The following is a 72,089-nucleotide window of genomic DNA, read 5'->3' on the forward strand; positions in this document are numbered from 1 at the left end:
AATTACAGTGTGCTACTCCAGAAGAGAAATTTGACTAGTGCATTGTGTTTTTTTTTTTAAAGTATTTTTTTTTTTGTGTATCTTTAAAACAAAAAAGTATTAAAAAATATAAAATATAATATTAAAAGATAAACAAACACAAATTCTAAAAAAATAAAAAATAAAACACAATTCGGTACAAAAATTCAGAAGACTTTCTCAGTGAGTCTATCGTTTTCCTTCTCAATTTGTCGTAAGACTTATCTCTCATTTGGTTACACATATGAGATAAGATGATAAATCTTTAGTTTGAATATTAATGAAATAATTTGTGAATAGTAGTGAAATGGTTTGAAGTAATATTTTTATGGAATTTTGGGAAAGGAGAGAGAAAAAATTTGAATAAAAAAAATTATAAAGTTAAAAGAGGATTAGAATATAATTTTTGTTTTGAAATTTGAAAATGTTAAATTATTTTTTGTGTTTTGTTTTGAAGTTTATGAAAGTTATAATAATTAGATAATGATTATATGAAAAAGTTGGAAATTAAAAAATGTTTACATTTAAATAATATTTGAATGTTGAGATGAAATGAGATTGGTTTGAAAGTTTTGGTGAAACCAAACCAAGATTTAGACAGTTACAACTTGCAGGTACGTGATTGACTTGGGAGACATTATCGTCTTTAGCTTCATTGTGTTGTCCCTAAGGCCTCGTTATTTTCACAACACATCACATCTAATCATTATAACTTTCTTAAATTTTCACACAAAATAAAATAAACAATTAAACTTTTTTAAATCTCAAAACAATAATAATATTAAAAAAATACATTCTCACTACAAGAAATTTGACATTTTCCCACAAGTTCTTTTTCCAAGATCTCTTATCATGTCAAATAATACTTAGCTCATGACACAAAAATTGTCTGTGAAAAAAGAACAAGCCTTTTGCAGTGGCCCGGTGAGCAAAAATTTGTGGGAAAATGATTTTTGTGATGAAAAAAATGGCTTTTTAATGGCTTTTTGCGGCAACTTCTTGTTGCCTCAAATACGACAGCATATCACTTTTGTAACAAGCAACTTATTAGCTTTTGCTGCAATAATTAACCGTTGCAAATAGTTTTAAGATTAAAACTCTATTTTTCCTCCTTATTTCTTTCTTCCCCAACCCAATACTCTCTCTCATTCTCTCGAGGTGTCTGCTGTCGTGCCGTCATCACTGAGATAAGCCATTGGTCGTCACTGAGGTAAGTCGGTGAGCAATCATTTGTCTCTTCGTCTTATCCTTCTCTCTCTTTCTCTTCGTTCGTTTCTCCCACTCTCTCTCGATTCTGCCCCAATAGGCTTTCTCGATTTTGTCGCTGTATGTAAAAGGTCTAGACCTGAGAGTGACAGAGGGTCTCGACCTGCCTAGGACACCCTCTTCAGCCTTGTCCCTCTCGATGAGTCACTGTTGTGACCCCTAACTGCACCAGCAACGCCAGCACCTCAACCGGCCACACAACCATCTCCCTCTTGATTCATCCTTACCGTTTATCTCTTTGGCCCTTTGTCCCAACAACACACATGCACACACTACCTCTTGTTGCCCGAGACATTCACGGTGCATTTTCTGTATTGTATATGTTTGTTGAAATGCTCAGGATAATTGTGGTTTGTTTTGAACTTTAAATTGTAGTTGATAACTAATGTTATTTGAATGCTACATATTCGTATGCATGCATGCTAGATGGCATGGATATTGATCATTTGTTCTCTCGTTTTGGTATAGGCTTTGTGTAAGCTTTAATGAGGTTTTCACTCTTAGATAATTATTGTGATGCTAAAATTATTGATGCTGATTTAGTTGAACCTTCAACTAGGATCATTACAGTCTAAGTCCCAAGCTTTATTGGTATCACACTTATAGCTTTTCTTGAGTTATTTCTTTCTAAGTCTCTAGTCTCTGTTTAAATTACCTGCTTATTTAATGTGCTGGATAGATTTAAGCTGCACAAATTATGATGGTGTTATGCTTGAATATATGGACAAATTTCATGTATGTACTGAATGTGTTGGTCTGTAATTGGTTTATCTAAAGTTGTGAAGTGATGAGGATCATTGTGCAGTTGTGATGTGGTTGGATGTCATGTGAAGTGTCAGGATGAATCATGTAGTTTTAAGAGAATGCAAAATGTCAAGTTTTTATAATTTTTTATTGGTTGATGTTTATAGTTTAAGAGGGTAGTGTATTAGTTTTGATAGTTTGTGGTGCAAAGTGCAAAACCTGTGGTAGTTTGAGAGTGAAAAGTGTATCCATCCCTCTATTATTTACACACGTGTGAGCAATAGAGGATGTCCAATTTTAGTATCATTATCCTTCCGTTGTGACTCTTTGTTATATTAACATGTTTCTTCAAATTGTCAGTCAGTTAAAATTTAGAGTAATCAAAATGTTATGGGAGATGCTTGTTAATATGGCTTTAAGGTGTTTTGGTAAAGGCGGGAGTCTTAAAATGAGTAAGACAAACTAAATTTAAAAAATTAATAATAATTAGAAGAAAGTTAAAAAAAAAAAAAAATGGTGGGTAGGTGAGTCGGTTAAGGAGGTCATTTGCAAGAATTTCAAAGTAATCAAACTTAGAGGGGAGGGGTCATTTCAGAAACTTCAGATTGTTTTAAGAATTATGAAATCATCATTTCTTGCTCTTGGGTTCTCATTATTATGAGTTTTTTCTTTTTTGTAAATACGTTAGCACAATTTTAGTGAATTTGTAATTGTTTTTAGCTTATATTGTTATTAGTTCTAATATTTATTTTTTTTCTTTACATATTTATTTGAAAGATTTTCTGTTTAACTTTACAGTGTGAAATCACCACTTATTCCAAAAGTTTAAATTGATAAAAATATATAGATTTTATTATTTATTTTATATCTTAACATTCCTCCTCACGTGTGGGTTAGACTTCCTCTCAATAGGTAGCCCAACACGTAGAATATTTAATTAAATGGAATAGAGTGTAGAGTCAGGATTCGAACTCAGGACCTTTGCCCTAATACCATGTGAAATCATCACTTATCTCAAAAGTTTAAACTGATGAAAATATATAGATTTTATTATTTATTTTATATCTTAACATGCAGGAAACACCATAAATGGTTAGGTGAAGTTCATTCCCATAAAATTAGATTATAATGTACTTTATAGTGTAGTCTTAAGAACTAGGATTGAAAATCATGGAATGGATATAGTCCTTGTTGCTCAAAGTTCTCTTTCAATTTTTTATTTTAGCTCAGTAATATTTGCTTATCTTTCTATCCCGTGTCTATGCACTATCATTCAGTTGATATATTGGGGTTTATGCATTTTAGCTTAATTCAAAGTAACTTTTATATCAAAATATGTAGGCCTGAATAAAGAATAAGTTACTTGACCATTTTTTTGGAACTATGGTGTCATTTCATTTTATTAACAATTTTTCTGCATAGGTTCTCGACCTTGGTGAAAAGATTGAGTTTCTGGTGAATAAAATAAGAAATAATAGTTGCAGTCGTGAGTGTGCAAGCATCATGCAATCACTTTGAAAAAAATGAATAAATACGAGATTTACATAAAAAATAATATTTTTTTAATAATAAATTACATTCTTTTTTAAAATAACTGTGCTATTCTAGCACACACTTGATACACCATTACTCGGATAAAATAGAGCTAGGTTAGCGACTTTATATCACTGATTCGTTTTTCTTTTTCTCCATTTTTTTAACCTCCCTACCTTCGAATGACACTGGTATACAAATCATATAAAAGAATAAACCTTGTTTTGAAGAGTGCGTGATATGTCTACTTTAAATAGCTTGTGCTTTTCTAGGTGGAGAGACTCCAGATCTTTTGACTTGAGTTTCTGATACGCCACACTAGAATACTTTGACGTGACAGATGTTGATTTTTCTTGTTACCTTCTTTACACGGTTTGAAGATGATTTAAAGAGATGTCATTTGGAACTTAAGTATTCCTTCCGGATCAAAAGAGCAGCTAGATGAGTTTTGCCAAAACAATGTTTTGTTATCTTCTGTTTTATGTATTTTTGCATGTTTTTTCATTTCTCTTTCTTTCCTCTCTTGTGAACTGCATACATGTCCATTTGTGATTATTAGTTGAATATTGATTTGTAGGTGTGAAACCATATCATTTTTTTTGCTTTTACAATAATTATTTTTTTGGCCGGAAGAATTTTTTTACCAGATGTTCTAGTGGGTAATATTAATACCCATTAGTATCTCTCGTGGTAATTGGTCGTATTCCCACAAGTAATGACGAAAGTAAACATCCTTTTGTGGCGAGTTTAGTAGGCTATTGCCGTGGGATTTGTAGTGGGAACACCTAGGTATTTTTCACAACTTGGACCTTTTGTGCGATAAAATCTTTTTGGTGATGACTTATATCTCATGAGCCCTCCACCAATTTTATTGGTAGAAATATAATTTTTCCGGCAAAAATGATGCCTAAAGTCAAGCAAAAAGGAATCTCGGTGTAAGTCTTGTTACTTGGTTGGCCTTCTCCATTTTAAGGGAAACCCAAAACTTGCAAGCTGCATTGATGAGTCTAGTCTTTCTTATAGGGATGATAATATGTGACACGATTCGTGAATTCAATATGAACACAATGTGGAATTAATGGGTTTGGGTTTAATGTTAACGGGTTTGGGTCAAAACGGGTTGACCTATTAATACACGATTTATAACTGGGTCAATAACGGGTCAACTCGTTTAATCCGAAATTAACCAGTTTTGACTCATTTAAATTTTATTTCAAAATTACAATTTTATTATTGCTGAGTTGTAATATTGGTATTTATCAGTATGTTTATGTTTTTATTATTGAAATTATGATTCTAGATTTATACTCATATTTATTATTGTAGAGTTTGTAATGTTGCTTTACATCACTGATATGTTAAAATTTAAAAAATATTGATATTTTTTTGTTAGTAGGTAATCTTTAATTTTTTTTAAAGATATTTTGGCTACTAATACATATAGATTTTAATTTTTATATGAAATTAGGTTAATCAGTTCAAATAGGTCGGGTTAGGGTTTGAATATTTGATACATTTAACTTAACAGATCGTGTTTCGATTGACCTATATAAGAAAATACTTATGATTTGATACAACATAAACATAACCTGAAAACACGATTTGTCATCCCTACTTTTTTGTATGGTGTCGGTAACTTTCTAGGCAAAGGAGCCAGCTTTTTTGTTGAACCCCTTTAGCATTCAAAGTCAGCCTTATACTTTGTTATCAATCGCACATTGTTGTTTTTGTTTTGATTGAAATGAATTGATTCTCCGCTTCTTCTTAGTTGGTTTTACGGGAGTCTGACCAATGCTCTTTGACAATATTATAAGAAAAATTCTAGATATAAGGCACATATCTTACAAACCACTTAAAAATATATTATATTATTTTTTATCGTCATATTTCATATTGAATTGAAATATTAAATATAAAGATAAAAAAATAAAATCACATATTCTTAAGTAGTGTGTAAGAGTATGAGACTTCTGTATAGCACAATTCATATTATAATATTTGGGATGACATATTACAACTTAAATCGACATGTATTTAAAAATATTTAAAAATTAGACAAATTTATAAAGGCAAATTGTCTAGTTGGTGGCCTAACTAAGTATGGAGCAGCTAAAAATAAGGTTTCGTTTCATCTACTACTCATCCAATTGGCATGCTAACTATGCATAGGTCAGGCCTTTCTAGTTTTAAGCATTGAAGCAATGTAACTAGTTTTCTTCTGTAGGTTTCTTAAATGTTTTGGTTGCAAAATTATTTTATATAAATAAACTCATAAATTAATATGATTTGATGCGATACGTCAAATTATAAAGTTATTTATTATAAAATAAATTTAACATATCATAAGAAATCATATTAGACTGTAAATTTATTTTTATAAAATCTATTTTTAATTATATAGCACTTCTCTTATTTTAAAAGTGTTCTATTTTGAAATTTGTAACTTTCAAAAGTTTATTTTTATAAAATGTATTTTTAGTTATATAGCATTTCTCGTCTGCTATATAAAATATTTTTATTTTATTTTTATAATATATTATCTATTTATTTTTAATACTTTTTATTTTAAGGGATAAGTATAAATTTAATGATTGATAAGTATTAATTTAAGAGAAATGATAAAATGACAACTCTTTTACAATTTTTCTACAATCTTTTAATAAAATAATATTTTTAATTATTGTTCCTCAGAAATGGCGGTGTCTTAACTAACCAAATTTTAATCGAATTATCTGAGAATGATTTTTGAAAATCGAGATAATACGACCGTCATGAACTGGTACAGAAATAGAGCAGCTTTGGAGTTTGGACTTCTCTGAGTTTACTTGTCCATCTATGAAGGAATGAAACATCGGCCGAATTGAGCTCAGAAATGGCGGTGTCCGTACATACTGGTATCTGGGACAGCGTGAGAGAGCTAACCAGAGTGGCCCAGAGAAAGGGTGGCGATCCTCTGCACTGGGCGTTACAGGTATCTTCGAACTTAAACTCCGCTGGAGTGGCTCTGCCATCTGTGGAGCTCGCCGACGTGTTGGTGTCGTACATTTGCTGGGACAACAACCTTCCTATTCTCTGGAAGTTTCTGGAGAAGGCGTTGGTGCTGAAGATCGTGCCGCCGATGTTCGTACTTGCCCTGCTCTCCACGAGGTTTGTGTTTCTGTTTTGAATGGTTTTCTGGGTCTTGTTTTGTTTTTGGTGGGACTGTTTTGGCGATTTGGAATGGGCGATTTTGGGATATTGTTTGTTGGGTATTATCGAAATTATGTGAGATTGCTTAAATCTTTTTTCTTTAAACCGTTCGATTCTTTTCACCGCGTGTTGCTCGATAAGTTTCAGTCGGCGGCGCTTTTGGTCTCTTCACTGCACTGTGTGGTTGTTCATCAGAAAATGGAGGAAAAGAAAGTAACAACTAAATTCAGAGTGCATTCATTTTTTTTTTCCTTATTGTTGTTTTGCTCGCCAAGAACTAAAATAGCAACTCAGCCAAATAATCTGTTGAGGTCACTTTTGTGGATTTAGGAGTGGTTTGGATTTAGAGATGAGTTGAGATGGGTTGAAATGGTTTGTGAATAGTAGAATAAAAGTTGAATTATTTGTTATATTTTGTGTGAGAATTTGGAAAAGTTGTAATGATGAGATGAGATGAGTTGAGGTGAGTTGTATTCTCAAGTTTTAACATCTAGAAATCAGCCTATAAAAGGGCTGTTTTCCTTTCTTTGCACCTCAAGATCTCTCCTCTCTCTGCGCGCGTGTTGTATAGAAGTGTGTGTGTGTGTTGTATAGGTATATGTGTGCGTGACCTTATAATTTTTGTTCAACTATCTTGTTTTTGGCAGTCACATTCACGGAGATAACTTTTGTACAGGGTCATTCCGCACCGACAATCTTGGCCGGTGGCATATAGGCTTTATCTTGAACTCCTTAAGAGACATGCCTTTACCCTTAAATTTCAGATAAATGATCTGAATTATCAGAAGTGAGTTATATTATCAGAGCCATTTATTTCTGTTTGGTTTACCTTGTCACTATCATTTGATTGTATTCTGTCGCCGTGTGGCCTGGAACGATTGTGGAAGTGCTGACTGGTAATGTTAGATTGTATGTCGCAACATAGAGCTAGGTTTGGATACAAAAACCACTTCATTTTATTACATTTAATTATTACAACTTTCGCAAATTCCTACACAAAATACAATAAACGATTGTATTTTTTCAAATCTCAAAACAATAATAATATTAAAAAATAATATTCTAACAATATTATTCAACTTTCATCTCAGCTCAACTCATTATCCAAACCTTCCCGAAGAAAGTCAAAGACAGGAAAAGCTAAATTCTTTGAAAATGTTAATCTTATATTTTAAACTATTAAGTTTGTTGTGATATATCACATGATGGTGTCAAATTTATTTTAGTGTTGTACAGTTTCCACCACGAGAACTAAAAACCGGCACCTCCTGTTTGATAACTATATAGCAGATACTTAGAACTAAATGGAAGTACTTTAAGTGTCACTAGGCAACACCTGGCGACTGTTTGGCCTTGCTAAGCTACCTAGCATCACAACATTGCCAAAGATGGCCATGTTAAGGAGACGATTAGTTGAGATTCAAAAACTCATTTTCTACTGTCGTCACTTGGGAAATATTGCCAGCATTTTCGTCCCCATACTACATCCTACAGTATCTCTGCCATGAATCCTTACAGTGCTAGCTGTTGTGACTGGATAAATGTAATTATCAGGCTGTGAAATAATAAATTGTTGCTTGATCTCATTGACTCAACCACCAATGATGCCTTCATTGTTTTCATCCCATCATATGTGCTTGGACCATGTAAACAGCTCTGGTCTCTGGCACATACAGCTTACGATACAGAAAATAACTGGAAATAGCTATGGAAAGAGTTGAGGAAAAAGGAAACTAGAGCAACCAGTGTTAGGTTGAACTGAAACCTACTCTGGGGTGTGTTGGATGCTACACAATGCACAACTTTTTATTTTGGTTTTATGTCATTACATCCAATTGATTCATAATTCTAAAATAAAGAAATAAAATATTTCTAACGTTGTTATGATGTTTTCTTTGCACATGGATTTTACTATAATATACTATAATGTTTCCGTGTACTTGGATTATGCCTTTGGCAATTGTCAATGAAATCTTCGGTTACTAATAGGAAGTTATAATAGTATAATAACTCCACAACTCAATCGTAATGAAGTTGCTCTAGATTAAATTTACCATCTCTAAATTTATTACAATTTCAATGGCATGTTTATTTATGCATTATGGATGGAACTTGTTATACTCGTTTTTGATAAGTAAGCCATCTTTTTTCAAAAGCGCAAACCGCAACTCAAGTATGCATGGATTATTATTTTTTTTGGTAAGTAAGAAAGTTATATTTCTCAAAGAATAGGCCTAGCCCAATATGTACAATAGGGAGCCCTGACTAAGAGGGCGCCAGAGAGACAAGAAAATCATGAAGGGCCATGCCATTGAAATCAACAGCAATGGCCCAAATACAAAGAGTGCTATAAAATGATACTAACAGTTCCTCCAGAGATCTCTCCTTGTCTTCAAACGTCCGCGCATTATGTTCCTGCCACAGGCACCACATGATACACATTGGAATCATCTTCCAAATTCCTTTAATCTGATGCATACCTCCAATGTTTGGCCAACTGGCCAGCACTGCCACCACATTCTCCTGCATGACCCAAACCAACTCTACCCTACTAAGTACCTCATACCATAAAGCCCTTGCAATCTCACAATGCAATAGAAGATGATCTACCAACTCACCCCCACCCCTACACATACAACACCAATCTACTATAATAACCCTCTGCTTCCTCAAATTGTCAGCCGTGAGTATTTTACCCAAAGATGCTGTCCACATGAAGAAAGCAGCTTTGGGGGGGTGCCTTGTTCCTCCAAAGCCTTCTCCACGGAAATTGAGTGTTGGGCTCTTGGGTAAGAGTATTATAAAATGAACGAACCGAGAATGCACCTTTCCCAGCGGGTAGCCACCACAAACCATCTTCTTGTTGATTGCTTGGCTTTTCACGGAATACAGAAGCCTGTAAAAATCATCGAAACTGTCCATCTCCCAATCCTGTGCTGCTCTACTAAAGCTAATATTCCATTGAATTTGCCCACCCAACCTCTCCATAACCTCCGCCACTGAAGCCTCTTTGACACCAGTAATTTGAAATAGAGGAGGAAAACGATCTTGTAGAGCATTATCGCCACACCATATATGTCTTTCCAGACTTTAATCCTGGAGCCATCACCCAACTGAATACGGGTGTGTCGAAGAAAAACCCCCAGCCTCTTCTAATGTGTTTCCACAATCCCACTTCATAAGATCCTATTAACTTCTTTAGTGCTCCAACCCCCCATGAATCACCATATTTGCACCCAATCACCTCTCTCCATAACGCATGGATTATAAAAGAGAAACTCGATTAAGATGACTCATGTAATAATAGAACTTCACCATTCAACTCTTATTGAACTTGTTTTCATTTTATTTATACTACTCAATTTCCTCTCTAATTTTTGCATCATAAAGCTTGTTAGTTCATTTAAAGTTGACTATTGAACTACATAGCGATTGAGCTAAATCAGTGTTATTTTTTCATTTGTAGCTTCTAACCTATTTTCTTATGCAGGGTCATGGAATCAATAGATGATGTTCTTCTTCTTTCACAGAGATTTGGCATGACCCCGAGCGAACCTGGGATTCTTGTGGTTCAGTTTATTTTTCAATTGTGTGGCAGCTGCTTGATGCAACATTAGATGATGAAGGGTTGCTAGAACTTACATCAGATGAGAAGTCCATATGGGCAACTAAATCCCAAGAAATGCAAATAGATTACCATGATATTTACGATGAGAAGAGGGCTGAATTTCAGGAGAGACTGCAGAATGAAAATACTGTGATGTCTGTCGATTTAATAGGGCAATTTCTGCAAAATAAAGTAATTTCGAGAATTATTTTCTTGGCTCGTCGGAACATGTATGTGTTGTTCCAGTTTATGAATTGTTTATGCATTTTATATAAATTTTGTGTAGGTAAAATCTCGCTGGGTGACTTTCATGTTTGGTTTATGAAACATTGGATAGGGTGTGTTATGCATTGATATTTGGGGGATTCCTTTTGGAGATAGTTATATATCCTATTACAGAAGTTTCCAAAAAAGCTATCCTCTTCATTATTAGTTTCATGAATCCTGCTAGTTGCATTATTCAATCCATGCCTCTAATGCCCGTTCACAACTACCTTAAATCACTTTTAGATTTGATATCTTGAATGGAATTTTTTTTATTAATACACCCGTCACTTTGTCAGGCCTACCCAATGGGTTCATTTCATTCAGCGATTACGATTACTTGAAACAAATTCATCAGCACTAAGAAATTCAAATGCTCTAACTCCTGAGGCTCTTCATCAGTTGACTTCAGATGCTCCAACAGTCTTGTCTCGGGAATACAAAACAACTTCACTACAAAAGTTCCATGCTGTTATGGCTTTTGGTTCTCTATCTTCATCAGCTGGTCCATGCCAAGGAGCTAGCCATTCTGCTCTTTGGCTTCCGCTTGATCTTTTATTGGAAGATGTCATGGATGGATGCCTAGTTAATGCAACAAGTGCTATTGAAATAATTAGTGGTGAAGCCAGATTTTGTTCCAAGTTCTTTACATATAATTTTAATTGAAATGATGCTTGATCCACTTTCAAATCCAGTTTCTAGAAGAATGAAAATGGGGTTTCATGTGTGCAGGTTTGACTAAAACCCTTCAAGCAATAAATGGCTCGTCCTGGCATGATACTTTTTTAGCTCTTTGGATAGCATCTCTTCGTCTTGTTCAGAGGGTCAGGATTCGTTATAACTGTACTTTTCTTTCTTTCTACACGTAAAATATTTTAGGCATAAGTTACAATGTTTCTTAAGCATTTGACTATGGCTTCTACCCTTTAAATTGTCTTTGTTCTCTTTGGTGTTAGGCCTGAATCAAAGGTAATAGTTTTGTAACTTTGTGTCTTGTCTTGATGTTTGATTTTTCTTGCCCTTGTTGGATGGTCAGCAATCTGAAAAGGTTTTGATAAAAATTTTCTGCTCTCTATGATACATTTCTAAGGGAAAAAAAGTGTCTCAGTCGAGAGAAGTTCCCAATTTGATCTGTAGAATTAAGTAAGTATTCACTTGTATACGTCCCATGTACTTGCGCTAGGCCTATTTATCATTTATCAATAAAGTTTTGTTTACCTAGCAAAAAAAAAAAAAAAAGAAAAGCAAGTATCACCATCTAGGTTTTCATTTGATAATATATAAATAATAATTACAAATGTAATACATTTTATTGCTATTTCTTACTCCAAGTTTTTTATAGTGTTTTTTCTTGTTAGGAAAGGGACCCCATTGAAGGCCCTGTGCCTCGCCTTGATACTCGATTATGCATTCTGTTGTCTATCACAACACTTGTGGTTGCTGATCTAATTGAGGAGGAAAGTGCACCAGTTGATGAAACAGAATGCGGCTCTACTAATCATTGGAAAGACAAAAAGGTTACAGGGAAGTGCCACAATGATTTGGTCTCTAGCCTACAGATACTTGGGGATTATCAGGGCTTGCTGACTCCACCCCAATCTGTTGTTTCTGCAGCCAATCAGGCTGCTGCAAAGGCAATGCTTTTTGTTTCAGGCATCAATGTGGGGAGTGCATACTTTGAGTGCATTGGGTTAAAAGATATACCTATCAACTGTTGTAAGTAACATTTGATTTATTAACCACCAACAATTTAAAGCAATATTCAGTTAGAGGAGAGGTGTGGAACAATATAGCAATATTGAATATGGTCTACCTGCATATGGTGGTGACGATGGAGGTCTACTCATGGTGCCTACCAAAATTACTTGTAATTCACTTTGAATGGGGCTGCAAACTTCTCTTTTCTCAGCATATGTTCTTTCTGTGAAAAATGAATTCATGATGTACCTAACTACTGTGATGATTGAATGAAAATGTTCCTTAGGAAAATAATAAATAGCAGAATATTTGAACAAAACTAAACATGTTTCTTTGGTTCCTCGGAACTGTTTCAGTTGCCTCCGTCCATTGTTCTATCTGTTAGTCTGCTCTAACAACATAGTTGAACATCCAGTTTCTTATCGATATTCCTAATTATTTAGGTACTTTTTGGTTTTTGGCCAAGTTTTTTCCTTACTTCAGTATTCTTTTCTATCTGTATATATATATCTTCAAGTTCCTGTTCTGTTCTGTTCTTTTTATGGGACCACTGTTATTGTGATATGTTCTTTAGATTTCTAATCTTCGTGCTATACCTTTATTTCAGCTGGAAACATGCGCCATTTGATAGTTGAGGCTTGTATTGCCAGAAATCTACTAGACACATCTGCATATCTATGGCCAGGCTATGTGAATGGACAAATCAATCAAATACCTCATAGTGTGCCTGCTCAAGCACCTAGTTGGTCATCATTTATGAAGGGCGCTCCACTCACTCCCTTGTTGATAAATGCCTTGGTTTCAACTCCTGCTTCAAGGTATAATTACTTGTAAATTAATGCTGTTGATGAAGCCGTTTCATGTTTTTCTCTTCAAAACTTTTCATAACAAGGTTTTCTACTTTCTAATTCATGAGTTGCTCCTTTGCTGGCTTTGAAGCCAACACTTGCATACAATGTCCTCTCTCAATACAATTTTATTCTGTAACCTTTTTTTTTTATAAGCTAATAAAAAACCCAGGGAAAAATATTTGGCAACCTTTTGAATAGCTACTAGTGTTTTATACAGTAAATTTCGTATTCATTCTTGAAACAAATACTTAAATCACTAGTCAAAGGGTTTTTGGACATTATTTTTATTTTTGTTTTTGTTTTGATAAGAAATTCATTTCATTGAAAGGCACAAAGGGATGCAACCCTAGTACACATGACGTATACAAGAGATATCCCTTTAATGGATAAAAGAAGAACGAAAATACATAAGTTCAGAAATATTAAAAAAATAAAAATTGTTACATGGCCCTTTCCATGTATAATGTGATGAGAAATGTATGCTCATGTATCATCGATCCATCACCATGACATTTCTCTTCCTTAAGTTGTCCAAAGTACTTATCAAAAAGTTGTCAAAAGTCAAAATTCTCCCAAGAGGCTGTGCACGCAAAGAAACTTAGGGATATTTGGAAACATATCTCATCCCATCCCATCTCATCTCCTCTTATCTCATTTCCTTCCCAAACATCATTCAAACACACACACTTTCAAACAATCATTACAACCTTTTCAAACTAATCATTATAACTTTCCCAAATTTTCAAACAAAAAACAAAAAACAATTCAACTTTCTAACAATATTTTAACTTTATCGTATTTTTTATTCTAACTTTTTCTCTCTCATTTCCCAAAACCCAATAAATACTTAACTCGGACTATCTTACTACTATTCACAAATCATCTTACTACTATTCAAAAAATTCTCATTCTCATTCCCCAAGTATCCATTCCCCAAGCATCCCTTTACTCTCAAAGGCACATTGACTTTCCATATGCTCTTCCAAATTAGATGATGCTTGGTAGTACAACTTAACTTCAAACTTTCTAGAAGCATCCACCAAATATAATCATCACACCCTTGCCTCAATCTGGGGAAGCACACCAATTCAAAAAATGCAGTCACCCATTCTAACTCCCAAAATCCCAAACAAATCAAATAAAAGAGAGATTCCAGCTAAGAATACCATTAGAATGCTGCATGTCATCTGCTGCCCAAGGCTTCTTGCCACAAGCAATATTGAACAACTCTAGAAAAGATTCCTTTAGTGGTTGATCCCCACACCATAGCTCATGCTAAAACGTGTGATACCCCATTTTGAGTAGTGAGCATAGGTGGTGTATAGGATCCCACATTACTTGGGAGAGAGAAATTCTTGCTCTTTATAATGATTCCAATGGGGCTCCAATTATGCCATTGACTAATCTTTTGGAGTATGGACTCAGATGTGGCTTGGGCTTCCCTGGAACATTATAAATGATATTAGAGCTAGGTTTCTATCCTGAGACCTGTGAGTTATGGGCCTATACCGACTGATGAGTGTCGGTGGTGTATGAGATCCCACATTGCTTGGGAGGGGGAAATTATTGTTCTTTCTAATGATTTCATTGGGCCTCCAATTGTAATATTGACTAGTCCTTTCTAGTCTTTTTAGAGTATAGGTCTTGATGTGACTGGGGCTTCCCTTGGGTGTTACAAATGATATTAAGGCCTATTCCAATCAGAAGTATGGGACTTGAGCCGTGCCACTTATGATGGAATAGCCTGACGAAGACGTTGGGAATTTAAGGAAGGGGAATTGTGATACCCCACACTGATTAGTGAGTGTTGGTGATGCATGGGATCCCATATTGCTTATGAGGAAGAAGTGCTTGCTCTTTATGTACCATTGACAAGTCCTTTGAAGGCATAGGTCATATGTGGCTTGGGCCTCCCTTGGGGCATCACAGAACGTATCTTGGTACTATCCCCATTCATACAAAAAAAAAAAAAACTAAAAAAACACCCCTCCTGCATTTTATATGTTTCTATACTCCAACATTGTACTTTGTTTCCACTACCTGTCTCGATAAAGCTTCCCTCTCTGTAGTGTAACACCATAATCATTTCCTCATCACACTTTATTAAGCTGAGGCAACTGAGCCAAACCTCGTCCCCAAACCACCCATTTGCTTCAGAGAACACATCTGCGACCAATTAACTTTCTAATTTGCTAAGTTCATAACTTTTACAAAATATGTATGTGTGATGGATTGTTCCTTCAGATCATAACATTATGATTTATTCACTTCATAAATGGCAAATTCAGTGTAAGAAAAATAGTGATCTCTATGTGCTCAACTTATAGAGTACCTTTTAAACAACGGCAGCCTGGCCTTCAGTTACTTTCTTTTCTGAAGCCAGGTATATCAAATGATTTTTTTTTATTATTTGTAATAAATTGAAATTGGCCAAAGGTAAATCCACTGAATTTAAGCTCATGGGTTCAATGGAAGCTTGGCAGAGCTTGAGAAAATATTTGAGATTGCAGTCAAAGGAACAGATGATGAGAAGATATCTGCTGCTACAATACTTTGTGGGGCCTCTTTAATTCGGGGTTGGAATATACAGGTAATGAAGGTGAAATTATTACATTATCACATTATTTTTTTTCCTCGATAGCAACACAAATAGTTTCATTACCCTTGCACGCTATTGATACCTAGCCTTTCTTCCTATTTTCCATATTCTTTTTTATCATATCTAAACCATCCAACTACTCTGATCACTTCAATGTCTACATTTCATGCAGGAACACACCATTCATTTCATTGTTAGATTGTTGTCTCCCCCAGCTCCTCCAAAATATTGTGGGAATGGCAGCCATTTGATCGGTTACGCTCCAATGCTGAATGTACTAATTGTTGGAATAGCATCTATTGATTGTATTCAGATTTTCTCTCTACATGGCTTGGTATGCTTTTATTTTCACCTATTCAACATGGAATATGAAAGAAGATGACATTTTCGTTGGTTTGGCTAAAGCTTTTGAATGAGCAATATGACTTTGTGCATAGTCATTTATCTTTCTACAATCTGCAGCCCAACTGATCCCTTTCCTCAATGCTTTGCTTAGCTTTGATGGTTTTTTCATGTGCAATGAAAAACCAGAAAATGGTTGCCACAATGTGAGTGATATCAGTCAAATAGATGGTAGAACAAGGAAGGTCAAATGAATGTTATCAATAAATAGTCTGCAATTTTATAAGAATTCGGTTGCTTTCATTGAACTAAGAATTCAGTTGAGTGCCTTTTCAGCTAACAATTGGAGCACGATTGTTAAATTGAGGAAACAGGGATAGAGGCTTAAGGAACAGAGTCAATAATCAGAAGCTACCACTTTTCTTGGACTATTTGTTACAGTTTCTATTTGTTATTAATATATCTATTTGAAGTGTTGAACCTACAATTAAATTGAATTGGAGTTGGATATATTTTCAAACTCAGTGACTCTAGTCAACAGAGGGCGTCACTGACTGAGACTTTCATGTCATCCACAAAATAAAATTAATTTATTTTCTGAATTTATTTCCAGGTTCCGCAACTTGCATGTTCACTGATGCCAATCTGTGAGGTGTTTGGTTCATGTGTGCCTGACGTCCCATGGGTTCTTACAAATGGGGAAGAAGTTTCTGCTCATGCTGTGTTTTCAAATGCATTTATTCTTCTTTTGAAGCTATGGAGGTTCAATCATCCTCCTCTTGAACATGGAGTAGGAGAGACACCCACAGTTGGATCCCAACTAACTCCTGAATACCTCCTATTATTACGAAACTCACACCTAGTATCTTCTGGAAATATCAATAAGAGTCAAAACAGGAGAAGACTCTCAGCAGTTGCAAGTTTGTTATCTCCACAACCTGTATTTGTGGACTCATTTCCAAAATTAAAAGCGTGGCATCGGCAGCATCAAGCATGTATAGCTTCAACCCTCTCTGGTCTTGTTCATGGAACCCCAGTTCATAAGATTGTTGATGGGCTTCTTAATATGATGTTCAAGAAGATTAATAGAGGAGGCCAATCCTTAACTTCTGTTACATCAGGAAGTAGTAGTTCTTCTGGACCTGGAAATGAAGATAGCTCTTTAAGACCTAAATTGCCTTCCTGGGATATTCTGGAAGCTGTTCCCTTTGTGGTTGATGCCGCTTTAACTGCCTGTGCTCATGGAAAACTTTCTCCTCGTGAACTGGCCACAGGTTAGCCTTGTGTGCGTATTTGATTCTTTGTGGGCTTTCTGCTAGTTATACCAGAAAAGTCCATGGAATAAATCAAACAAATCTTTATATTTTCAATTATATTAGATTACACCCCAAGCTATAAGATGTTCTTTGTAAGACAGACTGAAGCTAACCTAACATATATGATATCCTCAAATTTCCAGTTCTTTGTTTGAGTTGATAAATCAGCCAGTTGTTTGAATTGTATATCCAGAATAAATCCTCCTCTATCTGTTGTGGAGAAAAGTATCTTTTTAGATATGTACTTCTGTAATTTATAATCTTTAATGATTTCCAGGTCTTAAAGATTTAGCTGATTTTCTTCCTGCAACTTTGGCAACCATTGTGAGCTACTTCTCTGCTGAAGTAACTAGAGGTGTTTGGAAACCAGCTTTTATGAATGGAACAGATTGGCCCAGTCCTGCTGCAAATCTTTTTAATGTTGAGGAACAGATTAAAAAAGTCTTGGCTACTACCGGTGTTGATATCCCAAGTCTTTCCGCAGGTATTATCTTATCATGTCATCGCTTCTCAATAAGTAGGTTTATTTAAAGGGGTTTGCATGTCTAGACGGTGAGCGAAAGACCTGTACTTCTGTTGCATGTCATTTGAATGCATATGGTTGTCAATGGCGTCCAAATTCAGAAGCTTTACACTAGATGTTATCAAACCTGATTAATATCTTTACTTAAGACCACCTACATAGAGTTCAAGTATTGTCAATCAAAATTCATCCCTTTTTTGCCCCCCTTACTGTCATTAGCTATTGAAATTGGCCTTTTAGAATTGATTTTCTTTTCACATATGGAGAGAAGCTTATGTTTAGATTTTCTTTCTATATATTGAAATAGTTACTAGTGTCAATGTTATTTCTCATAAGATATTCTGACATGGTTCCCACAGGTGGAAGCTCTCCATCTACACTTCCACTGCCTCTGGCTGCCTTTGTAAGCCTTACTATAACTTACAAAATTGACAGAGCATCAGAACGTTTTCTAAATCTGGCTGGCCCAGCCTTGGAGTCCCTTGCAGCAGGTTGTCCATGGCCTTGCATGCCAATCGTGGCTTCTCTGTGGACACAAAAGGCAAAGCGCTGGAGTGACTTCCTTGTCTTTTCTGCCTCTCAAACTGTCTTCCTCCATAACAGTGATGCAGTGGTTCAGCTACTTAAAAGCTGCTTCGCTGCAACACTCGGTCTGAATGATATTCCCATCTCAAGCAGCGGTGGGGTTGGAGCACTTCTTGGCCATGGATTTGGATCCCATTTCTGTGGTGGGATTTCTCCAGTTGCCCCCGGTATACTTTATCTACGAGTTTATCGATCCATTAGAGATATTGTGTTCATAACAGAAGAGGTTGTTTCTCTCTTGATGCATTCTGTCAGAGATATTGTATCCAGTGGGCTTCCTAAAGAGAGATTAGAGAATTTGAGGACAAGCAAGATTGGAATGCGATACAGACAAGTTTCACTTGCTGCATCAATGACTCGAGTGAAAGTGGCAGCTGCCCTTGGGGCTTCTTTAGTATGGTTATCTGGTGGCTTAAGTCTAGTTCAATCTTTAATAAAAGAAACGTTGCCATCTTGGTTTATATCTGCTCACAGATCTGAGCTGGAAGAAGGATCAGAAGGGATGGTCGCAATGCTTGCGGGATATGCTCTTGCTTACTTTGCCGTGCTTTGTGGAGCTTTTGCTTGGGGTGTCGACTCAACATCATCTGCATCAAAACGCCGGCCAAAAATCCTTGGGACCCATTTGGAATTTCTGGCTAGTGCAGTTGATGGGAAAATATCACTTGGTTGTGATTGGGCTACGTGGCGTGCTTATGTCTCAGGATTTGTGACCTTAATGGTGGGTTGCACTCCAAATTGGGCACTGGAGGTAGATGCAGATGTGTTGAAGAGACTAAGTAATGGGCTGAGACTGTGGAATGAGGAGGAGCTTGCTTTGGCTTTGCTGGGGATTGGTGGGGTTGGTACAATGGGCGCGGCTGCTGAACTGATAATAGAAAATGATTTGTAAATTAGCTTTCCCCCTTTTCTGATTTACTCTTTTTAGGACTACTTTATCGAATGCAATTGTACATTAATACCCGTAGGAAAGTTTTGGAGTAAATGAACTAACATTTTGTATGGGAAAGTGTTATGAATCCATTAGGTAGAATTCACCCTTGAAAACCGGCTTACAAGAGAAAGGTGTCTAGGGACTTATAAACCACCAATCAATTTTATACTTAGTCGATGTGGGATCGTAACAGAAAGGTTATGGGGTTTGTTTAATGAGAATTTTTTCCAAACGAGGCTGATTTTAGACACCATAATTGTTCAGCCATATCTTGTTATTGGAAGGTGTTATCAGCCAGAGAATGCTAGCTTATGCTATTACTCCGTTTTGGCTTGCAGAACTTGAAGCTTGATACGTGATATGTGGTGAAGGGGCAAAATAAGCAGTTTAATTAAAGTGCATGGTAACATTTACCAAAGAGAAATATTTTAACTACAAAGGAATTATACAAAAAATAAACTTACAAATTGACGTAGTTTGATGTAATACGTTATATTATAAAATTATTTTTATTATAAAATAAATTTAACGGGTCTTATAAAATCACGTCAATTTGTAATTTTATTTTTAAATAATTTGTTTGTGTACGCAGAATGTATATTTACCAATATATATAGAAATGCGCCTAGTGTCATAATAAAAAGTGAGGAATATTTAAAAAATTGAAGAGGAAAGCCACCCCTTTGATTGGTCTCTCACTCTATATTTCTTTCTCAGTATAATTTTAAAATTTTTTTAAATTTTTTTCTTTTGATACAAGAACATTCGTTAAGGAGTCAAACAGGTACATAACGGAATGATAAAAATGATCGACATTTAGGGCATGTTGAGATAATATGAGAATTTTATAAATAATAGTAAAATAATTTAAATTAATATATTTTATTGAGTTTTCAAAAATGAGAGACAGAAAAGTTAAATAAAGATATTATAAAGTTAAAAAAATTGTTAGAATATAATTTTTATTTTAAAATTTTATATTATTTTTATATTTTATTTAGAAGTTTAAGAAAGTTGTAATAATTAATTAATAATTAGTCGAAAGGATTGAAAATTTAAAATTAAAAAATATTTTATATTTAAGTTATGTTTGAGAATGAAATTTTATGATAAGACGAGAAAATCTCTCTCAACTCCTCTAAGTTTCCAAACAAAGACTTCGAGTATAGAAATGAAAGAGCTCAAAACTTCTAGGACCATCTTAGAATTTCATATTATAGTTTTGTTATTATTTAATTAGTTGTTGAGATAATTAAAAAAAGAGAGTATATATGTTTTTGGGTAGAATTAAAAAATCTTTGTAACCAATAAAAACTGAAATCAGTATAATAAATGCTTGATTAAAGGCAATCGTTAAACGAATCTTCGTCAAATGGTAAATAAATGAAGTTTCACATCTATTTGACTATTTCTTCTCTGACCGATTTTAATGCAATTTTCACACACTTTCGTCGATCTTCGGCCTGTTATGAGCGCTCTCTCTCTCTGCACAGACAAAGAACGTTACATTCTATCACCCTGAAACCATCCGACAATGGCAGACTCCCCACAAAGAAGCGTGTGGGACAGCGTGATAGTGCTGACCAGGGAGGCCCAAGAAAAGGGTAGCGATCCTCTTCTCTGGGCAATGCAGTTGTCCTCCTACTTGAACTCTGCTGAAGCGTCTGTGTCTCTGCCCTCTGTAGAGCTGTCGGATGTGTTGGTCTCCTACATTTGCTGGGACAACAACGTTCCCATCATGTGGAAGTTCCTAGACAAGGCCCTCGTGCTCAACATCGTGCCGCCCATGCTCGTTCTTGCTCTGCTTTCCATCAGGTCTGTAGGTTTTTTCTTTTCTTTCCTTCTGTTCCCTTTTGCTGACATAAAGTTTATAATCCTATGTTAAAAGGAACGACCTTAATGTTTGATAGATTTTCAGAACGGCCATCAAAATGCTAAGATTTCCTTGCTTCAGCCACACGGCTAGTAGTTTTCTTTTCTCACTTATGTCTGTCAATAAAATAGAAGGACCCACATGCACGCAATCAAAACGGTAGAGCAAGAGACGTTTGACGGTGGATTTCGGCCATTACAGCTGAACCACTTGAAAAAAAAAAAAAATTTGCTCTCTTTTTTCTTCCTTGCTTATCAGTACTCCATCTGCATGATTTGAAAAGCTTTTGCATCGAAACCTTGTCCTTTATTTCTCTTCGATTTCTTACGTTTCCCAGTGGATTGCGTAGTTTCATGTCAAAGTACTGGTGGTCATCCATTTACAGGGTTATTCCAAGTCGACGTTTCCAGCCAGCAGCGTATAGGCTTTTCATGGAGCTCCTCAAGAAACACGCTTTTACGTCTCTTAAATCTCAATTACATGCAACGAATTATCAAAGGTATGTTTTTGGTTCTTGTTTTGTATATCGTGCGATATACTATTAGTTTGTATGGTATATGGCTTTAATTTATATAACTTGTTATGAATGTGTTTCACTGCCATCACCTCACAGTCACCTGCAACCAAATTGTAGAGAGCATGGGGTCTGCGGGAACGCCTCCAATGCCTAAGTCAGTAATTTGTGGATAATAATAACAATAACAATAATTTGATCCCCTTGCTTACCTGAGTTTTGCTTTTATATAGAGCTCCGTGATCTGTATTTGTTCCCGCGTGGATAGTGGTTATTCTTTATTCAAATTCAAATTTAGAATTGAGGATTCATCTCTTAGCAAATTCGAATAATAATCTCTTTTATCTTTTACCATTGACTGGATAGCTATCCCATCGGTATTTAGTTTATCCAGTCGTTATTGGCCATGGGCTGGTTTCATAAGTACTGGGCTGGGATCCTCGGTTATGATGTGGACTTTAGTCGTTACTAAGGGCCCAGGACTAACCGGGTGGGATATCCTCTCCATGACTATTCTGAAGGTAGGAAAGCACAAAACACCAACAACCATTTTCCATGCAAAGAAAGAATTTTCGTTCGAGTTCTGCTAATGATATTTCTTCACATTTTCTTCCTTCTTACCCTTTTTGTATGCATCCATCCCGTGTATTGGATTGCGCATTTTGCACCTTTTAATGAAATTTCTATGACTTATAAAAGCGAAATACTCAAAGTTTTGGACCGTACAATCCAGATGATCTCCCACATCCAAGGCCCTATATATTTTGGCTAGAATAACACTGTATAATGGCCTTTTTTCATGTGCTTGATCATTAGCTTCGTGAGCATGCAGCTAGCTCTAGTTGTCATATCTACACTGGTTTTGTAAACAGCTAGCTAGCTCCGATTGGCACCTCATAAAGCTGAATCGAACATTTTGAAGGGAAATAGAACGTATCTTCCAAATGAGAATTGAAGAGAAGCAGAAACGATAATAGGTACTGGCATGGATCATATCAAAATTTACCAAACAGAGCCTGGATTGCACTTTACACCTGAGGACCGTGTATTGTGCTCAACCATCTATAAGATCATCTCATTGGAACCTACTTTCTTCTAGCTTTCATATGATAATTCAGCATTAATCACAATTTTCAGTCACGTATACAAATCCTAATATCATTTAGAGTTTGATCTAGAGTGTTCTTTGTGCAGGGTTATGCAATCAATAGATAATGTTCTTCGGCTTTCACAGATATTTGGTCTACAAACAAGCGAAGCTGGAGCTATTGTGGTGGAATTTATCTTTTCAATTGTGTGGCAGTTGCTTGATGCATCATTAGATGATGAAGGGTTGCTAGAACTTACCTCAGAAAAGAAATTTAAATGGGAAGATACTCCTCAAGACATGGAAGTAGGTGCTCATGATAGCAATGATGAGAAGCAGACTGAACATCTTGAGAGAGTGCAGAAATTTAATACTGTGATGGCTATTGAGCTAATTGGGCAATTTCTGAAAAACAAAGTAACTTCCGAGATTCTTTACTTGGCACGCCAAAATATGTAAGTGCTTTCTACTCTTAGTAATTGCTTTTCCATCATCAATTACTGTTTTGCTATTTCGTGTTAGTGATGAAAGCACACTAAAATGTGACCAATTTAGTATTAATTAGTGAATCTCTCTTGGATTTCTGTATCTTCATTTACAGAGTTTTTTCCTGGTCATTTATGTCGACTGCATGTATTTGGCTTTGCCATTTTACCTCATTAATTAAGGGTGTCACAACTCATTTTTTCCCCCATTCCATCCTATCTCAAAATCCCATGGTTTGGTTTAATCCTGTAGTCTGACCCCATATATGTAATATTGAGAGTGATTTCTTGAGTGAAGTGTTTTTCGCTTTGAATAACAAGAAGAAGACAAAACCCCAATTTTATTGATGCCCTCACTTATGGCGGAGGAATACCGTGGAACCCATCAGTCACCTTGGCTTAGAAAAGACAACAAAGTGTAAAGTGAACTAAGATAAAAAATAATAAAACTAAAGCCCTTAAGCATGAAATATACATTGTTATAAAATCATAACCTGTTACTTACAACCTAATAAGTAATACCTGCAATCATATCCTATCAAGTCTTAAGAAACCCATTATCTCCTTTGTGGCCAGTTTAAAATCTGCCGTATTCCCCTTAGCTCCTTCTTTGGCAAGAAAATCAGCAATTTAGTTTCTCTCTCTAAATGTATATCCTTTGCAAATTCATAATTTTTCTCCCAAACCTCTTGAATTGACCAGTGTACCTCACCCTTACCCATTCCACCAATTGCTCAACAGTTGGGAATCTATATCAACCACAATATTAATTTACTGCAGCATAATGCAAATTTGCAGGCTATCAAGCAATACCTTAGGCCTCGTTTGTTTTCGTAAATGAGATGAGATGAGTTGAGATTAAAGTTAAAAAGTTGAATAAAATATTATTAGAATATATTTTTAATATTATTTTTGTTTTGAGATTTGAAAAAATTGAATTGTTTATTTTATTTTGTATCGAAATTTGAGAAAATTGTAATGATGAGATGAGATAAGATGGAGTTAAAAAGTTTCTTGAAAACAAACGAGACTTTCTCAGGCAGGTGTTAGAGCTGCAACCATAATAGGCCATAAAACTTCTAGAATCCTGAACAACTCCACCACCACATTCTCCGGGATTTCCCAAACTACACTCCTCAACAAAACCCGATGGTGAGAAACCCAATCGTAGAGTCAGTCAATATCATCATTTAGTTCTATGGAGGCATAGATTTTGTCACAGATTCAGGTTCCAAGGAAAGCCCATATTCTTTCACAAAGAAAAATGCTCACACTAGGGATACTTGGGGAATAAGATGAGATGAGAAATCTGTGAATAATAGTGAAAAAATTTTGAGTTATGATGTTTTATAGGATTTTGGAAAACGAGAGAAAGTTAAATAAAAATAATATAAAGTTAAAATATTGTTCAAATTTTATTTTTGTTTTGAGATTGAAAATTTGAATTATTTTTTAGATTTTGTTTTGAAGTTTGGAAAATTTATAATGATTAAATGAAAAAGTTAAAAATTTGAAATTAAAAAATGTTTTTGTTTGAATAATATTTGGGAAGGAAATGAGATGAAATAGATGGGATGAGATAGTTATACCATCTTCTAAACAAGATCTTACACCATCACATCGTACCAATGATTTTTAAGCCGTATAATAGCATCTTCACCCCATAACTTGAGCTGGTGAGTCCATTGGGTAGAGACCAGAGTAAAAGAAAATTAAAGCCTGGTCACAAGTAGATTTCTGATAAAAAGTTCCAAAATTTTTCAACATACCTCAGCAAAAGTTTTCATCATTAATCCATGCTTTTTAAATCTAAAAAAATCTATTTTTCTAAAAAACTTTTCATCTAATCATTTGCTTATATTTTAATGAAAATGACAAAAATAAAATAAAACAACTTTTACAAAAGAGTAAAGTTATTACAGTTGTAGAGTGTGCAAGCGTCGTACAGTTGCTTTGAAAAAGAGTGGGATCCACTATTAAATAATTATTTTTTTTTTATGTGGGTCCCGTATTTATTCACTTTTTTTAAAGTGATTGTGCGCCATTTGCGTACTCACGACTGCAACTATCATTTTTCAAAAAATAAAAAAAAAAAACTTTAAAAAACTTATATTCAAACAAATTTTAAAATCCATCTACACACTTTTGCCCAAGATACCAACTCAATAAAAATCATATCCTAACAATTCTTCATTCAAAAAATTCTCAGAACTTTCACAAAACTCCCCCTAAAACTACTCTCTAAACTTGTCTGATAAATTCTCCACAAATTACTATTTCAAAACATGCATGTTTTCTGCATGAGCTTGTCTTGCATGCTTGTCCTTTTGCTTTAACATTCACTACCACTTTGCTAGGTCTGCACATTGGGAAGGTTTTACCCAACGGTTCCTGCTGCTTGGTGCAAACTCATCCGCATTGAGGAATACGAAAGTTATAACTCCTGAGGAACTTCTGAAGTTGACTTCAAATACTCAAATGGCCTCTCTAGATTGCAAATTAAAGTCAAGACGAAAGTTCCATGACACCCTGACTATGGGACCTCTGCCTTCTTCTGCTGGTCTGTGCAATGAGGCCTGTCGATCTGCACTGTGGCTTCCTCTTGATTTTTTTCTAGAAGATGCTGTGGAAACAACAGATCTCATTACCAGAAGTGCAATTGAATCTATCACTGGTAAAAGATACATTCTTCTAAAGAAACTTATTCTTGGTATCTATGAGAATATTGACATGCCATTTTGTGCAGTTCTCGTCAAGGTCTCTCGAGCCACAAATTACACCACCTGGCACGACACCTTTTTGGGCCTGTGGATTGCAGCCCTTCGTGTTGTTCAAAGGGTTAGAAGTTGTTTCTCTGCACTCAATTTTCTTGCCTATGATTTTATTCCCACTAATTCTCTGGAACGAAAAAGGATGATGCTTTCTTGAAGGCTTCATTTTTGGAGCTCCATGCAACTTATGATGTTCATGGGGCTTCAAAGGGTACTTCAATAATTTTTGTTGTTAAGACCAACACTGAAATAATTTCTTTAATAGTTATAAATAATAGTAACAATAATAGGTATAACTTCATATACTAGACATATTGACTCTTGGGGAAGAAGTTCATGCTTGGTTGTTTGAGTTTGCTATTGGTTTGAATTAAACTCTATTACTTTCACACTGTCAAAGTTTCTTTTCTGAATAATTTAAGTGGAGCACCTGAGTCGGCGAACAGAGTTTTATCATCGCATTTTAATGGGTGCTGTATAGTTTTATTTTTGTGTGCTACAATGATTTCTAGTTTTCATTTTAATTTTTCATTGTTTCTTAGGACAGGGATCCCATTGAGGCCCCTAGGCCTCGTCTAGATCCTCGTTTATGCTTGTTACTGTCTATTACAACTCTAGTGGTTGCCGATCTTATCGAGGAAGATGAAAGTGCACTTCGTGATGAAACACAATATGGCTCCTCTAATCAATGGAAAGAGAAACGAGTTCCAGGAAAGTGTCGCCATGGTTTGGTCTCCAGCTTACAAATGCTGGGAGATTTCCAGGGCTTGCTTATTCCACCTCAGTCCACTGTTTATGCAGCAAATCAGGCTGCTGCAAAAGCGATGTTCTTTATTTCAGGCGTTGATGTCGGAAATGCAAACTCAGAATGCGTCCTTATGAAAGATATGCCTACTAATTGTTGTAAGTAAGAAGATCATCATCCGTCATCTATGATTTTAATGAAAGCTTTCTGTAGGGTAAAGTTCACACTAGCATGGTATTGTGATGGTTGTGGTCTAGGGGCATAGTATTAACTCACTGAGTGTGCCTCTTGAAAGTAATCTATCTAAAAAGCCTTCTGAAAGATATAATTCCACTTCTCTTGCTTTATTATATTCTTGTATGATGTCCTTGATGGGTGTGGTGATTTGATGAAACACACTTCCAAGGAACAAAGGAGAAAGGAAAGACAGTTGAGCTTTTCTTTGAAGTCGTACCCCGTCACATTAGAAGCAAGAGTGAGAAAATGTGATTCTCTCAAGTTACTTGTTTACGCTAAAACAAGACAAAGTTATGAATTAGAAGTTGACTTCCAGGCAAGCTTGTGGTTCATCATTCAGTGGTGGGGGTGTTCACAGAAAAGAAGACCTCACCCAACGTGTGGCATAGTATTATGGAGTCTTCAGTTAGGCTGATCAGTAATATCAACTGCAGAAGAATGAGTTTTGAATGTTGGTTTTAAGAATGAGTGATTGTTCTTCTCCGACCCTCATTGCCCAACCTTAGAAAAGACAGTTGATGTATTCTGAACAGGGTTATGTGTTAGACAGAAAACAGCTGATTGCTTGGTATCCTCAGACCAAAAATAGAAGTCTAATCTATTTTGGCTTGAACCTAGTTCTCTACTCTACTTTTCCTCTGGGACCTATGTCTGTGTTTGTATATATTGGTAATGCTCACTAGTCTAAGTTATGCAGTGTATTTTAATAGCCTCTAATTTCAGTTGTGTCCTTGTTTTTAGCTGGAAACATGCGCCATCTAATAGTTGAAGCTTGTATAGCTAGAAATCTACTGGACACATCAGCATATTTCTGGCCCGGATACGTGAACGGAAACATCAGTGAAAAACCTCGTGGTTTGTCTTCTGAAGTGCCTGGTTGGACATCATTCATGCAGGGGGCATCACTTACTCAAGTAATGATAAGTGCATTGGTTTCAAGTCCTGCTTCAAGGTATACCCACGCTTATTCTTTAGTTCAACTCAACTAAATTCAAATAAACTAAAGTCTTTACCATGAATAATTGCAATTATTTTTAGATTATTAGGTTATTGTTTGATTCACTATTTATATCAACTTAAACGTTTGGGACAAGTTATATTTTAATATGAAATCAGAATAGGTGATCCAGTTGGAAGCTTGCCTCCACTCTACCTCTCATTAAAACAGTCAAAAGATTACAAGTTGAGCCCACTTGTGGAGGGAGAAGGCCACTTGTGAGAGCAAGTATTAGAATTGTAGTTAAGAGATTGAATTCACCATTGTCTATCTGTTTAACATTTTGGGACAAATGATGATGTAACATTAGATTCATGAGCCCTTTATCCAACTAATTTCTATCGACTGCACGAAAGTAGAGAATGCCCCAATATTTCTATTTCTACCCAATTCAATTCTCAAAAGATTTGACAAAATCTTTCGCTGGCTGTCAACTAACTACAACTCTTTTCCTTTATCTGTGTTTAGAACTGGCTGGTTAAAATCTCACCTAGAGGGGTTTAGTATTTGAGGGCACTCCAAGAAATGAACTTGGAGCTCTTTCACTGGCTGTCAACCTACTGCAATTCTCTCCTTTATCTAGGGTTAGACCAACTGTTTGAAATTTCACTCAGCTGGTTTTAGTATTAAGGGCATATCAAGAAATGAACTTGCCACCTCTAACACCCAAAGCAAGAATTATACCACTTGACTCGTTTGCCATTTCTTGGCAAGTGACAATTAGAATGACCCTATCAGAATTAGTTTGATTCTTGCTACTTGTTTTTCTATGGTATCAATGTTATTTGATTCTGGAATCTTATTTTTCCAGCAAAGCTGCCCAAAGGTCAGGAGCATAGGGTTATCTGAAAAAGCCAATTTTTATGTAACATTTGGGCCCAAAAAAGTGGCCACTCACTTGTTTGGTTTTGAACATGTGAAACAAACTGAAAAGGATGAAAGTTGGAAAATCTTATTGCTTTGAGAATATGGGATCATGGTCCTCTAAATTCTCGATGATAAGTTCATGGTAGAATTCATAAAATCCCAAACATAAAACTTATTGTAATAAAATGAATTAAAGAAATATTAGTTATTCTTTATATGTGCTAAATCTTAACATGACAAAATCTAAACCATTTAACTAAAAGTAAACGGTTAGGATTTTAAGAACACCATGGATATAGCATAAAAAGTCTAGAAGATCCTAATCCTAGGATAGAACACCATGGTTGTTCCATCGGTATGAATGCATAATTACCACATTGCCTAGTTTCTCCAACTATGGCCTGGTCTTCAGTTACACGATTTTCTTTCCTGAAGCCAGGTATATCGAATGCTCTTTTTAGTAGATCTATCCAGGGTAAAGGAACTGAATTTAAGTTCATGGATTTGGTGGAAGATTAGAGGAGCTCGAAAAAATATTCGAGATAGCTGTCAATGGATCGAATGAAGAGAAGATATCAGTTGCGATGATTCTTTGTGGGGCCTCTCTAATTTGGGGTTGGAATATACAGGTACCTTTACAATCACATTAAGCAAGTACATTTAGGTCCTACAACTTGTTGGTTCTTCTTGATTATTCCGTTCTGTTTTCTTTATTAATTCTTGCTTTTTTTCACTGGATTACAAACGACTCTTATTATAAATAGGTGGTACATTCCATGCAGGAACACACTGCTGCTTTCATTATTAAATTATTGACTCCTCCAGCTCCTGCAGATTACTCAGGGAGTGACAGCCATTTGATAGGTTATGCTCCATTGCTGAATGTACTTATTGTTGGCATATCATCCTTCGACCGTCTTCAGATTTTCTCACAACATGGCTTGGTAAATTTTGCTTCCTTCTGACCAAGGCATCTCCATAAGATGAATAAGAATAGAAATTATTATTAGTTCAGCAGATATCCTATGGAATGGAGATTAGTTTTAGTAACAGACGTCTTACTTATTGAAAAAAATAGATTTCATAATTATGATTACTGCGTAATTTACATTACAAATATTCTTTCTATGCAGAAGACTAGCATGAATGCTTAAATTGGCTAAGAAGATGCTTTGAAATGTGCAATGAGTATGAATGGCTGCCCCAATATTATGTCATGACTTGTAGATGCTTTAGGGGTTGCAAAAGAATATAGATGAAACAAGTGATATGAGACATGATGTTTCATGCATTAACGTGATTCTAGTCTTTTGGTGAAGCAGAATGATGGCAAGTTGTTCTTGCAGTTGATTGATGTTCTGTTTTGTTCCATTTCGGTAAAACAAGCATCTTTAAAGTACCAAGGAGAGCATTGTTGTAAATTTGAATGGGTTGCATGCATCGAGGAATGAATTCCGTTGACTACAGATCCCATTGAACTCTAACCAGCAGCGCTATTAAATAAGAGAATGGAAGTGTTAAGAACTAATGTTACTATTTTGCCTTTCCACTTCCATTGACAGGTTCCACAACTCGCGTGTTCACTGATGACAATCTGCGAGGTCTTTGGGTCATGTGTGCCTGATGTGGTGTGGCCTGCTGTAAAAGGAAAAAGAATCACTGCCCACGACGTGTTTTCAAATGCGTTTATTCTTTTTCTAAGGTTGTGGAGGTTTAATCGTCCTCCTATTGAACATCGAGCAGGCGATACTTATCCAGTTCAATCCCCACTAACTCCTGACTACCTCCTACTGATACGTAATTCTCACCTGGGATCTCCTGAAAATGTCCACTGGGTTCAAAGTAAAAGGAGACTGTCAGCAGTTGCAAATTCAGCGACTGCAGACCCCATATTTCTCAAGTCATTTCCAAAACTAGAAGTTTGGTTCTTGCAGCATCATGCATGCATAGTTTCAACCCTCTCCGAGCTTGTTCAAGGGACCCCTGTTCATCAGATTGTTGATAAGCTTCTTAAAATTATGTTCAGAAATACTTACGAAGGAAGCCAGTCTCGGAATTCTGTTACTTCTGAGAGTAGTGGTTTCTCTGGACCTAAAAATGAAGATACCTTTCCGAGACTTAACGATCCTGCATGGAATATACTGGAAGCCATTCCTTTTGTTGCCGAGGCTTCTTTAAAAGCTTGTTCTCATGGAAAAATTTCTCCCCGTGAACTAGCTACAGGTCAGTGTGGCATCCTTGCCTGATCTGTTGGTGTTTTCAGTATTTTGTATACATCAACGAGTTGGATGATTTTAGCATGAATCAAATACATACTGTTATAACCTGTATATATGGATGTTCAGGGCTTAGAATTTTATGTGATTGTCTCCCTGCATCTTTGGCATCCATTACGAGCTACTTATCAGCTGAAGTAACCAGGGGCGTTTGGAAATCAGTTTCTATGAATGGAACTGATTGGCCCAGCCCTGATGCAAATCTGTCTAATTTTGTGGAAGGGATGAAGAAAATTGTAGCATTTGCTGGTCTTGATGTCCCAAGCGTTACCTCAGGTTCATTTTACCATTATATACTTTTACATGTGTGTTTGTGCGCATCTGGCCCAAAGACAGCAATTGTCCACATTGGGCCCTCCTACTTTCAATTGAACTTCGCCACCTTGAATCATTTATGTCCTTTTGATCCTAGAATGTTCTACATGAGTGCTGTGCATGTATAAGCAAGGAAAAGAAATTGAAAAAGAAAAATATTTTCTGGCCTAATTAGTAGTATTTAACAAGATTTGGTTCTGGTTGATGGCATCCAAGTCCTAAGCAACATTCAATGCTTTGTGCTCATTTCAAAACCAATTAATTGTTTAAAATCTATGGTGATATGGCCTTGACTTTGGCCTCAAACTTTACCAATCAGAATTCATTTTGTGAATGATAGCATAGCAATTGTATTGGTCTTAACGGTTCTCCTTTAGTTATAATAGAAACTGGCTTTTCAATATTCTGACTGTCCTGCAATTCTCACAGCTGGAAGCTCTACGTCTACCCTTCCACTGCCCCTGGCTGCTCTGGTAACCCTTACCTTAACCTATAAAGTTGGTGACCATCATCTCCTTTTGGCTGGCCCAGCCCTGGAGTCCCTTTCTTCAGGTTGCCCATGGCCTTGCATGCCAATTGTAGCTTCTCTGTGGACACAAAAGGCAAAACGTTGGCATGACTTCTTTGTAATCCGTGCATCTCGTACTGTCATTCTCCAAAACCCCAATTATGTAGTTAAACTTCTCGAAAGCTGCTTCACTGCCACACTTGTCTTAAATGCCTCCTCTGTTTCAAGCGAGGGAGGTGTTGGGGTCCTTCTTGGCGATGGAATTAATCCCCAATTCTGTGGATGGTCTCCTTGGATTATCTTTCTACTGGTCCGTCAAGAGATCAGAGAAACTATCTTAATTACAGAGAAGATTGTTTCTCTATTGATGCATTCTGTGAAAACAATAGCATTTAGTGGACTTCCTAGAGAGAGATTAGAGAAGTTGAAGACGACCAAGAATACAATGAGATCAGGACAGGTTTCACTTGCTGCGGCATTGACAAGGGTGAAACTTGTGGCTTCAGTTGGTGCTTCTTTGTCGTGGTTATGTGGAGGCATAGGCCTGATTCAGTCATTGTTTAGAGAAGTTCTGCCTTCTTGGTTTGTGTCTGCTCACAGTTCAGAGTTGGAAGGTAGGTCAGAAGGGATGATTGAAATACTAAGGGGATCTGCTCTGGCATACCTTGCATTCACATGTGGCGCTTTTGTTTGGGGTATTGACTCAACATCAATGGTACCAAACTGGCGTCGAAGAATCCTTGGGAGCCACATGGAATTCATAGCAAGAGCACTTGATGGGAAGATGTCGCTTGGTTGTGATAGGGCAACTTGGCGTGCCTATGTTTTGCAGTTTTTGAGCCTGATGATGAATTCCGCACCAACTTGGGTGCTGGAGACAGATGTAGATGTCTTAAAGAGATTAAGTAGGGGTTTGATGCAGTGGAACGAGGGAGAGCTTGCTCTAGCTTTGCTTGGTATTGGTGGTTTTGCTACCATGGGTGCGGTTGCTGAGCTGATAATTGAAAAAGAGTCTTAAGTCCTTTCTTTTTTTATGCCTGTTTTTCTTCCCTCTTTCATCTAAACTGTTTTAAAAGGTATTCGTATAGTAAAGAATACAGTTTACATGCAGACAAGTTGTACGGTAATAAGCATAATTGTGAATGTTCTGAATAATGTTGAGATGGAAATTTTCATGGGGTATGGGATAGATCTTCCTTGAAAAAATGCCCAATATACTTGGAGCAAAAGGTCTTAAACCGTTAATTGTTGATTGAAAGTGTAACCTGTACCTGATTCTGTTACATTGTAACTATGATCTGTAGAAAGAACTCTGCCTATTTGTTTGTGTTCGAAGCAACAAATCTGAAGACAATAAGCGCATGATTAAGGTTTTACAAAATTGCATGCCCTGAGCTTGCACAAATAATTTTCCCTTTGTATGTGTATATTATAAAGCAAACTATTTCTGATAAATGAGTTCGAATTAATCCCGGATGTCAAGACCAAACAATGGGTTGATTGTGCCATTGAAGAAGATATAAATATGGTGATCGTCTTGGGGAACCAAGGAGGTTATGGTACTTGAGACCCATTTGAGATATGGGTTTGAAATTTGTGGAAGAGCTATTTGGTCATGAGAGAAAAGAAGGCAAACAAAATAAGAAAATAGGGCAGACGAAATAAGAGAAACTGGGAACTAAAAGAACAAACGTCTGGCTCCGGACCAATTTCCAATATCAAAACAAATAACATTTCCATTGTAAAATACAGGCAGTTGGAGCAAAGAATGCCGGCGAGAGCAATGCTGTCCATCGATCATCAAAAATATAAAAAACAGAAACATGCAACGTGAGTACTCTTCCAATTTCCTCTTCAACCTTGAATGGTAAAAATCAAGTATTTATGACTTTGTGGATATGAGAGCACCAACTTTGGAATGTATTATGCACCAATAAACAACACCCAGACACCGATTACATATTAAAAGGGGATTGATTCCATATACCAATTGTAAGAAACTTGGTACAAATCTCAAAACGGCTCTGTTAGACAGTGTCATATTATCTCAACATTTTTGACAAGTTACAAAATCTTGATAAATAATCAAGGTTTATTTGAACTGTTCACAGTGATAATGGAAGCGGCCTCTTTTTCAGGATAGTTTGAACAGTGTTCTTTATTTTCAATCATCCAACAACACCATATTCAATTGCCGCTACATTATCATACGATACCACTACTCCCTGGAGATTTCTTCATTCTCTTAATTTGCATTGCTCTCCTTATCAAAAATGCATCCTCCCATCTACCTGCATCTGCATATATGTTAGATAGAAGAACTCTACCAGCCCCATGAGATGGTTCCAACCTTGCCAAACTCGCTGCAGCCCTCTCTCCAATTTCCACATTCCCGTGAGTCCTACATGCTGCCAATAATGTGCCCCATATCACCATATCTGCCTTCATGGGCATGCCTCTAATTATTTTCTCAGCCTCCTCTAATTTCCCAGCTCTTCCCAGGAGATCAATCATACATCCATAATGCTTGATATCTGGTTCTATATTATACACATGCTTCATTACCTTAAAATATCCCTTCCCCAGCTCCACCAATCCAGCATGGCAACATGCACTTAGGACTCCTATGAATGTGATTGAATTAAGCTTAATAAGACGGCTCTGCAAGTCGGAAAATATTTTTAGAGACAAATGGCAATGTCCATGCATTGCCAACCCACATATAATTGCATTCCATGGGGAGGCACTAGAGGCTTTTTCTTGTATTTCATAGAACACACTCAAGGCAGTACTGATGCTCCCACATTTGGCATACATGTCAATGATAGCTGCACTTAAATTGTCATTAAGAGGGATGCAGTTATTACATATATACTCATGGGCCCATCTTCCTTCTTTCAATGTGCCTAACGTGGCGATGGCAGAGAACACGCTTACCATGGTAATTTCATTTGGCTGGATACCACAAGAAACCATTCCATGGAAGAGTTCTAGAGCCACACTAGGTTGTTCACTGTGTGTGTAACCAGAAATCATGGTGCTCCATGAAAATACATCTCTTTTTGGCATCTCATTGAATAACTGCCTTGCCTCATCAATCATATCATTTCTTATAAATCCAGCAATGAGGGCATTCCAAGATGCAAGATGATCTTTGATGCCCAATTCAAACTGCAAACGGGCAAGTGTCATCCTGCCACAAGCTGCATAAAAATGAATAATCGTTGCCTGAATAAAATCATAACAGTCGAAACCTGTCTTTATAGTTACACCATGAAACTGCTGACCCTCTTGCAACGCCATTGATCGGCCACATGCTGAAACCAAATCCACAATCATAACATCATTGGGTCTCAATCCAGTATGTAACATAGCACGATAACTTGTCAAAGCTTCATTCAACCATTCTACTCGTACATAGCCATCAATCATTGTACCCCATGAAACCACGTCTTTTTCAGGAATCCTCTCGAACAACTCTCTTGCCAAATCAACATGCCCCGATTTTGCATATCCATTTAACATTACATTCCACGACACTATATTGCACTCAGGCATCTCCTCGAACAAACTTCTTGCCTCCAGTATGCTCGAACAAAGGCAATACATGTGCAACAAATTTGTCGATATAAGAACCAACTTCTCAACCTGCAGCTTAATTACCAATACATGGAGCATCCGGCAATTCCAAATCCCACCTAAATGCGCATAAGCTGAGATGACACTTGCCAGTGTAACCTCATTTGGGACCACGCCTGCGGACCTCATTTCCTTAAAAACCTCAACAGCCTCGCGCCAACAGTCATTATGGGCCAGACCCATTATCATAGTGGTGTACGACACACAACTTCTACCGGGCATTATTTCAAACAACCGGCGAGCATTCTCCAACTGGCCCATTTTCACATACCCGGCAATCATAATATTACATGACACAGGATCCAGCCTAGAAAAGGAATCAAACAGCGATCGAGCATCATCGAAAAACCCACATTTCACGTACATATTAATCAAACTGTTCCGGATGAAAGTGTTGGGACCGAGCCCTGATTTCAAGATCAAACAATGGATTTGTTGGCCTTGAGAGACGGCCAAAAGGGACGAGCAAGACTTCAACGCCGACACCACTGATAACTCGTAATCTGGGTTGTTGTGATCGGTTGTGCCTAAGAAGAGACGAAGATGGTGTTCTGAGTCTTGGGGTAGCTGAGGAGGGTTGAAGGTTATGGTGGACACCCATCTGAGATTTTGGAAAAGAATCGGCAAAGAAAGTGACTTCTTGGTTCTGAGAGGAATGATCATGAGACGATATCATGAGACCCGTTGCCTGCAAAAGAATTCTCTGAAAATTGGTGAGTTTTGGAGGGGGTGAAAGAAAAAGACTTTTTACTGACTCAAATTTAAAGGAAAGAAAGAGGAATCGTAGCCGTAAATGTGAGAGATTGTAATTTGGTATATTGGATAGATGAGAAGTTGTAGTTTTAAATAAAAGTTTAAAATATTATTTTTTAATATTATTATTATTTTAAAATTTAAAAAAATTGAATTAAAATTTAAAAAAATTAAATTGTATATTATATTTTATGTAAAAATTTAAAAAAGTTATAATGAAGAGATGAGAATTTTGTATCTTATTTTACTTGTAATTATAATTTTTATTAATTATAATTTTTTAAATTAAAATTTGCTATAATAATAAAAAAGAAAAATTCTTTTTAATTATTATTTATTATCTCACATTCTATATTTTATATATAAAAAAGAATTGTAAAAATAAATAGTAAAAATAAATTAAAAATTATGTCTTCGTAAAAATTTATGTTCTGATTTTACAGTTAATCTAAAAAATAATATATAAAATACCATTACTTTTCCATACTAGCAGACGTGAGAATTTTTGTGTGCCAACTGCCAATTAATAAATTTACAAATTTTATTTTGTTTTTCTCGTATACTTGACAAATCGTCATTTACCATTCTCAATCAATCAGTAAAAAGAAAAAAATGCTTTCCTAATTCATCTCAGACGCCAAGGCAGCCGGACCGAAGAAGATCATCATCGACACCGACCCTGGCATTGGTAAGCGACCTTTACTTTTCCAATTGAAATCCCGTTTTCTCGAACCTTTGCTGGACGGTAGAAACATTATCTGGTTGTCCAAGATTTCTGTATGTCATGGATTGCTATGGATATGTAGATGATCTGCAATACCAGATTGAGTTTAATAACACCAACATTGTCGAGTAGAATTCCGCGAATTATTTTACCAGAACTTATTATTTTTCTAATTTGATTTCTGCCTTCTTACCACTAACGGATCAAAGAAGACATGCGTGCTCTGTTTGGTTGCTTAGAGAACCCAGCAGCAGGAAAATGAATTGGAAATCTAATTAAATCTCAGACTTTTCATCGCATGGGATCCTAGAGAGTAGAGAATCAAATAGCTTCATTCTGTTCTGCAATTGGCTTAGTGGGTTCTGTTCAAATTTATTCTTTTTTTTCTTAGCTTTGTCTTCTTCGTTACCCATTGGAGGGTTCTAATTTCTTGTAATCGTACGACCCGGGCAGAGTTATCTAGTATTCCAATAAATCTCGGAGTTTAATTGATAAGGTGCCTCACGAAACAAATTAGCTTCACCCAAATAAGCAATTGGCTCTATGGATTCAAGATGTTATATTTATATTACTTTTTTCATCATCTTTCCAGCATTATGTAAGTCGGTGATGTATGTAGATGATGCAATGGCGATCTTTCTGGCATTAAGATCACCCGAGGTGGAGCTGATTGGACTTACAACTATATATGGGAATGTTTATACGACACTGGCCACGAATGTGCAGGGTACAGTTGATGAGGTTCTTACATTTGGTACAGTTGATGAGGTTCTTCTCATTTATGACATTTTGAATGTGCATGTGTTAATTTTTGGTACCATTTCATTTGATGAATTGGATTTGTTTCAAGTGCATTGTTAGAATTAGCATTTTTTCAGTTTTTTGAGGTTAACTGTGTTGACTCTTTCCTTATGTTTATGTTGTAGCTTGATGTTGCTGGGAGAAATGATATCCCTGTTGCTGAGGGATCTCATGTCACAATTACTGTAAGTACTGACTCAAAGAGATGATCCTATGGAAGGACCTGCAATTTTGTTCCTGCATGAGAAAAACGAGTAGGGAATCTTTTGGGAATGCATGTGTATCCCATCATATTTCACTTATAGGCCTCATGATGAATGAAAGCATCTATTCTTCTTGCTCATGCTCTGATATGTGATTAGTGTCTTGATTGTATTCTAGTTGCCTACACTACGGATGGAAGGGCAACCTGAGGTTTCCTTTTGTAGTTTTGACAGAGATAATACGAAAGAAAAATTAAAGGAAGCTTTGTTCTTTTTGTCTTTTATTTTTGGAAGGATTTGTTTCAGTTTCATTTGTTGCAATAAAAATCATTTTCCACTGTAAACCTCATTTTGAGCTGATTGCCTCACTGAAGAAATCGACTTCAAGTTTACATGATATCATCCAAACTTGTTCCTGTGGGATTTCTATTATGGGTTATAAATTTTCTCTCACATAATTTTAACTTTGAATCGCACGTACACTGCCATACATTTTCCAGTTCACGAGTTCATTTCATATTTGTCCGTATTCCAGAAAGGTATGAAACTTTGAGTCGCTGATTTTGCCCATGGTGCCGATGGACTTGACAACCAAAATTTTCCTCCACCAAAAGGAAAGCCAACTGAGCAGTCTGCAGCTGCCTTTCTCATTGAGCAAGCAAACCTCTATCCTGGAAAAGTTACAGTGGTGGCACTAGGCCCACTTACAAATATTGCACTGGTTAAATATCCTGATCAATAGTGTGGTTTTAATGTTGAAACTTATCCCATTATGTTTTAAATTTGATTTTACATTTTATAGGCTCTCCAACAAGATCCTGCATTTTCTAAGAACATTGGGCAGATTGTTCTTCTTGGTGGTGCTTTTGGAGCAAATGGGCATGTGACTCCAGCAGCAGAGACAAATGTAAGTTCTATGTTTTCAGACTCCAATTTCCAACTCATAAACTTGTAATGTATATTACTCAGCGATTAATCCAACCTGCGAGCCTGTCAAACCTGCAAATGAGGTTATGGTCGTGCCACTTTTTCTTTTTTTAATATATATATATATATATAAATACCTCACTTGTGTCGGAGGAAATCCGTAGTAACAAATATCACTTAGGGTTTACATCTTGACCAAAACTATAAAAACTTACTACCCACCAACTGATCATTTACAACGAAGATATGGTAGGCCTATTTTGTCTAGTTTTATTACCCCTCGCACTTTCCATGGGATATCTGACCAACAACTATAAATCTTTGTATCCCCTGTAGCTCCCAACTTCGCCAAATGGTCTGCAACTTGGTTCACCTCGCGGAACACATGGTGGCATGAAATAGTCAGATTTCTTTTAACCTCTGATCTTATCCCACAACTCCCTATGAAACCATGGTCGTGCCGCTATTACATGGCTCAATTTCACTCACCCATCCGTAGTAAGAGGCATGTAAGGAGAGGGGCAAAGATCAGGATCCCTGAAATTTTGTTCTGATCAGTTACTTTCTTTTTGACCTTATTATCTCAGAAGAAGCTTTGCAAGTGAATTTTATGGAGCAAATTTTCACTGTAGATCTTTCCTGACTGTGAGAGAGAGAGAGAGAGAGAGAGAGAGAGTAGACACCATTGTCCTTAGAATCTTACAAATCCTGTTCTAATAACTTGCTCTCTTCTTGAACATATTATCTAATTTGAAGTTAAGTAAAGTTTATGGAGCAATCTGTATAAGTTTTACTGGAGCAGATCTTTAACTGATCTCCTTCCCTTCACCCTCATGCCCCCTCCCCCCAAAAAAACTTGGATTGGATGATCAGATTTTTGGTGATCCAGACGCAGCAGATATTGTATTCGCAAGTGGAGCAGATATTTTGGCTGTGGGCGTAAATGTTACTCATCAAGTTGTATTGACAGTTACACCTAGGCATATTCGTGGTACTCATTCTTGATGATTTTTTGTGAATTAATATTTATTAACCAGTTTGTATAATTAGTATCATGTCAGTGTCTTCTAAGTCATATGCTAATATTTATGGTCAATGATAGGGATTTTTTTCTGCTGTTACTTTAGAGCCATGTCTTCAATGAGATTGGATCCTCCGTTCCTAATAGTTTTCTACTTCTACTCATTAAAAGAAATTTTAAATTTTACTGTTAACACCTTTCATTCTGTTCTTGAACCCTAGTTTTGTGATTTTATTAATTATCATTCAGGGTTCTTTTGTAGAATCGCAAATTCTTGTTATTATTATATTTCACTATCTTTAAAGGTAAATAATTTGTCATACTCATAAAAAAAGGTTAAGAATATTCCGTTAACCCTATCAAATGAATTATATCAAATCAATTGACTTTCAGAAACCAAATTCCAATTATTTAGGCCCGGTTTGGATGCAAGAAGTATTTCATCTCATCATTACAACTTTCCCAAATCCCCATACAAAATATAATAAATAATTCTAACTTTTTCTAATCCTAAAACAATAATAATATTAAAAAATAATATTCTAACAATTTTTTTTTTTTTTTGATAAGTAAGAAAGATATATTACTCAAAGAATAGGCCTAGCCCAGTATGTACAATAGAGAACCCTGACTAAGAGGGCGCCAAAGAGTCAAGAAAATCATGAAGGGCCATGCCATTGAAATCAACAGCAATAGCCCAAATACAAAGAGTGCTATAAAATGATGCTAACAGTTCCTCTAGCGATCTCTCCTTGTCTTCAAACGTCCGCGCATTACGTTCCTGCCATAAACACCACATGATACACATTGGAATCATCTTCCAAACCCTTTTAATCTGATGTATACCTCCAATGTTTGGCCAACTAGCCAACACTGCCACCACTTTCTCCGGCATGACCCACGCCAACTCTACCCTTCTAAGTACCTCATACCATAAAGCCCGTGCAATCTCACAATGCAACAGAAGATGATCTACCGACTCACCCCCACCCCTGCACATACAACACCAATCTATTATAATAACCCTCTGCTTCCTCAAATTATCAGTCGTGAGTATATTTTCCTCAACGATGTTGTCCACACGAAGAAAGTAGCTTTAGGGGACGCCTTATTCCTCCAAAGTCTTCTCCACGGAAATTGAGTAATGGGCTCTTGGGAAAGACCTTTATAAAAAGAACGAACTGAGAATGCACCTTTTCCAACGGGTAGCCTCCACAACCCATCTTTTTGTTGATTGCTTGGCTTCACAGAATACAGCAGCCTGTAAAAATCTGCCAAGCTGTCCATCTCCCAATCCTGTAATGCCCTACTAAAGCTAATATTCCATTGAATTTGCCCACCCGACATCTCCATAACATCCGCCACTGAAGCTTCTTTAACACCAACAATTTGAAATAGAGGAGGAAAGCGATCTTGTAGAGCATTATCGCCACACCATATATCTTTCCAGAATTTAATCCTGGAGCCGTCACCCAACTGAATACGGGTGTGTCGAAGAAAAACCTCCCAACCTCTTCTAATGTGTTTCCACAAGCCCACTCCATAAGATCCTCTAACTTCTTTTGTGCTCCAACCCCCCCATAAATCACCATATTTGCACCTAATTACCTCTCTCCACAATGCGTCCGGTTCTTTACTATATCTCCACAACCATTTACCGAGTAACGCTCTATTGAAGGTCCTCACATTTCTAATACCCAAACCACCGTGAGATATAGGGCGACATACTGTTTCCTACTTAACCAGGTGAAATTTGAACTCCTCCCCCAAACCTCCCCATAGAAAATTGCGTTGGAGTGTCTCAATTCTGTGCGCCACATTTGCAAGTATAGGAAATAGTGAAAGGGAATAGGTTGGTAAATTTGAGAGTGTACTCTTAATCAATGTGAGCCTACCACCTTTCGACAAATACATTCTCTTCCAACTTGCTAATCTCTTCTCGATCTTCTCAATCACTAACTCCCATAAAGAGGGTGTCCGTGCTCTTGCCCCCAACGGAAGCCCCAAATACGTCAACGGGAGAGAAGCTAACTTACAACCCAACGTGCTCGCTAGTTGTTGTACATTTGGAACCACACCAATTGGCACCAATTCGGATTTATCAAAATTCACTTTTAACCCGGAAATTGCTTCGAAACACAACAACACCGCCTTCAACGTATGCACCTGACTTTGATCTTGCTCGCAAAACACTAGAGTATCATCTGCAAACAATAAATGAGATATGTTAATGATCCCCCTATCCGAGGTTCCCACCGAAAAGCCCTCCATAAAGCCATTATTCGTCAAGGCCGAAATCATCCTGCCTAATCCTTCCATCACAACAACAAATAACAAAGGTGACAGTGGGTCGCCTTGTCTCAGACCTCGCGTACTATGGAAAAAACCTGCTGGACTGCCATTTATTAATACAGAGAATTTTGCCGTTGATATACACCAACGGATCCATGTTTTCCACCTCTCTCCAAACCCACATCTCCCGAGAAGGTAGAGAAGAAAATCCCAGTTGACATGATCGTACGCCTTCTCCATATCTAACTTGCAAATGATCCCTGTTGAGCCTGCCCTTGTTTTGCTATCTAAGCATTCATTAGCAATAAGTGCCGCATCTAGGATTTGTCTACTTTTTGCAAAAGCATTTTGAGGCTTGGTAATAATCTTCCCCACCACCTCACTTAGCCAGTTTGCTAACACTTTGGAAATAATCTTGTAAACTCCACTTACCAGGCTAATGGGGCGGAATTCCTTAACCTCATTTGCCCCCACCTTCTTTGGGATCAACGCGAGGAATGTGGTATTTAGGCTTTTCTCAAATTTACCAACTACGAAGAGTTCTTGAAACACCTTTATATTATCTTCCTTAATAACGTCCCAACAGTCTTGGAAGAAGCCCATAGAGAACCCATCCGGCCCTGGAGCTTTATCCTTAGCCATTCTTCTCACTATTTCAACGACCTCCTCTTCCTCGAAAGCCCTCTCTAATTGAGACACATCATTTAGACCAATGGAATCAAATGCCAGGCCATCAAGAGACGGCCGCCAACTGACGGGTTTAGTTAGGAGTTGCTCATAGAAGCCAGCTACATGGTCACGAATAACATGTTCTTCTCTGCACTCCACACCTTCAATTCTCAACATCTCAATGTTGTTGTTTCTCCTGTGGGAATTGCTACATGATGGAAAAACTTCGTGCTTCGGTCTCCTTCTCTGAGCCACAATGCTCTTGACTTTTGCCTCCAAGAAGTCTCTTCAGATAAGATAATTCTCTCTATCTCCGCATCCAACAAAGTCTTCCGAGCTACTTCATCCGAGGTAAGGGATCTGGTTTCTTGGAGCCTCTCAAGTTCTTGTATCTCCCTCAACTTGCCTTTCTTGTTTTCTCCTAGATCACCAAAAAATTGCCTGTTCCACAGCTTCAAATCTTTTTTCAACATTCTCAATTTACCAGCCAAGATGAAACTAGGGGTACCTTGAAATTGATATGAGGACCACCACTGCCTTACTCTTTCAACAAAACCGTCAGATTTTAGCCACATGTTTTCAAATTTAAAGTACCTTTGCCCTCCTCGGAGGCCACCACAATCAAGCAAAATAGGCCAATGATCTGAGCCAATACGAGGCATGCGCTTTTGCCAGACATCTGGAAAATGACTTTCCCATTCTAGCGAAATTAAGAAACGATCCAACCTAGACCAACTTTGGTTATTGGCCCACGTGGCGGGGCCCCCGACAAGAGGCAAATCTACCAAATTCAAGTCAGAGATGCATGCTGAGAATTCTACGATAGCTGGTCGTCCTCTTCTATTTCCGGATGACTCGCTCAGGAATCTAGTAACATTAAAATCGCCCCCTATACACCATGGGAGGTTCCACCAGCTGTGGACTCCGGCTAATTCTTCCCACAACAATACTCTATTACTGTCTATATTTGGGCCGTAAACACCTGCAAATGCCCACAAGAAGTTATCTGCAACACTCTTAAAAGAGCACGCTACTGCATACCTTCCTATGAATTCCTCCATTTTCTCCACCACTCTTCTATCCCACATTACCACTATACCTCCTGACGCCCCATTGGAAGCCAAATAAACCCAATCCACGTGTGCACAACTCCATAAGCTTCTTACAAGTCTCCTATCGATTAGCTTCAACTTGGTCTCTTGTAGACAAACAATATCCGCCTTCCACTCTCGAAGAAAATTTCTTATCTGAAGACGTCTATTAGCTTCATTGAGCCCGTAGACATTCCACGATACAATTTTGGGTTTCATGGAGACACGATCAGCCCCTTCCCTTTCGACCTGCCCCTACTTGAGCTACCCTCAGTGTTCAACGACCACATCAACCTCTTGAGTTCCCGCTGTTTTTTTTAACCAAGTTTCCTATGTTGCTGCCTGCTGCTGCCCCACCTCAATAGCCGTGAGCAAGGCCATGAACTGATCTTCATATCCTTCGTATTCCAATCCCACAACTTTCTGAATTTCAGTAACCTTCCTAAAAACCCAATCTGAAACTCCAGTGTGCGTGGGGAACATAAAATTTAGCGGGATTGGTTCACCCTCCCTGCTGTCCATTGAGGTACCTCGAGTCTCTTCCACCACCGTAGAATCCACTATGTCTACTATGGCTTGATCATTTTCATCATCAGAAGACACCCCGTAATGACCACCCATCAAACTCCCCTCCTGCACACATTCCACCAGAGCTTCCTTCACTCTTTTCCAACCTCTCCCCTCCTTCCCTTCCAGAATGAGGATGAAGCTTCTCCTCCCCCCCTCCCTGTATTCGGCCACCACTAAATAACATCCCCTGTTATAGCACTTCTGTGCTAAATAACTACAGTAACCCTCTCTAATGGTGCTATAGAAATCCTGCTTCGTCCCACTTGAACATACATCCAACGACTTAACAAGCCACTGGGCTGTGCTCTTCTCAACCAGAAGTTCTTGCTTCCTCTTCCACCCCTTCTCTGTAATGCGAACAGAATCACCTTCCTTTACTAACATGAATAATTTGGACTCAATCACCACTTCTCTTATGAGAGCCATTACGAATTCACCATAACATCAACAGGCAACACAAAAGTTTTCGCATGTGTACAGAGAGAAAATATTTAGGAAAGAGAAAAGTTTTATGTAATGAACGTTTTCTAACAATATTTTATTCAACTTTCAACTTTTATCTCAACTCATCTCATTTTAACTCACTATCCAAATGACACCTAATGTTTCTTTAGATGGTATGAGACATTAAAAAAAATGGCATGTCTGTTCTTGCTAGATACCACCTTTTAACTTGCAAACCAATAATTGTAACCTTTTATCACCTTTCTGTTCTCCAACAACACAGCCAAGAACAATTTGATTATGTTAGTAGAGTTTTCAATCAGAATTATTGCATCCCTTGAAAATTGTAATGCTTGCATGATTCTATATGTATTTTTTCTTTCAGTGTGATATTATTTTCATCACTTTTGACACATCATAGATGATCATAGACAGAAGTTGGCAAGGTCAGATGGGAAATTTGCTCAGTACTTGTGCAAAATCTTAGAGGTGTACTTTTCTTATCATGCTGATGCATACGGCACAAAAGGTTTGTTCATTTTTAAATGAGTTGATGGAGCTTCAAGAGTTGGTAGTTGATTTAGTTTCCTGATGCTAGCTTTCATCTTGGTGCAGGAATTTACATTCATGATCCAACAGCCCTTCTTGCAGCTGTTGATCCTTCACTTATCACATACACAGAAGGTGTTGTTAGAGTCCAGACCTGTGGCATCACAAGGGGACTGACAATATTATACAACAAACAGAAAAGGGAGGCAGCTAAATGGTTGGTGTCTTTTTGAACGAAATGGCTGAAATGATACCATTTCTGGTGCCATTCTTCTATCAAACAATGGGGTTCTGACCATAATCATGAAATGGATGGTTAATACATTGTAGAGTTAAGATTGTTTCTTGAAATGGATCATTAATACAGTGTAGAGTTAAGATTGTTTCTTGCAATGAACCAGGTTTGGTGAAGTCACCGAATGGACTGCTAAACCCACAGGGAAGGTTGCGGTCACGGCTGATGCTCCCGCCATTCTCAACCTGGTCATGGAGCGGCTTATGGATTCCTGAAGAATTCAAACACCTGAATGATAGGGGGAGTTCAGCTCGTAATCAACAGTACTCAAGTCTTGGCTACAACTACTTTTCTGGGAAACCAATGTGATCCAGAGATAATTTGTTTGTACATAAATGATTGGTATTTAGGGATCAAAAACCACTTAGAGTTCATGTCTGAGCTTGAATGTTCAGAGTATATATATAATGGATCTTATAATTTATGATATCTATTATTGACTCTGAGTTTTTAGCAGAATTAAGTTCTTAATAATTGTTGTAGAATCCATCACATGTATTTAACTCTTTCCAATCTTAAGATTTAGAATTTGGACAAAAACCCTAGAAACTTTCTTAGGATTTTGGTGATAAGTTGGTCATTGGCCACTCCCCATTTATGTAATTAATATTCTATATTATAGTAAAACCGCAAAAATGCATCACGAGTTTATTTCTTATCTGGTGCCTTTTCAAGTTATTTGATTGAAATTTTTTTATAAATCCGTTACGCGCAAGTAGAGACAAAGCTTCATATGGAAGTGCAGATCGAAACATTCACTACTCTTTGTATTACAAATACAGCACATTAACCGATATGATCGAAGATGGTAAAATTCAAGATCATAGTGGACCGTCATGCGTGGCACTACTGGGATCAGTAGTTTCGGATTTCTGAGATCCGACCACCCCCTTATCTCCTAGAGTGGTGCATGAACCACACATCTCCACAAACAGTGAAGATCCTATGCCGGCATATCTACACATTCTCTGTTTGCTATATTCCTATGTTCTCCTTTTTCCTAACCGATGATCAAGACAAAGTGGTCGTGGAAGTCTCCTATAGTCAGTCCGGACAAAAAAGATGTAGCACACATCGATTCACTGTGACTTTTAGTCGCAGACTTACAGTCTGTTTATCAGACTATGCTAAAACTGCTTCAAGCGGCTTCCCCTTAGTAGGAAATGGGTGGGAGCCAATTTTTAACTCCGGATCCCTCTTTATTCCACTTGTGTTGCATTTAATTGTTTTGAGATGATTGTTGTAGACTCCCACCTCATTGAATCTAGAGTATCATATAACCTCTTAGTTTATCTATAAATTTGCTTGCTTAGAAATAAAAAATAGAATTATTATAAAAGGATTGAAATTATGTGATACACTTATATATATATAGCTAAATAATCAACTGGCGTGTTCAGTATTTAAACTGGATCAATTTGAGCTTCGTTTTTCTTTTAAATTAGGAAGCTTATTTGCACAAAATAAATAAATAAATTCATGCATCAATAACCATTGGACCATGCCACAAGTAATAAAGAGTTTGTTTCCTAATACCATTTAGCGTAATCTCTCAAGTCTATACAACAGAGAGGACTGGGCCCTGGCGAGGTAGCAGAGGGGTTCTCAAATGTTTATTAGTTCATGAATCTTATCTAGTTGGTCCTAACACGTTCCATTTCACCAAGGCCTGCACAATGCACATATATGGGCACCCTGGCCACGTTTCAACAAGCCTGATTGATTTAACTATAGACAGGTTAAACCAAAATCTACACAATCTAAAGTGAGAGAGATCCATTGGGCATTGCATTATATCTTTATTTGCATTAAATTTGGTATATCCTTCCATAAAAGGGTAATGCAGATGCAGGAAGATTGTTTCAGACATATATAGAAGCGCCCTGGGGGATTATAGGGACTAAAAAAAAATTGTTTTGGTAACTGAGTCAAGTCATTGAGAATGAAGTAAGAACATATAGAATCTTAGTAGAGGGTGAATATATAAAGTGGAGACCCCGACAATACATCACAAACAATCAGCGATGATCTCCTCCTTTAACTGCCAGACTGGCCAGAGCCCTGCAAGTACCAACAAACTCAGAGATGATGTCATAACAAAATAAAAAGTTTCGTATCCCAGTCACTAATTAAAATATAGGTCTCACATGTCATAGAAAGCATACAACTGTAACAAAATATATCGCAGAGGTCAGGAAACTGGTGAAGGAACCCTAATTTTATGCCATCAGAGAGAGAGAGAGAGATGCCTGCCTAGTTGTCTCCCACCATAGTCCAACTGAATGGTAAAAGGTATCTTTAAGGTTCAACTGACTGACAGACATTAAAAATTAAAAGTTGCCCCGGATAGAACATATCATTTAGACTTTCAAATGACTAATTTACCAGAGAACTAATTCATTGTTTTTAATAGGCAACATCTACTCGGGCAATGACCTCAACACCTTGTTCCAGGCACCACTAGCCTAGAGAACTAATTTATATGCCATTGAAGTTGAAATAAGAGCAAATCATTGCACTATGGTGCACATATTTAGCCTACAGAGTCCCATACAACAATAGTTAGGAAGTGAGAAGGGAATTGAAAAGGGCTTTCGGTTTTTTCTATTAATAAACTCAAAACTAGCCAAAAGCAATTAATTTTGATCAGCAAAATCAAGGCAAAGAATTTGCATACCAAGGGAATGGCCACCAGTTTCTACTAATCTACTGAATACTAGACAGACAATTTAATTCAAAAAGCCAAAAACATGGAAAAGACAGGCAATGCCAAGTAGCCATGACCAACCCAGTGAAACTAGTCATCAGGGTGGTTTCTGGATCCTTCCACAATCCATGATATGATTAAACACCATGTGATGGCTTAAATGAGGCTTTTGGAAACTGATCCTATGCTGAATGCAGAGACATGACAAAATGGACCATAACAGCTAATAAGTTTTCGTCTTTTTCTCCTGCCCATATCACCTGTTCCTTATAATGTGGCTAAATCATAAGGATATTTCCCTAAATATGAAAAGCTAAGACCTTTGAGTCATAATATAAACATAGAAGCTAAGTGCTAGGATACATCATGGCAGCAAATTTCCTACAATCTCATGCGTTGAAAAACATAAAGCTCAATCTATTGGATAAGTCAAATAGCAGATTTGACCATTATATGAAAGCATTGTCCATTTCCCCCTTAATCAAAATCTAAAGGTTATGTGAAGGAGGGGAGTCAAGCCCCTACCACAGAGTATGTCGCATACAGACACCATCCCAATCTACTTCTTACATTGCAGGTGCTTCCTGTATAATGCAGACATACTCAATACACAAAAACCCTTTGTCACTCTTGAGAGACTCTGGATTATACAAACTTTTACACCTTGCTGCAGTCACATTTTGCATAAGGTTAACGCTCAACCTCACTAGACACTGTCATTCCATGATCAAGGGTTCAACAAGGCCCACTTATTAAAAAAAAAAAAGTGTTCAGCAAGGTCCATAATAATTCTCATTATCAGTCCCCAAATGCATCAGGAAGATATTATATGAGAGCTCCCTCCACCAGGTGCTAAAAGCTCAATACGAGTTCAGATAAAGAACTAGAATCTGCAGTGGTTGGGGGGCTTTACATAGCCCCAATTGTTGTTACCTGTTTTGTAACCTTACATTGTAAGAATGTCAGGATAGACCCATGTTTAGGATAGGTCGCATATCCCATTAGCTTCAAACAAGGTCCTCATATATCAAGTTTCTATGGGTATTGAGGTTTAAGCATAGGCAATTATCTATAACCCTAAATGATATACTTAAACCAAAAGAGTCAAAGAATGTGCTTTTTTTTTTTTTTCCAAATAGCTTGCAAAAATAGGCATTTTGTTGGATCAATTGTGGAAGTCTTAGAACATTGTAAATCAACTTAATTTCACAAGTCACTTCAATTTTGACTGCTGCATCTTTCACCAACACTAGGCTGTAGTTTAAAGAAAGCACAAATTATCTAATTTCATGTAGCTCTACCTGCATATCTTGTTGCATTCTGTTCACAACAATTCACCTAAGCTTTATGATGCAGCAACATGCAACAATATAATGTAGACATTGAAATGATGAAGCTCCTAATTTCAACAGCTATAGATTTAATATTGTTTGAAAGATACGAGCATATCTCCAAACAAAGCTATAACCCAAAGAAAATCCAAAGTGGTAGCTCCACAGGAAATCTAGGGAGTACTAAAGATAATATATGCTAATTGTAATTTTGCCCCTGCTCAGTAGTTCCTTAGCAGGTTTAACTGCTATAATGACCACTATGTGTGTTCATTTGTGCATGTTGTATATATATAGCTGTATGTATGTATGCATGCATGTATGAATGGACGCATTACGTATTTATTTATATATTTACTTATGTAGGTGTAAAAGTTACTACACTGATAATAAATGAGCTCAAAAGAGAGTAGTTCTATGCTACAAATGCATTGAGGGTAATGCATGCAAATCTCGCAGACAAAAGACACTCCAGAAATTGAAGCAAATATTTACTTAAACTGTTATCTGACCTCCATTTATCTGAAAAACCAAACTTCAACTATTTATGCTTTAGAATAGCTTCGCTTCAACTTGAGCATATAATCTCAGCAAGTTTGAATTGTTGAAAATATGCTCATCCAAGTATCGGCATAAATTTTGAATTTCTCCAAATTTTAGTTCAAAAATGGATAAAACTCAACTCACACCAAGGACCTCAAAAATTGTTTTCAATACCCACATTCATTTTTTTAATTTGTAAAAACCCAAAATGCCAAATAATAGAAACATTTCCTCTCATTTTGGGAGATCACCATCAACAGTGAGCAACCTCTCTTTCTTTTCATCTTATTTTCTTTCTTTCTTTTTACAGAGGGTGGAGGTGGGTGGAAGGGGTTACAACAAAAGCCTAACCACAAAAGGCATGTATAAGCAACCTCTCACAACCAAAGAAATTGTAACACTTCTAATTTTCTAAAATTCAGATGGTTTTCAGTTTATAGGTAAACAACAATAAACAATGTCATAAACAAGAAAGGCAACTGGTAAATCAACAAGCCTTCATAAAGAATAGGCAGTGATACACACTACCATAAAACATTAACCAATCCCCTATCATTATGAGTAGACATGTATCACTCTTAATACCTTCCGCAAAAAGTACAGCTTGATTGTACTAACCACTGCTCACAATAGCAGAAGTCCTATGCTCACAAAACTTCCAGAATTTTAGAATATTTAATGTGCCGTTTATATCCACCACAAATATTTACGCAATACACTCCTTCATCTTTCCTAGAAATGAAAACTGTTGGTGAATAATAAACCATAGAAGAGAAGCTGATTAGTAGTCCAATATCTTGGGTATTATTGTAATTGATCCACTAACTTCCAATCGATTTCCCAAATGCGAACAAAACCTTATTGCAACCTGTTTTGCATACAATAAGCCACATCCAATATGCCATATACATAGCATAAGTGAAGAGGCTGTTTTGTGGGATGTGGGAGCATGGGAGCGTATTCTACCACAAAAGTTCACAAACACTTCTGTTTCCAACAACTTGCTTGCACCTCTTTTCACAAAGGTTCCTTACCCACTTGCCATCAACTATCCCTCTTATTCTAAACCATTCGGTTATTAACTGGACTAGGACTTAGAACAAACTCTAAGAAGGATAAACTCAAACGGAGATTTCAGTAGGATTATTATGGATTAAAGAGAGGGAAAACAAACTACAGTGGGCAACAGAGTTTTCCAAGTCAGATCAAGATCGTCAGAGTAAATTAATTCATGTTAACTTTCCATCAGAACGGCATTAATTCAATCCGCACCCCCACCAAGAAAGACAACAAAGGCAAAAAAATTGTAGGATCACGCTCCTTTTCTACCGGGAACTTGTGTTGAATTGTAAGGTTCAATTAGAATCATCCAAACAGGCAGCAATAAAAATAGCTTCTTAAGCGAAATCACTCCAGTCTTCCCAGATGAATACAAAACCGAATCGCATAAGAGTTTTAGTCATTTTCATGTGTTTTGTCCAATCCAAGCAATTACTCCAAAAACAAATCACACAGGAATTGAGAGAACACAGAAAACGCAAACGCAAACGCAAACGCAAACGCAATCAACAACCAATGCGCGCAACAAACTGTATTAGAAAAAAGGGTAAAATATTCAATTGCACACAAGAAAAAGGCATTGTATTGCATTTAGTTGGCATTTCAATTCACTTAATTGAAAAAGAAGGCCCCGAAGAAGAGAACAGAAAAGATACTCACTTCCTATGCCGCTTGCCACGCTTGGGCCCCCAGCCCTCGAGCTTGGCGACGGGACAGCCGCAGCGTGAGCGGAAGAGCAAAACGGCGCGGCCATTGGGCGGGGCCATCTTCCTAAGCTCGGATCGGAGACATTCGTAATCCGGGTTAGCTTCGCTGCCGCCCTTCCAGGGCAAGGCATCGATCTCCTTGGACTTGGCGGTGGATTTGATGCAGTCCTCGGTCTGCAGCTGCAAATCGAACTCCATGGCCTTCTTCAAGCCCTTGCAGCCAGGGTTTCGGCAGCGCCTGGATCGGGCGCCGCAGCAGAAGTCAGCGAGGGCGGCGGAGACGGCGAAAAAGAGGATAAAGGAGAGGAGGTAAGGGACAGAGACATGTTGAAGGAGTGGGGAGAAGTTGGAGAGGAGGAGGGAGATGGAGTGGAAGAGGTAGGAGAAGTAGGAGGAGAGGAGAAAGGAGCCGGAGAAGAGGACCAGGATGAGGATGAGGAGGTCGAGCGTGGCGGAAGGGGAGTGCTTGCAGAGGGCGGGGTTAGGGTTAGGGTTAGAATTAGGATTGGAGTTAGAAGATCTGTGGGGTTTGGGGAATATCGAGGAGGAGTTGGAATTGGAGGGCATGGTGGTGAAGAGGAGGGGGCGCATGTTAGAGAAATGTGAGCCAGTGAGAGTTTGTGTCTACAACCGAGACGAAGAGGCCTGAATGTAATTTATATACATATATACATTTATATAAATAGAGAGAGAGAGAGAGAGAGAGAGAGAGAGAGAGAAGGAAATGGTGGATGGTGACGGATAGAGAGCTTGGGGGGGTGAAGGAGAGGGAAGAAGCCAGCCCCAGGTGCGCAGGTTAGCCGGAGGGGGTGCGTATGGCACTCAGGGAGGTGGCGTGGTCATGCACGCGCCTCGCGAGAGAGAGTGGGGTGGTAGAAAAGTGGGAAAGTGGTAAACTCGTTTCTTTTTATATATGAAGGTGGGGAAAAATAATAATAATAATAATAATATAAAATATATTCCTTTTTTTTGGTGGCTGGAGATAGAATCGGGACCGGAGGGAGCAAGTAAAAACTTCTTCTTTTGATTGGTTTATTTATCTTCTTGACATTGTATTAATTTATATAAATAAATGAAGGTATTGTGATGTGATTTGTCATATTGGATTTAGTTGGATTTTGATGATTATTATAAATAATGGGAAAAAATTAATAAATTTGCGAGCCAATTATCAAGGTCATATTAAATGAAAGATGAGCGATATAAAAAAAAAAAAAAAATTACATAAAAGTTGTTTTATAAATTGACTTAATTTTATTTGATCTGTTATATTTATTTTATAATAAAAATAATTTTATAATTTGACGAATCACATCAAATTACATAAGTTTGTTAGATTACTTTTGTATAATCTCTTCGTTGGCCGAGTAACTTCCTAAAGTGAATGTAAATTTTGTCTATAAGGTAAAATCTTATCTAGGTAAAGTCAATTAAACTCCCAAGTTAATTATTCAAATCAATAATATAAGATTGCTCCCCATCTTACATTATCTCAATCGTGACCCATTTTAAATAACCGTCAATTAAGTGATTGACGTGTACAATTATTCAAAATATATGATATCAATAAATATAATTAAGAATGATAAAATTGAAGGTAAAAAGTAATATTTATTTATTTTGTGATCCTATCTGGGGGGAATTCTTCCATTATTAATTTTCTGGGATATGTCATTAAAAAAAAAAAAAGAATTCAGGGATATATTAATGATGACATATTTGCAGGCCAGTCCTCAAAATGTTACTCTAATCAAGTTGGTATGAACTATTAGATGACGTTGACTAAAATGTTCTTCGCGTGCTGACTGATCAAAAGTATAATTTCAACAACGAAATGCCTGCAAAGAAACACATTAATGTATTATTGAATGGTTTTGGACCTTTCAATCTGAGGAATAGCCATTTATTAACAAGATATTAACAATAGTAAACGGTACCAATCATGAGAATGCATCCTGTTATCTTTTGGAGCTCTTTTGGTCCTTTAAATTTTGTGGATAACACCACTAGTCTTGCAGGGTCAAGCATCTCTTCTCCTTCGAGAGTTCATTCATTGTTCACTCGATAAGTGAATATCAGATAGAAATTTTGTGAAATTATTTTTATGTAATCAGTTCGAACGAAACTCAATCCAAGAGTTTGCTTGAGTCTCGCTCAACTTGACACTAGAGCAAATACCAGATAGAAATTTCACTCGATACATGCTCAAGCGAATATAAGGAAAAATGACTGCCTTAAGATTTTTTTCACTGAGCCGCTCAATGCACATATAAAAGTAAAATGTTGAAATAGGAAATTACATATAGAACGACATTTATGAGTAGTGAAAGAGAGGGAGAGCTTGAGTTGATTGAAAATCTTATAATTTTTACAGTGTACTTCAACATTCCACATAGACAAACTGTCGAACAGCATAAATCTTGTGTTGTGTGATTGTTTTTCCTCTATTTTTCTTTACTATTCTTGCATTATCATTCTCAACGACTGGTATTAGAGCTTCAGGCTTGGGATTGAGTAAGAACGATGGTTGAAGAAGAAGCGAAGGTGCCTAGAATAGAGAAGTTTGACAGTTCAGATTTTGGGTATTGAATAATGCAGATTAAAGATTATCTCTACGGGAAGAAACTTTATCTGCCTCTACTAAGAAGGAAGCCAGAAAGCATGGAAGTTGCTGATTGTGATCTATTAGGTCGATAGGTTATGGGGGTTATCCGGTTAACACTATCAAGGTCAATTACACATAATGTTATTAAAGAAAAAACCACAGCAGATCTTATGGCAGCATTATTTGGGATGTACGAGAAGCCATATGCAAATAAAAAAAATGCACCTGATGAAGAATTGTTCGATCTAAAAATGCCTGAAGTACATCTCTTACCCAATATTTTAATGAATTTAATGCTATCACAAATCAATTGTCATATGTTGAAATTAAGTTTGATGGTGAGATTAGAACATTGATTATTTTGACATTATTGCCAAATAATTAGAAAGCTATGAAAATAGATGTGAGTAATTATGCTAGTAAAATGAAATTGAAATATGACGATATTCGAGATTTAATTCTTGCTGAGGAGGTATGCAAGAAAGATTCTTGCGAAACCTCTATTTTAGGTTCTGTCCTGAACATTGATTCTAGGGGTAGAAATTATGACAGGGTAGATCAAAGTCTAGAAATAAAGGCAGAAGCAAGTCAAGATTTGGCTAGCAAAACACTTGTTGGAATTATGGCAAGACTGACTACTTTAAATAAAATTGTAAAAACCGAAAGAAGATGGAGAATGACACTGCAATGTTCTAACTGAAGAAGTACATGACACTCTACTTCTTGCAGTTCATAGTCCAGCTGATGATTGGATATTAAATTCATGTTGTTCATTTCACACTACTTCAAACCGTGAAATTATGCAAAACTATGTTGCAGGTAATTTTGGTTAAGTGTATTTGGCTGATGAAATAACATTGGATGTTGTTGGAGTTGGAGATGTGCACATTACACTCCCACGTGAATGTGTGGACTTTATAGAAAGTCAAACAGGTTGCCAAGCTAATGAAAAATCTTATCTCCGCGGGACAGTTGGATGATAGGGCCATTCAATTGTTTTTTCAAGTGGTTTGTGGAAAGCTACAAAAGCATCTATGGTCTTGGCTCGTGAACAGAAGACTGGTGCTCTGTATATGAATAATGCATAATTTTGGCATTGCAGGCTGGGCCATATGAGTCAGAAAGGTATGAAGTCACTTTTGTCACATAGAAAGTGTGACGCCCCGACTCCCACGTACAGAAATACGGGAATCGTGACGTCAGGATGATGACAACACGGGTCACGCATCCCAACGAAATGTGCTCAAGTGTGTGCAATATGCAAAAGTGCACAATAAAAATCACAGCGGATAATATAAATAAGTCATATAAGTACCAGAAGTTTAAATACAAATATTCAAAATAAATTACTTTTAAAAGTTATACAGTCATTCCAAAATATATTACAAAGGCATATACATAAACAATTGATTAAATGAGTCTCGACACACGAGAGCAATCTCAGATCACTCCTCCAACGGAGCCAAGCTTAAGGCTCGTCATCCACATCTGCATCAAAAGCTGCAATACTATAAAATGGTACCACAGGTAAGTAATAATCCAAATAACTCTCCGGATAAAAACGCATTAATGCAACCAACAAACAGATCCCAAAACCTCATTTTTTCCGAAAATGATTATTTTCCAACACACGCCAAAATCTCAATTTGGCCCAAAAATATAATTCGTCATTTTCCTAGAAAATGATTCACACAAAAATCAACCATTTATCGGACACTATAGGCGGGAATTGCAGGCGGGATTATACCATCATCTCTACCGCGTGCACCGTAGGCGGGAATCACAGGCAGGACATAACCACCATCCTTGCTTACCACCATTCCTACCGCGTGCACCGTAGGTGGGAATCGCAGGCGAGACTCTACCACCATCCCTGCTTACCACCATCCCTACAGTCTCTTTTCCTTTTTCACAAACCAGTCGATCCAGTCGTTTCAAACACACTCAAAATCATTTCACATGAAAATCTAATTTTCAAATAAACACATGAACACGTATGCAATCATGAAAAAACCCAGTTTTCATTTATAAACATGAACATGCGTGCAAATATGCAATGTACATGAACGACGCCATAACCAACAACCAACAACGCAAACCAAACATACAAACAACTCCGTCCTCAATCCGTCTGACCCCCGAACTCCTCAGATTCAGTCCGGCATAACCAATCAGTTCACAAATAAAATTAGTTGGTGCAAAAATACATTTAAATCACGAAAGTTCTTTGGAAAAATACTTATAGCGTTATATTATAATTTCCGAAGGATCACAAAACTGCAAGAAGTAGCAACACAGCTGCAGAACAGTGCAAAATGCACTGTGGCCGTGGGTCTCAAAAATTCACTTTTGAACGGGGACAAACCAAGACCCGAAATTGATAGGGTAGGGCTTAGAGATGTCGGTGAAGCTAGTGGTGGTGGTGGTTTGCCGTGGGTGGCGGCGTAGGAGGCGGTTTAAGGCAAAAAATGCTCAAAACAAAAATGTTGATGGATGTGCTTCACCGGTGACGGATCGGGGCTAAGGATGGGTGCATTAGATTGCTAGGAGGTCGAGGATGAAGTGGTGAAGAAATGGTGGTCGGAGGTGGCGCGACGGCGGCGCAACGGCGCAAGGAATGCCGCAGCTTTAATATGTTCGTGGGAGCTCACGAAGGTGAGGGAGGAGCTGAAAACCGGAGGGGGAGGTCGCCGGCCGGTAAGGAAGGGAAGGAGAGAGGCGGTGTCGCCGGATGGAGGCGCACAGCGGCGGGCTGGGGGAGGAGAAGAAAAACGCATGGGGGAGAGAAGGAGCGGGTCGCAGCGTGCGGGAGAGCAGGGGAGAGAAAATGAAATAGGAAAAAAAAAAAAGGAAAGAAAGAAATGAGGTCCAATCTTCACATTTTGGGTCACAAAAATGATCCAACGAAAATAATTTCAAAACAGTAAGTCAAATAAAATAATTTAAACGTAATGATAAAATGAAAATAAAATAATTAAATCCAACAATCAATTAATTTAAAATAAAGAACAATTTAAATACATTACAATAATAAATATTAAGAAAACTTAACAAATTAATTTTCACAATTTAAGGATCATAAAATAAACCATTTAAAAATATCCGATAATTTTGAAACGAGAGAATAAATTTTTGAATTATTAAAAATAATCCTTCAATAAAAATATACTAAAATACGATGTGTTACAGAAAGCTTCCAGAATTGAAATTAGTTGATCTGGACATATGTGAGAGTTGTATTATAAGCAAGCAGAAAAAGGTCAACTTCTTTTTTTTTATAAGTAATAAGAAGTTTTATTGAAATAAAGATAGGCGTAAGCCAGGTACACCGGAAGCATATATGTGAAAACACTGCTTTAAGAACTAGAAATTGTTAAAAGGAAATCATGGAAGCTGAGACCATTAAAATTTAAAGCAATGACCCACGTAAATAAAGTCTTCCATAAAAAACGCCTAAACTCTTCTATAGAGCTTCGTGATCCTCAAAATGTCTATCATTTTTTTCACTCTAGATACACCAAAGAATACAAATGGGGGCCATCTTCCACATAGCTGCAATCTGTGTTGTCCTTGAGATCCCTCTCCAACTTGCAAGTAAATCAACTACCCTTCCCGACATTTTCCACACTAGCTATATTCTGCTAAAAACATAATTCCATGTATCCCAGGCAAACTCATAATGTAGGAGTAAATGGTCCACTGTTTCCCCACTGTTTTTGCACATACAACACTAATCCATAATTACAAGACAAACCTTCTTAAGTTATCAATGGTTAAAATCTTCCCAAGGGTTGCTTTCCAAACAAATAACGCAGCCTTGGGAGGTGTTTTACTCATCCATATGCTCTTCCACCAAAAGTTGGGCGAAGGTTAGGCTGTAAGTGTCTCAAAAAAACAACCTATCGAGAATTTTCCTTTCTTGGAAGGTCTTCATACCAACTTGTCTTCAGCTATAACAACAAGAGAAATATTATGGAATAGGTTAAAAAATTCTACTAGCACACACACCTCCCAGTCATGACCGTCCCTAGTGAGATAGATGTTCCACTCTTGAGAATCATGTGTAGATCCCTTCAAGTCAGCCACCATCGCTTCTTTCTCCTGTGCAATTATGAAAATATTGGGGTAAGTAACTTTAAGAGCCATGTCTCCCACCCACACATCATGCCAAAAACTGATCTTCTAACCATTCCCCAAACACAGCCCAGTATTATTAGAAAAAACCCCACCCTTTCCTTATATGCTTCCATAACCTCACACCATATGCCCCCTCCCCTCAATAGAGCACCAACCCCCTGCATTCTCATACTTCGCATCAATCACCCCTTTCCAGAAGGATTCCCTCTTATAGTTATAGCGCCACAACAATTTTCCTAATAGGGCTTTATTAAAAATCCTCACATTGCGAATTCCCAAATCACACTCTCTCAATGGTGAACACACCTTATCCCACCAAACTAGATGAAATTTAAACTCATTATCTAGACCACTCCACAAAAAGTCACGTTGAAGTTTCTAAGTCTTGGAAGCAATGCTAGCTGGAAGGGGAAATAGAGACGAGAAATATGTGGGTAGGTTAGATAAAGTACTCTTAATAAATGTCATCTGCCCCCTTAGATAAATACAACATTTTCCACCCGACCAGCCTACGCTGTAATTTTTCTACCACCTCCGCCCAAATTGTCTTAGCTTTAAAAGATGCACCTAATGGGAATCTAAGATATTTCATTGCTAGCGAAGAGACCACGCACCCCAAGGTGTTGGCTAGGCCCCTTATGTTTCTTACATCACCCACTGCAACCATCTCCGTCTTGGCGAGATTTATCTTTAAACTAGGTACCACTTCAAAATGAAGTAGAATTGCCTTCAAAGATTGAATATGCTTTGCATTATCCTCACAAAACAGCAACGTATTATCTGCAAACAAAAGATGAGAAATAATAGTGGGGCCATGAAGATTCCTCACTGAGAATCCTGGAAAAAAAACCACCTTCTACAACTGTCGACACCATTCTACTTAAAGCATTCATAACAAAGAAGATGAGGGATAATGAATCTCTTTGTTGTAACCCCCGTGAGCTATTAAAGAAACCCACAGGCTCACCATTTACTAAGATCAAGAAACGAGCCGTTGACACACAATGCCTCATCCATCCCCCCATCTTTCCCCAAAACCACAACGAACCAGCATACAAAACAAAAAATTCCAATTGACTTGATCATAGGCATTCTCCATGTCCAATTTGCATAAAATATCCAGATCTCTCGACTTGAGCCGGCTGTCCAAGCAATCGTTGGCTACAAGAACTGAGTCCAATATTTGCCTACCTCGTACAAAGGCATTTTGAGACTTCGAAATAATCTTATCCATGACTGTGCTCATCATGTTGGCCAAGACCTTTGAGAGTAAATTGTACACGCTGCCCACAAGAGACTAATAGGCGTGGAATCTTGCACCTCTCTTGCACCTGCCTTTTTAGGGACAAGTACAATAAAGGTAACGTTTAAACTCCCCTCAAATTTATCAAAAGTAAAAATAATCCTGGAAAACCAACATTACATCCTCTCTCATCACCTCTCAACAAGTTTGAAAAAATGCCAAAGTAAAACCATCTGGCCTCAAAGCTTTATCTTTGTCCATTTTTCTGATGACTTGGCATACCTTTACTTCTTCAAATGGTTTCTCCAACCAAGCCATGCTAGTTTGATCAATGACCTCAAAAGCTAAACCATCGACTGTAGGCCTCCATGCATACAGTTCTTCCAACAAGTGTTCAAAATGTCCAGCTACAAAATCTTTAATTACTACTTTATTTGAAACTGAACCACCTTCTATGTTCATGGACTCGATTGCATTAAACCTCCTATGAGAGTTTGCAACACGGTGAAAAAACTTTGTACATTTATCCCCCTCCCTAAGTCACAAAGCTCTTGACTTTTGCCTCCACGAGATCTCCTCCATTAGGAACAATCTTTCTCACTTTGAGACTACTTGTCCTTTGCGATCATCATCATCTTCCACACCCTCCAATCTTTGTAATTCTTAAAGGAGGGACTTCTTATGTAGTGTTATATTACCAAATACCTGTTCATTCTATATCTTCAAATACATTTTCAAAACTTTCAATTTTCCTGCCAATACATTGCTCGGAGTGCCCTGTAATTGATATGAACTCCACCATTGCCTAACCAAATCCACAAACCCCTCAAATTTTAACCACATTCTCAAACTTGAAGGGTCATCTACCACCTGGAATTCTCCCACAATCTAACATAATAGGAAAATGAACTGAGCACAACCGAGAGAGTCTTTTCTGACATGAATCTGGAAAATGCATCTCCCATGAAAGAGATATGAGAAATCTATCCAGTCTTGACCAGGTGTGGTTGTTAGACCAAGTATAATCACCTCCCATGAGAAGTATGTCCATGAGTTCCAACTTGAAAATGAGATCCGAGAATTCCCCCATCACATGATTTAGTCATCCCTCTCCTGATCTTTCACTTGGAAATCTTGTCACATTAAATCTCCACCAATGCACCATGGAACCTCCCACCACGAACACAAACCGGCAAGCTCATCCCAAAGCAACTATTGCTCAGTCTCCAAGTTAGGACCATACACCCCAGCAAATGCCCACACAAAGTCATCTTCAGAATTTTTAAACGAGCATCCCATTGAATATTCTCCCACAAACTCATCAATGTTCTCCACCACCCTTTTATCTCATATAACCAATATTCCATCCGACGCCCCTTTCGAAGGTAAGTATGTCTAGCCTACATATTGGTAGCCCCATATACTCCTAATAGTTCTTCTTGTGATAAATTTCAATTTAGTTTCCTGCAAACAAATGATGTTCACCTTCCATTGTCTTAGCAATGATCTTATATGTAGGTGTTTGTTAATCTCATTCAGCCCCCTAACTTTTCAAATCAAAATTTTTGGCTTCATTTATCAACTATTCCAACCCTCCCTTTGTTACGTCCACGACACGCACTCCCCTCATTTCCATCATAATTAAGATATCAAGTTAGCCTCTCTAACTCCCTGTTTCTCTGTCATTGTTCCTTCATGTTGATGTCCTGCCTCTATGGCTATTAGGAGTGCCTTGAACTATTCTTCATATCCTTCACAAGATATCTCCACCCAACTTTGAAGCTCCTCCACTTTTTTTAGAATCCAATCAGATTAAGTAATAGGAGGAATAATCCTTATTGGAGTAGGATCATCCCCTGAAAGCCCCTCTCCCTCTGTTGTATTTCTAGTGGACTCACAAATGATTAGGGTTCCTTCCCCTTCTACCTCCCCCTTTTCCTTCCCACAAGCCAAAGCAGAAACACCCTCCTTCGACTCTCCATGTACCACCACCCTCCCCTCTTCCTCAAACTCAGCCAACAGCAAAGTCTGAGCCATCTCCTCCTCCTCAAGCTCAGCAAAGGCCTCACTCGCATCACACCGAGACAAAACAGCACATCTAAGTGTCCCGAGGCCCCCACATCGAGTTCTTCCATCGCCACCGTTGGAGAAGCACCACCGACAGCCATCGGCTTAGTCTGTGGAGGTTGCGACCCCACTGGCTCAAAGCCGATGGACTTAGGGCATACGATTCCATTTTCCAGCTCTGAGAGAACTAGTGTCGTCGACAACTCAACCGGCGACAGGTCTACACTCGTCGTCGAAGCTTTATGGGTCGTCACCGATGCCGGTGGCTCGTGGGTATCCTTTGACGCTTGCCCACACTCCGATGGGCCAACCTCAGTCTGGTTACGTTTTCTCCAGATGAGGCCTAGCTTCATAACACCTGGGCCCAGGGCCTTCTCCTTCCCCTTAGGCCCATTTCGCTAACCCTGGCCAAAACTCCTCACTGCACTAACGCCTTGGCCCAGGCCTGAAGTCACTGCACTAACACCATTTCCCTCAATGCACCGTATAAGTGAATTGACCTTTACAGTCATCTCCTTGAGCTGCTTCTTCAAATCACCCAGTATCTGTAGTTGCATTTCCTTTTCTGGTTTGATCAAGTCCCTGCTAGCTCCCTTACCACTTTGATCACACGCCATAACGGAGGCTCCACCTGACCCAAGCAGACCTATCCCTCCTAGTCTGACAGGTTCACAAGGTAGCTCCAAGACCCTTGGTTTCTCCAAGGCCTCCCTCTATGTCCTACAGCCTAAAGAAACTCCCGTCGTCACTGGTGGAGGTATACGAACAAAGCCTCCTTCTTTCACAGAGTCCTTCAATGCCTCCGCCTGCTTCCTCCAACCCATTCCACCCCTATCCTCTAGTATAAAAATGAAGTTCCGACAACCTCCCCACCATACTCCACCAAAGCCATATAAGCACCACGAGAGTTAGCACATCGTTGTGTGATGAAGCCCCTATCTCAATCCCGATAAGCAATGTAAAACGCCTTGCTCCCAGCCTTCACACATTCCTCCAAAGCTCTAGCGAACCAACGGATTGTATCCAGCCCCACTCTCATGTCCTTGACAACTTTCCAACCCTTTTCAGTGAACAACACATACCACCCATCTCTAACAACCTTAAACAACTTGCTCTCAATGACAACACCTCTCTTAGACGACATTGCATTCCAGTACAACCAAAATCACATCGTCAAACACCCACAACCACCATCGAACGCAAAAGAACGTACGAATGGTTGTGTACAGAGAGAAAATCGTTATGTGTATGGAGAGAAAGCTAACAAGATTTTTCCAAAATTCCTAAAAGATAAAAGGTCAACTTCCTGAAGGGCGGTAGAGCACTGAGATCAAGTAAGCTGAAACTTGTAGACACTGACCTATCGGGGCCTTCCCCAGTCCCATCACTTGGAGATTCCCAATACTACCTCACATTCATCGATGATTAGTTGATTACAACAGAAAAGTATGGGTTTATTTCTTGAAATTTAAATTTGACGTATTTCATGTGTTCAAGCAGGTTGGGACAGAGATAGAAGTAAAGCTGAAATGCCTAAGGTCTAACAATGGCGGAGAGTACATTGATAGAGGATTCAGAGAGTATTGTGCAGCACACGGTATCCGAATGGAGAAGACTATTACAGGGAGCCCAAAACAGAATGGTGTTGTTTAGCGCATGAACAAGACTATCAATGAGTGTGCCAAAAGTATAATATTGCATGTTCGGTTACCACCTACATTTTGGACAGATGCAATCAACACTACAGTTTATTTGATAAATAGAGAACCTTCAGTTTAGTTGGAATACAAACTGCTTGTGGAAGTCTGGAGTGGGAAAGAGGTGAAACTTTCTCATCTTAAAACTTTTGGTTGTGTTTCTTATGTTAACGTTAATTCTGATGCTCGTAACAAGTTTGATACCAAGTCAAGATAGTGTTATTCATTGGCTATAGAGATGAGTTGTTTGACTATCGCTTTTGGATGAGCAGAGTCATAAAATCATCAGTAGCAAGAATGTAATTTTCAATGAGAAAATTAAGTACAAAGACAGGTCCAGTACAACAACAGATGCAATTCCTCATGAGTTTGGGTTTGTGAGCATGGATGACCTACTAGAGGTTATAGTGCCTAGAAATAGCGAGACTGATGGGGAGAGTGGGCCCAAAGCACCCATTCTTATTATTCCACAAACTAATCTAGAGCTGTCCACACCTACAATCGCAGTTTGCACTATATTTTGAACTATATTTTGTTGACAAGTGGTGGTGTACAACAGAATTATGAAAAAATCTTACAGGATAAAAATTTGAACAAGTGAGAGTTTGCCACGAAAGAAGAGATGGATTCTTTATTAAGGAATCAAACATGAGAGCTGACTGAGCTTCCAACAGGAAAGAAAGCTTTACACAACAAGTGGTATACCGATTGAAGACCAAGCATGACGACAACGAGAGGTATAGAGCCAAACTTATTGTGAAAGGATTTGAGCAGAAGAAAGACATTAACTACTATGATATTTTCACACCATGGTGAAAATCACCACTATGAGGTTAGTACTGAGACTAGTAGTTACAGAAGATTTATATCTTGAGCATGTAGTTATAAGTCAAGACAACTTTTCTTTATGAAGATTTAGTAGAAGACATCTACATATATCAGCCAGAGGGATTTGCAGTACATGGGAAGAAGAGTTTGGTTTGCAAACTAAAAAATACGTTGTACAATCTGAAACAAGCTTCCAAGCAGTGGTACAAGAAATTTGATAGTGTTATGTGCAGTTCATGGTACATTATAGATGTTAGGCAGACCACTGCTGCTATGTTAGGTATTTTGATATTCTGTTACTATATGTTAATGGTATGCTTATTGCAAGGTCCAGTATTAAGAATATCAATGATCTAAAGAAACAATTGTCAAAGCAGTTTACAATGAAGGATTTTGGAGATGCAAAAAAAAATCTTGGCATGAGAATTATCAGAGGCAGAGTCAGAGGTATGTTGAGACTTTCACAAGTAGATTATGTTCGAAAAATGCTTAACAGGTTCTATATGGACAAGGCAAAGCCAGTAAGTACACCCTTGAAAAGCACTTCAGACTTACCAGTGATCAATCACCGAAGTCAAAAGAGGAGCGTGATCATATGTGTATGGTACCCTATACCTCAGTTGTTGGTTCTTTGATTTATCTAGGAAAGTAGCATTGAGAGGCAGTAAAGTCGATCCTGAGGTACCTTAAGGGCTCCTCAGATACGTTTCTTTGTTTTATAGGAACTGATCTTAAGCTACAGGGATATGTTAATATTGACCTAGTAGGTGATACTGACAATAATAAGAGCACCACATGTTTTGTATACACTCTGGGTGGTACTACAGTGTCTTGGGGTTCAAATTTGCAGAAGACAATAGCACCGTCGACCACTGAGGCTACGTACATTGGTATATCAGAAGCAGCAAAAGAGATGGTATGGTTACAGAATTTCTTGGAGGAATTGAGTAAGAAGAATGATCATGGCACTCTCTACAGTGATAATCAGAGTGTCATATTCCTTGCCAATAACCCATCATTTCATTCCAGGACTAAACATATTCAAATCAGATATTACTTTATTCGATCTCTACTTGATGATGGGGAGTTGATACTTGAAAAGATATGTGGTAGCAGAAACCTCACAGATATGTTAACTAAGGGTGTTACACTTGAGAAACTGAATTAATATGCAACTTTAGTTGGTCTTCTAGCTTGATGACAGAGGATATGAGTTGTAGAGGAGGAGGATTCAGTTCTAGAGGCATATAGATGATACTTGTGGCTGTACCAGTCTCCAAATGGGAGAATTGTTGAGTATGGAGCCTAGTTTATACTCTAGATGAGGCAATCTGAGAGTTTGCTGGACAAACAACGCGAGTCAAGCTCAACCCTATAGTTCGCTCGATAGGCACTCGACATTGGACTCGAGTGAAGCCCAGGTAGAGAGTTCACTCAATAGGTGTTCAACAGTCAGCTTGAGCGAAACTCAACCTGAGAGTTCACTCAAGTCTCGCTCAACTTGACGCTCAAGCGAACACTAGAGAGAGAGTTCGCTCGAGACACTGCTTAAATGAATATACAAAAAACTAACTGCCTTAGGATTTTTTCACTACGTTGCTCAATGCACATAAAAGTAAAATGTTGAAAGAGGAAATTACATACAAAATAGCGTTTTTGAGTAGTGAGAGAGTGTGAGGAGATAAAGAGAGTGGGAGAGATTGGATTGAGTGAAATTCTTGTAATTCTCACAATGTACTTTAACATTCCTAAATAAAAATGCCTTGCAGCTTCTTAGACGTAGGCAAATTACCGAACCACGTAAATCTTGTGTTGTATAATTGTTTTTTCTCAAATTTTCTTTACTATTCTCGCATTATGGTTCCCAACAAAGGTTGTTCAATCACTTCACCAAAGCAATGCATTTTATGATTTTGCAGGAATGGATGGTAAAATGCTGTATTGCCCATTTCAAAGTTGATCCAGGACAAGAACAACTTAATGATATTTATGTTCCTTCCTTGTCTTCTAAATACAGAACTGAAATTCAGAACAAATCGAGGAAGAGGAAGAACAAGCACATTTATTTCTAGGTAATATCTACTTCATAATTGAACATATGCAAACCTTAGTACAGAAGGGTACTACAACCCTCGGCAGACCCAACACTCGTTACATTCCTTCCCCCTTTCCTTTCATCCCCTTGTTTTTCCACCAAAAGAAAAAATTAGGCAAATTAACTTTAGGCTCCATCACCTAATTATCCACATAATAACAGATTCTAGCAATGCTAGACATATCATGAACAGCATACTTAAAAGAACTCACGATCGGGGCAAAGCATAGGAGCCACAAGAGACCAGATATATAGTACCGCAGTCACCCACTCTGTGCAGATCCGAACCCAAACTGATGTCCAGCCAACATCTATGAGGTCTGAGCTCTCAGATGAGTTGGTCCATCCAGAAAGAAGCATAGCCGAATACATGCTAGCCAAAGCAAATATCACATGGAAGAACGCATAAGAATAACTAACTGGACGCGCTTCTGTCTCCTTGCTCTTTTCCTTTCCTTCTTCCATCTCCTCCGCTTCGAGAAGAGGTTTCTTCACAACTGCGACAAGATTCAACAATATTATAAACACAGCATGCAATGACTGGGTAATACTAGAATAACTTAACTAATGACAAAAATTCCCCTATCCGGCACCGCTAAGATGCCCAGCAGAACACCTATTCATTAGGTATAGAAAACATCTCTGCTCGAGACGTTCTGATGTAGCCAGTATTCATTCCATGCAGCTGCAGGTGAGACCAAAAAGGCACAGGATCAAGACCTTTCATCCCAATACCATGACAAGTGGGTTGGCCTTTCACTACCTTATCAGTCACATGCCATGGATGGTTAGAGATGCAAAGAGAGAACATCCAAGTAAATAGAACATGTTGAAATAATCGTGACAGCTATACGAGCATCGTTTCAATTCAGTAATCCCATTGTGAACATTGTGTGAAGCCATGAAGCATCCAAGAATTTATTCTACAATGAAGTAGAACAATGAAAGTACTATTGTTTCTTCATTTTTGGACATCAACTTCATCAAGTAGTCCAAGCAAATAACTTCTTTTAGAGCATTTCCACTCAAAACGTGTAAAAATTAGAAAGGATTCCATATAGCTATGGGTACCTGACTTGGGAGAAGATGGTGGTGACAAAAATGTTGTTGAAGATCCAGCACGAACAGCAGAGTAAAGAACAGACAGAATAGTCGTGAGCATCCCAAGAATAAGAGTACTTGCGGTAACTGCTTTGGATTTGTTATTCAGACCATTGCATGCATAGTCACGAGGTTCACTGGCGAGACCGGTGTAGCACACATAAGCACAATAGAGAGATATCACAGAAGCAGGCAGAAGGCTTCCATTCACCTGATTGTTCCAGTCATAATCGTCATACAAGTTGAAAAAGACCATTTTTTATCTTTAACGTACAGTAAAGAGCTCACATTCCTCTGGTTAATGCCTACCAAATTCCAAGTTAGTCAAGACATGAATTACAGTGCACCGCATCAAGTGTGAAAAAGGCAATTCCAGTTATGAAGGGAAATTTTGGTAAAGAGTATTGAAAAATAACAAATTGACAATGGATTTTGCATCTGGCAGGTGTACCGTAGTAAACCGTCTGCCTTTGATAATTTCATGGCTTGAATATTTTAAGTTGGGGGGGGGGGGGGGGGGGGGGGGGGGGGGGGGGGGGGGGGGGGGGGGGGGGATGAATACCAATCTGATATTCCAAAAATAACGTATGTAGCTCAGCTCTGAGTCCAAACCAACAATATTAGGAAGCCCTTAATGCTACTAGTTTGAGTCTTGTAAGGTCAATAAAAAGATTATGCTGTCTAGAGAGGCTAGCACATCCCTAAAGGCTGTATAGATTGCAAATTTAGTTTAATTTGAGCCGCCCCATATCAATATTAATGTAGATCTCTCTGATTGTCAGGAAGATATTAAGAATATCAATTATGAATTTTTATGACTCACAAAACAAGACAGTTATATCATTTTAAGGAAAAATTTAGTCAAAGCTAATTCCTTTATTTGCAATAGAACAACCATGGGATTCAGAGAATTTACTAAGTACATCAGATGCATTTGATTTTTGATATCGTAACAGGGATGATTACATCACAGGCATGCATAAAACTATATGAGGAAGAATGTCTCAGATCCATGGGTGGAGGTGGGCTAACCACATCATGTGACCTACCATTGCTGCTAGACAGGTGAAAAAAAAATAAACCTATGGACATGGGCCAGTAAAAAACATAAAAATTATACTTACCGCAGGATGCAATGCAATAACTGCAAACACAAACGCCAAAATCATGGTCATGACAATGAAAAAGACATTGAGGCCGCAATCATTGCCAGATGGGTTGAACCAAATGAACAAAATTCCTGAGAACGCAAATGCTGCAATATAGCATCCAACTGACACAGCAAGTAAAGCAATATACCTAAAAGCATGCCATTTATTAGATTATATTTAAAATCAAGCAGTGAAAGAAAGTTTGATAAGACTTGAAAACTTGAACTGACCACTTCTGCTCATCTTTTTCAACCCATGCGTCATTCCATGAGTGCGTACAGTCTAGTAAGATAATTACTTGAACCAATAAAAATAACCCTGCCCCAAATTTTGATATCGTTCCTGCAAGTATAAAGTTTGAGTAAATCAATTATATATGGGATCATGTCCCAGAAAAGAATGAACAACTTTGAATCATTGGAGGAAAGGCAGCCACCCCAGGGGAACAGCATCATAATAAAATAAACTAGCCATGTAACTGTGCCCCCACCCTCTTCCTTCTTCCCACCAGTGTGGTACATCTGTTCTCAAGTCTGTATATATGGTGTCAAAACTCAAAACGCAAGGGTTGTCAAAGCCAGGAAAAAAATAATTTGGGAACGGTGAGATTTGTTATTGATCATATGATCAATAGCTTCACTGTATCATAGCAATATCACAGCAGCGGAGAGATTTTACAGCAACAAGGAGAAAAGTAATTTTTCCCTTTCATTAATGGAATTCTAATCAACTTTGTGCCTAGGAACTATGAGCAATCCCATAGGTGAACATGGGAATGGTAATTACAGGAAACCCATGTGTCGCATGTACAGGCTGAAAAGTAGTATGATGAGTTTGCATCATGCACGAAAGTCATAAAATCAAGAATGAAAAACTCCTTTAAACATCGTACGTATCAAAGTGCAAAGAAGACTATTGCCACTTTAATTTTAGCTGCTGTTCAAGCAAATTATTATAGTTCATTCCAACATTTCACTCCAAATATTGTGATAAAGCAGCAAAAACTTCTGACAATAACCCTCTCCATGACATATGGGAAGAACACAAATATTCCAGGACAAGTCATACAGAATCCTAAATCAACCTTGGCTAAACAAAACTCACAGAACATAAAAATCTGTAATAACATAATCATGGAAGAAGATTTTACCATAGATGGAAATGACAACATTAGGAATGAAAAACATAAGGACTACAAGCAAAAGCCAGATCACCATCTTTGCAATCCATCCACCATGGTGCCATGAATCACGTCTGTCATTTTGGTCCTTTATCCCAATCATTATAAGGGCAAAAATTGCAAAAAACAAGAAATTCCCCATGCTCACACGAAGAACTGCTTGTATTTGAAACCATTCCTTTGTGTGGGTACCAGAACTGTTTATCCCTGTTAACGCAAGAGAAATGAAAAAAGTTCTAAAAAAATCAAATATAAAAAAATATATAAAATATAAATTATAACCATATTGGATTTTTTTTATTAATGCACAGGTAAGCCAATTTTTAAATTAAAATTAAGTCACAATTAGGAACTCTTTGGTGTTATAAAGAAGTTCATTTTTGGCCCCAGATGTACTATGCATAACCAAACCTACAACCAGTCTTAACAAGCCCTGAATTCCTTTGACTGGCGTATCATTTAATTCACCAGATTTTCACTGGCTTTCCAGATTGTTTGTCCGAAATAATGCAGAACAAAATCAGCTTGGCCGTTTCAACTATTCTCATAATCAAAATCCGAAAACCATACAACATTATTAAACAGGCTTCAATATTAATAAAAGCAAAAGAAACCCAGTTTAGGAAAATTTTGGAATTAAATGCAAAGAGAGCAAAACAAAACAAGGCAGTCCTATTATAAGAGCCATCGATTTCTAATATAAAAAGAGCTTTAACACACTAAAGTAAATCCATATTTTCGAATAAGCCACTAAAGCAAATCAAACTAAGCAACCCAAATAAGAGCATCCCCACTAAGCAAAAACCAAGCCGTATGACAAACCCAATTTGCGTTCCACTAGGAAACGACGTCGGAAACCGAGTAAACCCAATTCGGCAATTCGTATCGTATATTCAACAATCTCACAAACCCAAATGGGAATAAGCTCCAAAATGGACCCGGGGGCTGGGGGGAATCCAAACTCACATGGGATTTTCTCCAAGAGAGGAGCTGCGACTTCCCGGAGAATCCAGGAAACAATTAACGATAAACCAAATAGACCGCAGTAAGCAAGTCTGGCCGAGCGTTTGGAGATCCCTGATGCCACAGAGGTGCATAGACCGCAGGTCGAAGCTACACAGCAAGACGCCAAGCACGACATCTTCGACTCTCTCTCGAAAGCTCCGGATTTACACACTTACGACTGGTAGGAGAGGTTGGTGTTCGTTTTTGCTTTCGAATTGCAAGCACCAGTTCTGCTTAAATAAATAGAAACTGAGATAATTTTTTTCCTCACCGTCCGATCTTATGACATTAATTTATTTACATATGGAGCAGAGTTCGAGCTTTGAAGTTTGAACCCCGATGGAAAACGATTTCTCGCTTCCCCTGTCGTTTGTTTACTGAAGAAGTCAAACTCCCTCCATTTTCCCATTGGAGAATCTACGGAATTTGCCGATATAAAACTGGGTAGCTTTTTCCCTTTGGGCTTTTGAACTTGAAAAGTTTGTTTGCTTTTTCTTCCCGTGGCTCAATG

The 72,089-nt window shown here is 37.7% G+C and overlaps 5 protein-coding genes and 1 pseudogene across 5 annotated transcripts; 3 read left to right on the forward strand and 3 right to left on the reverse strand.

Annotated features, from left to right (window-relative positions):
• The first annotated feature begins 6,281 nt into the window (after nt 1-6,281).
• On the forward strand, nt 6,282-19,595 carry LOC121246784 (mediator of RNA polymerase II transcription subunit 33A-like). The gene is given in 13 exon segments (XM_041145067.1): nt 6,282-6,708; nt 7,427-7,537; nt 10,241-10,332; nt 10,335-10,587; nt 10,921-11,240; nt 11,354-11,445; nt 11,980-12,337; nt 12,927-13,137; nt 15,646-15,760; nt 15,942-16,103; nt 16,725-17,385; nt 17,705-17,911; nt 18,310-19,595. Coding segments are annotated over 13 exon segments (3,975 nt in total). The 5' UTR covers nt 6,282-6,433; the 3' UTR covers nt 19,428-19,595.
• Nucleotides 19,596-20,874: 1,279 nt separating this feature from the next.
• LOC121246785 (mediator of RNA polymerase II transcription subunit 33A-like) lies at nt 20,875-33,313 on the forward strand. The gene is made up of 12 exons (XM_041145068.1): nt 20,875-21,284; nt 21,728-21,841; nt 23,051-23,398; nt 25,786-26,102; nt 26,175-26,266; nt 26,742-27,102; nt 27,923-28,133; nt 29,560-29,674; nt 29,828-29,989; nt 30,608-31,268; nt 31,391-31,597; nt 32,066-33,313. The coding sequence occupies exons 1-12, from the start codon at nt 21,004-21,006 to the stop codon at nt 33,160-33,162; spliced, it is 3,966 nt and encodes a 1,321-aa protein (XP_041001002.1). The 5' UTR covers nt 20,875-21,003; the 3' UTR covers nt 33,163-33,313.
• Nucleotides 33,314-34,080: 767 nt separating this feature from the next.
• Nucleotides 34,081-36,583, reverse strand: LOC121246786 (pentatricopeptide repeat-containing protein At5g19020, mitochondrial). The gene has a single exon (XM_041145069.1). It carries the CDS (start codon nt 36,444-36,446, stop codon nt 34,350-34,352), a length of 2,097 nt encoding a protein of 698 aa, XP_041001003.1. The 5' UTR covers nt 36,447-36,583; the 3' UTR covers nt 34,081-34,349.
• Nucleotides 36,584-37,879: 1,296 nt separating this feature from the next.
• Nucleotides 37,880-46,337, forward strand: LOC121246787 (annotated as a pseudogene).
• A 1,564-nt stretch (nt 46,338-47,901) lies between these two features.
• On the reverse strand, nt 47,902-53,347 carry LOC121246788 (uncharacterized protein At5g19025-like). Its single transcript, XM_041145070.1, has 2 exons — nt 52,423-53,347; nt 47,902-48,183 (listed from the first exon to the last, which is right to left on the reverse strand). The coding sequence occupies exons 1-2, from the start codon at nt 53,058-53,060 to the stop codon at nt 48,141-48,143; spliced, it is 681 nt and encodes a 226-aa protein (XP_041001004.1). The 5' UTR covers nt 53,061-53,347; the 3' UTR covers nt 47,902-48,140.
• Nucleotides 53,348-67,015: 13,668 nt separating this feature from the next.
• On the reverse strand, nt 67,016-71,865 carry LOC121246790 (serine incorporator 3). The gene is made up of 6 exons (XM_041145072.1): nt 71,540-71,865; nt 70,544-70,780; nt 69,624-69,735; nt 69,367-69,541; nt 68,213-68,453; nt 67,016-67,638 (listed from the first exon to the last, which is right to left on the reverse strand). Exons 1-6 carry the CDS (start codon nt 71,712-71,714, stop codon nt 67,340-67,342), a joined length of 1,239 nt encoding a protein of 412 aa, XP_041001006.1. The 5' UTR covers nt 71,715-71,865; the 3' UTR covers nt 67,016-67,339.
• Between the last annotated feature and the right edge of the window lie 224 nt (nt 71,866-72,089).

The sequence above is a fragment of the Juglans microcarpa x Juglans regia genome, chromosome 1S (genome assembly GCF_004785595.1).
Source record: "Juglans microcarpa x Juglans regia isolate MS1-56 chromosome 1S, Jm3101_v1.0, whole genome shotgun sequence".
Taxonomy (NCBI): Eukaryota; Viridiplantae; Streptophyta; class Magnoliopsida; order Fagales; family Juglandaceae; genus Juglans; species Juglans microcarpa x Juglans regia.

Excerpts from the sequence above, each read along its gene's own strand:
- LOC121246785 (XM_041145068.1), top strand. The coding sequence starts at position 21,004 with ATGGCAGACTCCCCACAAAGAAGCGTGTGGGACAGCGTGATAGTGCTG. Across the intron at positions 21,842-23,050 it reads CATGCAACGAATTATCAAAG|GGTTATGCAATCAATAGATA; the intron begins GTATGTTTTTGG and ends TTCTTTGTGCAG. Across the intron at positions 26,267-26,741 it reads CCCTTCGTGTTGTTCAAAGG|GACAGGGATCCCATTGAGGC; the intron begins GTTAGAAGTTGT and ends ATTGTTTCTTAG.
- LOC121246786 (XM_041145069.1), bottom strand. The coding sequence starts at position 36,446 with ATGATCATTCCTCTCAGAACCAAGAAGTCACTTTCTTTGCCGATTCTT.
- LOC121246788 (XM_041145070.1), bottom strand. The coding sequence starts at position 53,060 with ATGCGCCCCCTCCTCTTCACCACCATGCCCTCCAATTCCAACTCCTCC. Across the intron at positions 48,184-52,422 it reads CGTGGCAAGCGGCATAGGAA|GGCTCTGGCCAGTCTGGCAG; the intron begins GTGAGTATCTTT and ends TGGTACTTGCAG.
- LOC121246790 (XM_041145072.1), bottom strand. The coding sequence starts at position 71,714 with ATGTCGTGCTTGGCGTCTTGCTGTGTAGCTTCGACCTGCGGTCTATGC. Across the intron at positions 68,454-69,366 it reads TTATTGCATTGCATCCTGCG|GTGAATGGAAGCCTTCTGCC; the intron begins GTAAGTATAATT and ends TGGAACAATCAG. Across the intron at positions 67,639-68,212 it reads ACCATCTTCTCCCAAGTCAG|TTGTGAAGAAACCTCTTCTC; the intron begins GTACCCATAGCT and ends ATCTTGTCGCAG.